This window comes from Sesamum indicum, linkage group LG7 (assembly GCF_000512975.1).
Source record: "Sesamum indicum cultivar Zhongzhi No. 13 linkage group LG7, S_indicum_v1.0, whole genome shotgun sequence".
NCBI lineage: Eukaryota > Viridiplantae > Streptophyta > Magnoliopsida > Lamiales > Pedaliaceae > Sesamum > Sesamum indicum.
The window spans coordinates 3,283,611-3,355,699 of record NC_026151.1 but is presented as its reverse complement, the minus strand read 5'-3'; the positions used below and the strand labels follow the sequence as shown (position 1 = coordinate 3,355,699).

Below are 72,089 nucleotides of genomic sequence, written 5' to 3'. Positions count from 1 at the left end.
CCTGGAAACCTACTCATCAACGCAAACTGTGATCTTAAAATATGTGATTTCGGGCTTGCTCGTACCAACAGCAGCAAAGGTCAATTCATGACTGAATATGTAGTCACTCGGTGGTACCGAGCCCCAGAGCTCCTCCTCTGCTGTGACAACTATGGCACATCCATTGATGTGTGGTCTGTCGGTTGCATCTTCGCGGAACTACTTGGTAGGAAGCCAATTTTTCCTGGTACAGAGTGTTTTAACCAGCTTAAATTAATTGTGAACATCCTTGGTAGTCGAAGGGAAGATGATCTTGAATTTATAGACAACCCGAAGGCAAGAAAGTACATTCAGTCTCTTCCATACTCCCCTGGAACCGCCTTTTCCCGACTATACCCGCATGCCCATCCTCTAGCGATTGATCTGTTGAAAAAGATGCTCGTCTTTGACCCGTCAAAGAGGATTGGTGTAACTGAAGCACTTCAGCACCCTTACATGTCTTCTCTTTACGATCCAAGATGCGACCCTCCAGCCCAGGTCCCGATCAATCTCGACGATGATGAAGATTTAGGGGAAGAGATGATAAGAGAAATGATGTGGAAGGAAATACTGCACTACCATCCAGAAGCTGCAGCAGCAAATATCGAGGTTAGTGCGTAGTCTTGAGTAGATCTTATTTCTCGTATGGTTTTGAAGACAAGAATTGTTTCTGTGACATCAGAGAGTAAGCATCAATCTTTAGTTTACTGCTCCTTTTCTTTATTCCTATGATGAGAAACACTGAATTAGCAGTTTGGGATCCTAGTCTGCTTAGTATTATCTGCCTATGGAAACTGTTCTGGGCTTGAACTTTTCATAACGAGTGCCTTCTGATTTGTACATAGGTGTCTTGTACGCTAGGAACCTTGTCATTGTACATTAGTTACTAATACTATATATGATAAAACCGTTTATGGTATTTGATATTGTCCAAGTTTATTAATATTTCTCTCTTTCTGCCTATCTTGAGCTATTGTGTCTGTGGCACTGGACAAATTTACAATACTGTAGACGTCCATCTTTTCTTATTTAAGCCGCCAATTCATTGAGTTCGTTAAGGTAGTCAGAGTTGATGGAGTTATTTAAAAGGTGGATTGGGTCATGGGGCGCTCTACCCTTGCTGGGCCTTCATTCTTTAATCCAAATTCTTGATGAGTTGGATGGAATTGTCCATCACCATTCATCCATCAAGCGAACGAGCCCTTTCATGATCACATAAATATCACAAATTATTTGTATTTCAAGACGGCTATAATGACGGACCCACTTCTTTGTTTTACTGATTGTAGCGGCTTCCTGTCTTGTGCCTTGTGGTGGAGACTCTTTTTTATAAGTATGAGCAGGGTTTAAATAGTTGGAACTCATTTTTATTAGGTCTGAACAACATGAATTTTGATGTGGATCAATCCCATAACAGGTTGCATTTTTAACATGTTCTGGTCCACTTAATCAATTCAAAATAAAATAATAAGACCTTGTATTGATCCATCAAGATGGATAAAGCCAAAATCTGGTGAGCTTGCAGGTTTATTGTCCTCAAAATATATACAACACAATCATTGACTTTAATTTGGAAGGCAATTATTAGTCTATTTATTTAGTTCATATATATTTTTGGAGTAATACATTTTCAATCAATACATAAATATGATTAAAAACAGTAACAAACTACATCAATTCAATTAATATATTATGACTTAGAACATTAACAAATTATAATAGCTCACATAAAGTAAGATAAATATATATATAAAATAAAATAAATACCAACACATTCGACAAAATTTAAACCATAATTTTAAATTTATTCATAACACTTCAATCTTAATTTGAACGGTTAAGCTAAGATATTATTTGTTAATTCCAAAGTTTTACAACTACTAATTATTTGCAAAATGCTTTGCGGCTTGGCACAGTATTCGAAGATGGCAGCTTCAACCCAACGACTGTCCTTACTTCTATATTGACGGCTTTTACAGGCTGCTCTTCCTTTTTCCATTTTGACTACTACTCCAACTCACTTCTTTATTATAATACCCAATGTTTTAATTTTAAGATTTTTTGGTAAAGAAAAAAGAAAAGCAAAATATATATAAAAAAAATCAACTATATATATATATATATGTATTTATTGGCAAAAAAGTTCTCAATTTCAAGAGATTCGTTGACTTCCATCCATAATAAATAAAAATATATACTACGCTTGGTTTTACATTAAAGGTCACTGAGAAATCTATCAATAATAATAATCCCAAAATATATTCTTACAAATATATTTTTTGGGTTTTTCTTTTGCAAATTGAAAAATATCTTAACACTTTCTCTCTAAAAACTCAATATTGTGTATTTTGTTTTAGATAGATATAAGTATCAAACGTGATGCACGAGCGAAAAAAGCCTTTTATTTTATTCTTGCTTGTTTATTTATAAAAGGATAAACTATTGTTTGGGAAAAAATGCAAGCAACTCTCTTATGATGTCGCAAATGAGCAAATTATTCCCTTATGAAAAAATAAATAACGATTTACTTCTCTGTATTTTTTAAAATATAACAATTTATCCTCCTATGATTGTTAAAATGAAGCAATTTACCTCCCTGTATAAGGAGGTAAATTACTTCATTTTAAAAAGTACAGGGGGTAAATTGCTATAATTTTTTTATATGAGGTAATGTGTTCATTTTTAATATCACAGGGGGATAAATTGCTATTCACCCAATTATGTTTTATATTCCCTGAGGTTGAGTTTAATTGCATAAACACTTCAAACTCTTTGCAAAATTTATAAGTACACCTCTTGAAGTCTTAAATGTAATTGCAAGTACTCCCTCGATAGACGTACTTGTAATTTTACAAAAAACATGAGGTATTTGTGTAATTAAATCTATCCTCATAAACTGTTGATATAAATTATCTTTTATGAAACGAGACAAAAAATTGAGGTAATTAAAGATTAAGCGAACTAATGGCAAGACATATAGAAATCAAGTATATATTAGTATATAGGGATAATTACATTTGTACTCCATGATCTGTTATACAAATTACCTCTATGCTTTAGATAATTACACACATAATTATCCGAAACATCAACATAATTTACATAAATTTTCTTTCTCTTTTTTTGAAAAATTTATACATACACTTTCAAAAAACGTCAACATTATTACACAAATTATTTATAATTTTTTATTATTATCCCCCCTACTATAATTATATAAAAAAATTATAGGTAAAGAATACGATTTAAGGGCATTGCATTTGGAGACAAAAAGATTGGAATGGGCGTAGAGGCCATAAATGGAGGGACAAAGAGCCACAGATATCAGCACCTTATCATTGATAGACAAAAAAATAAAGGCAAATCTTCTTGAAGGATACGAATATTTTTGTCAGAGAGAGCAAATCTTGAGAACTATAGGGGGGCCTGCCGCAATTTCTAATGGTTGGAGTAATTAATGGCTACATAAATCATAAGTTTTTTAACCTTAAATAATAAATAAATATGGAATTTATTTTAATCTTGCAAATCGAGTTAAGAAATTCATATATTTAGTTGGGATAATATAGCCAACTTTGATTAAAATAAAATTATATTCATTTTCTCCCCTTCAAATTTCTCAAACGTAGCTATATATACACATACACATACACATAGACCACGTATATACAAAATACATTCTGACTCAAAGATAATATATTAACTAGACGTGGCACGAAATTTGCAGTATATTTTATGTCAAAATGTTAAGATATCAATATTAAATCATTCTTATTTTTCAACAGTTTCAACTTTCAGATGATGCGGTTGTTTAACATAGTATCAAAGTTGCATCAAATGATATATTTTTACTTGGAATCTCATTACTTTATAAAAGAAATGTTTCATATGCAGGGTTTTGCACGAGACGCGGGTTGTGGTTCAACGCAAACAATTCAAAATTAATTAATACATATATATATATATATTGTTCTTTTCAACTACATGATCTACTGTAAATTAATTAAAAAATTGAAAAACCAAAGATATCCAAAAATCCCCTCTTTTTTTTGCAAGTAGAATTTTGTGGAATTCAGTGTCAGAGTATGAGACTTTTTGATAAACCATCACATGCTCAAAACTTGTTCCTTCCATTTGCATGCAAAAAGAGGCAAAGTCTACACATCTTAGGCTAGGGTTTGTCCCTTTTTGCTTTTCTTTTTATTTATTTTTGCTGTTGATGGATGGAACGTTATGGGACCGAACAAATCCGCATGCACTCAACAGTGTTTTAAAATGAATTTTGCCAAGTCTTTTTTCAGAATAGATTGATACTTATCTTGATGAATATTGACTTGTTTTGAGATAGTACTGTTTGGTGGAACCTACAAGACTTGATGGGATGATGGAAATTTGATTATGATCATATAATATATAACTATATATATATATATATATGGTTATTGTTAAGAAAGATAGGAGACGGACCATCAGTATACCAAATATTCTCATCCAACATCATTGCAACAATTTCGAGTTATAACCCACAACTATTACCAGAAAGGTGATGACCGATACAGCCTCATCAAGACGAAGAGGGTGTTTGGGTTAGTTTGTGAGCTTGTCAAAAATCAAATCGTTGTTTCAAAACTTATAAACTGTTTGATTTTAGAGAATGAGTTTATAAGATCCAAAAACAAAACGTTAAAAATATATAATCCCAACCTATTCTTAATCATTTTTTTACAAACTTGTTCAATTTTAATCATGTTACTTACAAAATAATCATTATAGACACCTTATAAATTTCATAATTTTATTTTATCCAAAAAAGAAAATTCCAACAAAAATTTAATAGGTTAAAAATACCAGTTATATAATGTATTATCATAAAACCTTTGAAAACACCTCTTCTTGTAATCAAGAAATGATGACATTTACAAATGCAAGTAGGCCCACCAAAACCTTGGAATATATGCATAATAACAAAGAGTGAATTATGCATTCATCAAAACAAAAATATAAAGTGTGAATTATGTTAGAATTGAATAAGGAGAGTTAATTTTAAGGATACTAGTTGGTGGGGTCATTTGGTCTAGTTGTGATGCAATCACATCACCACTACTGTTTTATCACTTTTTCTCAACTACTCTTTAAACTTCAAATTTCTTAATCTATTTTTCTCTCTCCAATTAATGTTACCTACCAATCTTCAAATATACATCTGACATAATTACGAATACCTTCTCGTTGTTGTGAAATTACTAATATCATTAGAATTACATAATTTTTGAATGGAGGTCTGAAATTTGACTCTTGTTGTATTTTTTTAAAATAAAAAAGATATGCAAAAATCAAGCGAGTTAGATGAATTTCTTTTAAAAAAAATAATATATATATATAACAGAATTTGTCCTCTTACTTTATAAAAAAATGTCATAAGATCTTTAAAAAGTAGGTAAAATTATAATTTATAATTTACGAGGGTATTTTGATTAATTTACCATAAAAATTAAATGAAAACTAAAGAAATTCGGTTGGTTGTTGGACTGCCCTTAAAATTAGGGAGATATTGATAATTTCTTACATACCGACAAAATATTTGTAATTATGTCAAACTTTAAAAAAAGTCGATGCACTTCATATTGCACTCATGAGTATAAATTTGCACCATATATTTTTAAAAATCTTATATATTTAAATATGGGTGGCATGTGGGAAATAACATATTAGTCCACATATTTGAATTTGGGGTGTGGCTTTGGAATGAAGCAATTTAGCAGAATAGGGGACAAGATTGGAACTCTGGTAAGGTAAATTGGGCACTTACGGTACAATCACTCCATATCCACCAACTGCACTGCTTTATTGCCTTTGGTAGGTATAGGACTCTTGCGGTTTGAATTTTCAAAGTCATTTGTAAGGGGAGATTTATTGGTTCTGTTTCTATTTTTATTCTCAGTTTCTAGCATTTTCAATTGTTTGTAGGAAAATAATTTGAACATGTTTGAATTGTATAGATGCGAGAAATGAAAATTTATTTAAATAACCTTATAAATCGAAAATTTAAAACATAATTAAAGTGGACCTGCAAATTCTCATTGGATTAGGCTAAACAAATATAAGTTTTTGAAACGTCGAATTAGTGTAAAATTTGAAAATAAAACCAAACGTGCTGAACGCGATTAGTTTCATTTTCACTCATACTATGTAAGATGAAGGCATTTATGGTGATCAGGTAACTCAAATGGTAACCATGGTTGCTTTTAATCACTAACCTGAGTTGGGTTGGGGGACGCGAGAAGAGCTTTTATTTTTTATTCTTCGAAATTAGGTTTAAATATCTCTCTTATTTTTTTTTTTCTATACAGTAGTAAGTCGGACACTTGCAAATAAAAATTTCAACAACGTTTGAAATGTAATATATAAGCAGCAGCCTCCTTTAAACAATCACGAATGGGTCAAATTTTGGACATTTTTAAGTCAATCTACTTTGTTATTTTGGTCCTCCTATTTCCATGACTTACAAAATTGATCCATCATGTTATCAGTTTTGCACATTTTTTAGCACAAGTATTAAGTCTGCGTCCAAAGCTAATGGAATTGCACGTGTGCGTCGAAATTGGGGGAAAGAGGGTGAAATCTGGTGCCTAAATGAGAGCTAGCCATATATACCCTGTTTGGATGCGATATATACTGGGGTCAATTATTTAAATATTATTTTAAAAAAATTATTTATATAATTTTTTAAAAATAATATTTAAATAATTAACCCATATATACTATCTATCTTCCTACTTTTGGCTGAAAAAAAAAAAAAATTCCTCTAGAATATCACCTTCCCCCCGACACACACCCAACGTGCTGTTCATATGCTCTTGGGATGAAAACTTGATGATCGAAATCAAACGTGTGCAAAATTAATAACCTAAGGGATTAAATCTATAAATCAAACAACATGCGGAACTAAAATTTATAGCATTTTTTTGAGAGCAAAATAAAGTAAAATATATATATGTACAAGTTGATTTTAAGAGAGGTGAGATGATAGAGTGAGCTGTAACCACCACACTCTCCTTTTGAGGTAGTCCCGCCGTCCCTACAAACCGACCATTACCTTTTTTTCTGTAAATAATTAACTGATTAATTAAATCAGAAGAAAATTCATTCATAAATCAGTACTGTTGGTGGAGCTATTATTATAATTAAATATCAAGACTATGATAAGGTAGTAACTTGGTTTTCTGGGTTTTTTGGTGTGATAAGCAACTATCATTTTCAATATATATCATATAACCAAATCAGGCAGATCAAGGGTCCACATTTTGAGTATTAGAAACCAAGAAACAATAATCAAATGTTCACAAGTTACTATAATGTTGAGGTGGGAGAATCTTCCAACTCTTTTTATTTTGATTGTTCTGGTCTGGTTACGACTTACGATTCAAAACTTAGCATGTATGTACTTGTGGTAACCATTCCATCATTTTTAAATCTATGATTCACGTAAAATCGTACAATTATAAAAGTTTAAGCATTCAACGACGTAAGTACAACTTTTGCTAGCTATCCTAATATTGCTTATGACCTAACACGAATATGTGATGCATTTCTAGGAGGGATGTGATATGTGAAATAATTATTGGAGATAATATTTGCATATATATACATATATATATATATGTATAGAGAGAGAGAGAGAGAGGGAGAGAGAAAAGAGTATATTCTTTTTATAGGCAAAGAATCTCACGGCCTTTTTTCTTCAACTCTTAATTTATCAATAAATTGATGTAATAAATGTTTGTGTGTGGATGATATTTGGTTTGCGCATGAGGGGTACATATTTGTCTCTTTTTCCTTTTTCAATCAATTTCAATATCTAGAAATTAAATAGATTTTGTTTCTAACTTTGAGCTTTTGAAACCCCAACTTTATCCTACATTAATTATTAACACCTTTTAAACAAATTCTTTTTTCAATAGATAAATTTATCTCTGTAAAAAATTGAATTATTTTCTATATGATAAATAATTCTTTTTTATTTAAAATTATGATTAGATATACTAATATAAAAATTTATATTTGGCATAGGACGGAAAAATTAATCAAACGACTTAGTGTTCTATTTGAGATTGATTTGTAGAAAGCTAATTTGAGATTCATTTATTTAACACGCCAAATTTTACTTGATCTTAATTTTTCGTTTGATAAGATTTTAAAATTCGGTTAAAAATAGATTTGGGAATATTTAATTACTCGAGTTAGGGTCACGGCTGATTTAACTAAAAGTAATTCGAGCTCAATTTAATTATTAGTCAAAACACAAATTATTCAACTTGATAGTAATTCAAATAAATTTGAACAATAATACATTTAATTCGACTCGACTTGTCTACAACACTATTGTTTTAGCTACTAATGTGATTATTAATTTATTTTTGCATGCAGTAGTGTGTATTTCTTGTTTATTTTCTTTACGTATGAATTAATTTAAAATCTCTCAACCCAATTTAACCATCTTTTTTAATATATGAATTATTGAAAAAAATACAATTTATCTCTCTAAAAAAAATTATCAATTTATTCCCCTGTACTTTTTAAAATGCAACAATTCATTCTTTGTATTTTTTAAAATAAAGCAATTTACCCCTTCGACAGGAGGGTAAAAATCGCTTCATTTTAAAAAATATAGAGAATTAAATTGCTATTTTGTTTTTGTAGGGGAGTAATTTGCCCATTTACAATATCATAGGAAAGTAAATTATATTAAACCCATATTATTGTATAGAATCATGTAGTAAACCGATATACAGAATAATGATGCCAGAATGTTAATTAATGATAAAATCAAACAATTCAACTTTTACAAACTTCAAATATTATGCCCAGTTTGACATAACCGTTATTTGAAAAATTATAAATATTCTACTCAAATAAAAATTGAATATTGTAGCCCCTAGACAGGTGGACATCATTGCTATTTAATTAATTTACCCTTATTGAAAGAAAAAAAATATAAAAGAGAAAATAGAGAATGGGTAGAGCAAATAATCCATAGAGCTATTAGTCCATAAAAATATTTTAAAATTTTGAAAAAATATATAAAATTATAATTCATGATCCAAAAAGACGTTATGGTTAGTTCACGATAAAAATTGGATGAAAACCTAATAAAAGCTAACAAAATAGGCTCATCATTAGACAGACGTTAAAATAAAAAAGATATTTATAATATCCCATATAACGAAATACTATAATCACGTCAATCCTAAGAATAGATGTATGTAATTTAACTTATATATTTTAAGAATAACATTTGTTTTCAAGAATATAATGGAACATAGAAAAATCAGATATAATTAGAAAACATGAACTCCTTTTCACTAAAAGCTCTAATATTTAGTTTTAGCAAACCATATATTATATAGAAATTTTGAAATATATATATAGTGCATATCCCTAGGGCATTTTGAATTATGATCACTATATTTTAAGCCCACCCCACTTGCAAATAAATCATACAAAATCGTGGGTGTATAAATAATTTATGACATAGTACAAAAGCGTACATAGTATTTTGATGCCTTTGTCAGAAATCTTGTACATATTTATGGTTCAAGAAACATTGTGTTGTATTCCAACACATGCACTAATTAACTCCACATGCCTTAGATTCTTTAGCCTCCCTTGCAACCATATGAATGGCCCTAATCTTGTCTGAACTACGATCCCCTATTTAAATTGCACAAACAGCGTGCATTTAGGCACATATATTAATATATCTTGTGTTTGGTTTAATCATTCTCAGATCTGTATCGAGAAAATCTAAGGAATGATGTATGTCCAAAGTCAATGGTTTATGTATTATAAATTTGTAGTTTTGGTCCAAAAACTGTTTATTTGAGGTTGGAATTTGGATTGAAAAACTCGATTTGAGGTTGGAATTTGGGTATTGGGTATTGGGTATGTAAATGTTTGTAATTAAATGAAAAAAAGAAAAGAGAAGAAAGTATGAGAAAGGGTCCCCTACCCTGACAAAGTAGAGATTTGTCAGAGAAATGTAAACATGTGAAGCTGAACAGTGAACCCCATCTCCATTTCTGTCATTAAAACTGCTTTTCATGTGGTGGGACTCTCAACTTTTAATTTCAAGATTTCATCTTTGCTCTTTCTCTTGTGCTGTAATTGTCTACCAATGGACCACTCTTTCTACCTCCTCATCAACTCTCATTTTCAATACATTAATTTTTGTATAAACCCTACAACATGTCTCTCTCTCTCTCTCTCTCTCTCTCTCTCTCTCTCTCTCTCTCTCTCTCTCTCTCTCTCTACATATATATATATATATATATATATATATATATATATCCAAAGTTCATACAATCTTGTATTAGTGCATGGTAAGATTAAGCTTTTAATTTTTCTTTTTAAATTCTGAGTTCGAGTCTCGCGAGCGTGTATCTACCATAAATTAGAATAAGTTACAATAAGCTCTTTTGAAATTTGATATAATTATAAATGTTCTTTCGTTGTTTAGAAAGTTATCAATACCTTCTTGATTTTAATGTCCATCAAACAATTAGCCCATTTTATTTTTCTTCGTCAGCATTTCTTCCTTTTTTGGTGATGAAATTATTAAAGTGTACTTGTGGATCATGGATTATAATTTTACTCATTTTTTTATAATTTTCTAAATTATTTTTATGAATTAGAAGGAAAAGAAGAAAATTTCACCTTGTCAGCGTTTTTTACAATTTTTCATTTTTTTTTAAAAAAACAAAGGTAAAGTGGATATTCCAAGCCCCCATCCAAAAATTACATAATTTCACCAAATATCATGAAATATTGTAATTTTTTCAAACAATCAAGGAATTCTTATAATTATGCCAAACTTAAAAAAGAGCCCATCGTACTTTACTTAACTGTTGAAATTCATGAAATAATAATATATATAGACTAAAAAGTAAAAATAATAAAGAAATTAAAACAGTCATTTATTTAAAATATTATAGAATTTGCCATACAAAACTTGTATGATATTTAAATTAATGTTTATCAATAAAGACAAAAAAAAAAAAAAGATAGCATGTATAGCTTAATTAAGTTTTTACCCATCTAAAAGTTTTATTCTTTGCTCTTTTAATTTGTCGTGGCTTTTCGTACATCTTGGCATGCATTTTGAATCAGACCACGTTTTAACATGTGACTTTTCCACACTGAAAAATAATAAGCAAATTAAATATATAAAAAAGTTATAGATTTTTCAAAGGGTTTTTTTATATATGTATAATTTTAAGTTTTAAAGGAAAATTAATTAATAAAATAAGGAAATCAAAGTTGACGAGATATGACATGTTTGGGACATGCCATGATCTTGCCACCCGATATTTCACTATTCTGAGTTGGATTTCCTAATTGCAAGCAAATTGAAATTCCAAGTAAGTGTTTATGGTAAACAATCATTTTGTTTAAAAATTTAAATTGTTTGAAATAAAAAATATTAAATTATTAGAGATGGGAATAATTTAGTATGAATTAATTATCATGCTCTCTTTACGTACAAATTTTATGACGTGATTTTGATACTATATTAAACCACCATCATATTTAAAAATTTAAATTATTAAAAAAATTATTTAATATTAAGATATGTAATTATTCCCCAAAATTCCATTTGGAGATACATATATTCAAGAAATATTATTTAGTTTTCAATTTGTGCAAAAATAAATATCTTTAAATGTTTTTTCTTACTTTTTTTATTTAAAAAAAAACATATTACATCAGTTATAACTGTTACGATTTCTAGGAGACATGGTTTAAATATTATAATATCGACAATAATCATTATATTATTATCTTACATTTATCTAAGATATATAATACCTCAAAATCGAGATTTCTATATGATGCTCATGTGGTAAAGAATTCAAAAAATGAAAATGAAAATTAATTATAGGGTAAGCAAAATCTGGAATTAATTAATTAGTCTCTATTTATCCTTGGTTGATTAGTCGCATTTTAGTTTAACAAGTTAAGCTAGTTTTTCATTAGTTTAGTTGAATTTATGGCCTCTTGTTTCGTTTGATTCTGATATATGTTCGACGATTTTTAATTAAATTGCTTAAAAAATATATTTAATTATATTAATATTTTTAACAAATATATAGATAATAAAGTTAAAATTCCAAAACACGCTTTAGCTTACCTATGATTTCAATCAGAAGAAAAAATTAAGTAGAATATTCTCAGCTAGAGATGTGCTATCGTTAATTAGTTGGTTTAGAATTAATTAATATAATGACATATTAATCAATTGCAACTTTGACTAATTTGGCAGTCTTGACTTTTGATACCAAAGCCACATTAATCATACTAATTAAATTATTTATAATTATTAAAGTATCGAAATAAAATTAACTAATAACAAAATTCGGATTTTTATCTAATTGTATTATGGCAACAAGAATTGTTGTTGCTAAAATCCTATTTTTGATATTATTATATTCCCTAATGAGACTATGATTAAATAAAATAATAAAATACATTTTGGCCCCTGAATTAACGAATATAACACTTATGCTCTATAATTAAATTTTTGGACAATCTTGCTCTTGTATTATATGTAGTTCAAATAATTTCTTTTTCTAATAATTTTGTATTTTAAATTTAATTAAAAATTTCTCAATTATAAAAAGTATCTTTTACTTATAATGAAGTAATAAAAAAATTAGTAAATTAAATATTTTGAATGTTATTATATTTTACAGACTCAAAATGATACAAAAAATACACAAAACAATTTCATAAAAAAAAATTATTAATTTTTAATAAAATTAAGTTATTAACTATTTATTCGTTTAAATAAAAAAAAATTAAACATATATTAATTAAAGCCCGGAATAAACGGAGAGAAGGTATGGAGGCGCCTAATAAAGGCAAAAACACTCTCCCAACACACACACACACCAATTCTCTAAAGATGATAAAATCTCAAAATTCATTGAATCTGATAAGCAAACTAAAAATCTCTTCTACCTTTTGCTATTATTAGTCCAGACCTCATAATATCCCTTAATACTGATTCTTCGTCAGTTTTTGACTGTCTTCTCATGCAGCTCCCCATACCATCTTCTTATATAGCCCCCAACCCCATTAACATATATTTTCGCTACAGTAATTAAAAGAAAAAAATTATATAACATATACAAATTAATTACGACTATGCGGGTTATAAGCCGTTGTTGTTGTAACTGAAGTTAAAAACATTAGTCATGGCTAAAAATCATAGCAAATGTTAATAACTCGTGATAAAAATTTAAGGTTTCGCATTAATTTTGTTTGACTGGTTAATAATATTGATTTATAACAGTTTTTGAGTCGTGATCGTTTATAATAGGGTTTAAATGCATTTTGCACCTCTGAACTATACATTTGGTCGTATTTACACCCTTAAAGTATGAGGGCTAACAAAAACACCGCTAATAAAATAGTTTAACATTGATATGATAAAAATGCCATTCTCACGTACCTCCTATACTGTTTTTTTTACTCTTTAAAAAATGTTTCATTTAAAAATAGGATTAAACAATTTTAGTCCTCTATTTTATGAGATTTTCAAAATGATCTCAAAATTGAAAAAAGTCGACACATTTAAACACATAAATCTCATAAACTAGAGGAGTAAATGTATCTACTTTTTCTCAATTTTGAGACCATTTTAAAAATCTCATAAAACAGAGGAGTAATTAAATATGTCTATTTTTTTAATTTAAGATCGTTTTGCAAATTTCATATAGCAGACAACTAATTAAATGTGTCCCACTTTTCTAATTTTAGGACCATTTTAAAAATTTTATAAAATAAAGAACTAAAATTACTTAATCTTCTATCTTACGAGACTAAAAATACAATTTTACCTAACTTTTTATTTTCAAACACCTTCAATTTTTACCATTTACTTAACTCACAATTGTTTCTACTGACTTATTCGTTTATTACAAAAACAAAAGTTTAGACAAACACTTATGATAAGGTAAAGATGTATGTCCGTTTTGAGGTGCGGTGAAACAGTGGGAGTGCTTTTTGACCTCTCTTTTTCTTAGTTGGTGAAAGAGTCCAAGGAATAGTTCCATGACTTCCTCATAGCCAACACCACCACCCCCTCTTCTTCTTCTTCTAATAATTCCACCCCCACCCCCACCCATCCACCACTAGATTCCTCGCCAACAATCATTTGACACGTACCACTTCCCAATGGTAAAAATTAGACGAGAATTTTCTGTCACATTTTGATATCATACCAATATATAATTAAATTAATTAATACTCGTCCTTTTAAAAATTAAAAGAACATTAATTAAAGTAAACCTAAAAATAATATTACATATAACACACGCCTAAGTGCAATACTAATACAGGATATTGATGTAACATATAAATGATGTGGTTTGCGATTCGATTGATGTCCCATTACATGAGATATTATTCACTTTAACTCCACATACGTTTAGTGATTTCATCTTGAAAATGCATCTTGTTAGGAAGAAGAGGCCACAATGTCTGTAATCAATATGTGATACTTGCCTACGTTTTCAACTCCAGACAAGAGGCTTGGAATGGATATGACCTCATTCCCACATACGACATTAAATAATACGGTTTACTATTATATTTTCGTGTTAAATAAATATTATCCGTTTTAACACTCTATAAATTTTATGATTTTGTCTTGAAAAAATTATCTAAATTACTCGTTCACACCTAATTCGGAGGCTTGACAAAAAACAAAAAAAAAACCTTTTACTGTTGCAATAAAATATTGAGTTTTAGAGTAATTAATAGTGGGGAAAGGGAGAGTTTGTTGAAATCAAGGTAAAAGTATAGTAATTGTCAGAAGAGAGGATGAAGTTGGTGACATCGAATTCAGTAAAAATGGGATGGGAGCGTCACCGTATTTTGCTCCACACACACAAACACATACACAGACACACAGCTGGAGTTGGAGGTTTGCGGAATTATTTCTCCACCCCACATGCCTCATCACTCTCTCGACCACCACCACCACCCTACCCAACCCCACCTCCACCAGATTCCTAAGCCCTTCACCTTTTCCTCTATTTTGTTTTAATTATTATTATATTAAAATATGATAATGATAATTATTTCTCTCCATCTTTTTTTCCTTTTTTGAAGTTTTTTGGATTTTGTATGATTTTGTCGCCCACCCTTTTCTGCTATAAATCAGGCCCTTCCCCTTCCTCAAAAACCTCTTCCTCTTCTCTTTTCTTCCCTCCCTAAAGCTTTGTCTTAATTGATTTCCTTCTCTTGTTTTCTCCTCCTTTTTCTTGTTTCGTTTCTTGGGCATATTCTGCTCGTTTTTGTCCAAAAATCTTTAGATTTCTGGGCAGATTCTGCCCGTTTTTGGGGCTGCTACTCTGCCGGAAAATAGGCAGAAACTTTGTTCAAAATCTTGTGAAAAATACATACATACATATATATATATATATTGATGCTGCAGAAAGTGTTGTTGATGTTTGAGATTGATGTCTCCTGTACTCAGTGAAATCCTCAGGTCCGGTTTTATGATCAATTCTTCCCTCAGGCGCAGGACCCATCTTGTTCAATCTTTCTCTGTTGTCTTTCTCTACTGGTTCTACGTTTTCTCATAAGTTAACTACCCTTCCATCCAAACAACCCCCTAATTACATACATATCTATATATATATATATATATCTATATATATTTTTGTGATCTTGAAAACTTTTACTATTTGATCAAAGAAATAAGCGTAATTCATACGATCCGGTGACCCTTTTGGTGGAAACGCGCGAAAATGGCTTCTTCCAGTGGGAACTCCTCCGGCTCGCCGCCGATTCAGAACTCCGGTTCTGAGGAGGATTTGAGGAACCTGATGGATCAGAGGAAGAGGAAGAGAATGCAGTCGAACAGGGAGTCGGCGCGGCGGTCCAGGCTGAGGAAGCAGAAGCATTTGGATGATCTGATGGCTCAGGTGGCTCAACTGAAGAAGGAGAACGGCCAGATTTTGAGCAGCATGAACGTCACCACACAGCACTATGTGAATGTGGAGGCTGAGAACTCGGTGTTGAGGGCTCAGATGATGGAGCTAACGCAAAGACTCCAGTCCTTGAACGAGATCTTGAATTACATCAACTCCTCCACCGCCGTGGGGGGCGGAAGCTGCATGTTCGAGGCGGAGGAGTTTCAGCATCAGGGATTTGGTGATAGTGTGTTGAACAACCCATGGAATAACATGATGGGGCTTACCCAACATCCCATCATGGCCTCAGCTGAGCTGTTTGATTACTGATCATCATCATCATCATCATTGGGATTCCGGGATCAAGATTTTCTTGGCAAATTTGATTGTAATTTTTATTATTTAGTTCAATTAGGATCTGGGGTTAAAAGGATTACTTAATATATAATTACAATTATATTATGGTTTCAATGATCAGAAGTAGAAAATTAATGAGGGGGAGATGGGGTTCTTGGTGTGTAAATGGGTCAGTATTTAGTGGTGATAATATCTCCCCCACTTGTATCCTCATGTCCTAAACTGCTTTAATTACTCCTAATTACTATTTTTATTTGAATTTTCTACACCGACTTTTGAGTTTGATGTGTTCATCTATTTAATTATAATAATTAATAATTATAACACATGATGGTTCATTTGACTAATCTTGTTCACTTGCTTCTACATATATATCTTATAATAGTCAAATACCAAATAAAGGGTTCCACTCATCTTATATCTATTAAATAAAATCGTCAATTTCTTTTTTTTTTCACTATAAAGAAAATACAACATTTAACTATGATTAATTGTCATAGTTAATTACAAAATAGAAGTTGTAGTAAATAGTCATTGACCACGACGAAGCAACGATTATTGATCGTGGTATCTGTGATGGTGGAAAATTTATGTTTTTGTATTAGTTTTACTTAATCGTGGTCAATAAAAGATATTTACCACGATTTTTTGTTCATAGTTATTAAAAATTGCAGTGAATAGTCATTTTATTTAATGTGTTTCTTATATCTATTAAACTACTATTAAGTTAACACAAAATGTGATTCATATGTCAATTTTGTTTAAATATGCTCAAATTTTAGTTCAAATCAGATATGGTCAAATTTAAATAATTTATAGGGTAAATTATAGCTAGCCAAGTCTATTATATTTTGATATAATTATGAAAAAATTACAAATACTGCTTCAAATAAAAATTAATTATGTAATTTCTAGATCATGCAGTGAAAATTAATATTTTATCTTTGTTAATTTTTTCAAAATAAATATATTTGAGAACACAAATTGTGAGTGGTAAAGTTAATAATACATAAAGCATATTGGTCCAACAAAATATTTTAAAAAAGTTATATAATTCATAATTCAAAAAGGCGTTGTGGGAAGTCACCACAAAAGCTAGATAGAGACATGCTTGTTGTTAAGCGTACGTTTAAATTATGGGGTATTTATAATTTTTCAAAAAATAATGATGTATTTGTAATTATATCAAATCTAAAGAGGTGTGGAAGAACTCAATTAATTTCCTTTGATCGATGTCAAAAGAAATATGAATTTTCACTATGGTAATTATTATGGTTAAAAATAAAAAATTATGACGGATAATAATTAATCAAGTTGTATAATGACTATTAGTCGTTATTTTTGCAAGCGATCCAGAATATTTGTTATAGCTAAAAATTATGGCAAATAATTTGGTGATCATAAATAACATCATATGAATTGTTGATTAACCGTCATTAATTTTCTCTCAATTTTATCTGATCGTAATAAATATCATTGATTTAATACAACTTTTGAACAGTGATGATATATATTATAGGGACTAATCAATTTTTTTTTTTTTTTTTTGTAGTGTGCCCATCTCTATCTTATATATATGAGGTGAAAAGACTCATAATAGTAATTAAATTAATATATATTTAAAAAGGAAATTAATTACATGAGAGATTAATAATTGAATGTTAAGGAATAAATTAATAATTGTAAATAATAAAATTTGTTCCCATATAAGCATGGGTGGTGATGAAAGCACAGGTACATGTCTGTCTCTGTCTATTAATATTAAGGTAATTAGTAAAAGCTTAACATAATTAATTAATATAATTTAATTTATTAATTGTGTCCTTTTCTTGTTTCTTGTTTAATTAGTGGAGACAAATTAAGTGGTTTGATCAAGTTGTGGTGGTAATGTTTGCTAGCTAGCTACATATGCTTTTATTTTCTAAATCATGTAATTAGATGATCAGTTGGTCAGCTGGAGACATAACCTACCAAATTTAACTCCTTTCCTACCTAAATTAATATACAATTATAAATTTGATACGCTTTGAGCATACGGAGCAACCACCAAATATAATAGCCACCATTATTGTGAAAGATATTAGACAGAGGATTATCAGTATTAATTTATCTCGTTCTGTTAGTTCATGTGCGTTATACAGATTATGGCGTATCCCTTGGCCTGTCGAGGGAGAAACCACCAGTTGAGCATTGTTGTACTGTACGATCTTGTTTTATTAATAAAACTTACATTTACCCACAAAAAAAAAAAATTTAATATAGAATTATTTTTATTTATGAAATAATTATAATAAATTTGCAATAAAACATGATCGTAAATGATTCGAGTCGAATCCAACACGTTATTATTCAAACTTGATTAAATTATTATCCAACTTTAAAAATTATGTTTGAACTTGATTTGATCAGTGACCTAATCGAGCTTTAATTTATTATTTTTTAATTAATCAAATTAAAGCGAGCTCGAACCGGTTCAAAAGCTTATCGACCAAACTTTTTTTCAAGCTTGTTGCTTTGTTAAATCTAACAAAATCGAATTCAAACTAACTTTTACTAATCGATTTCAATCGAATAGTCTAATTTATTTTTCAACCCTAAATAAAATCCTTAACTAGAAGCTAGTTTGGGAATTTCTTCTTTTTCTTTCTTTTTCTTTAATATGAATCGTACGTAGAAAATTAGACTGAGTTATGTCATTTCAGCACAATCTAGATTTCACTGTTATAGTGATTTAACCCTCGTGATTCGCAAATTGCAATTTTTTATTCCATTTTTTTATATTTTATATATTTTTTAATATATACACGTCATATATACAAAAATTACGTTTTAAATAAAAATTAATGAAATAATTTTCTACAATTTGCATATGTATTTCAAGAAATTGATAATACAAACTTAATTAAAGACAAGCTAACACATTAATTTACACACACACACACACGTATATATATAGAAATTATATATTGTGGTGTATTGTAATTGACCCACTTTAAGAGATTACTTAATTATTTTTGCCCTCAAGTTGGTGCAACGTGACTGAATCACTGACCTCACACACATTGGATTTTTTTTTTTTTAAATGAATAAATTATTCAAGAATTAGTTACCAGCTTTATGTTATATCATTCTTTACTTTTAAGGACAAAAAATTATGTTAACACCCCTGAGAATAAGTTTAATTACATAAATAGTCTATATTTTTATAAAATTATAAGTACATTCTTTAAAATGTAGTTATAACTAAAAATATACTCTTATTCAATAGCGAAATTTTAGACAAACATCCTTTGAGTACATTGCACTAATGCCCACTTCAAAAATATATCTGTAATTTTATAAAACTTAAGAGGTATTTGTGTAATTAGATGTAAATTTAGAGATGTAAGTAATTTGTACATTAGGTTTGAGTTAACACCAAAACAAAAAAGTTTGAGTTATAAACTTTTGTTTTATTTAATTTATTATTAGTTATTTCATAAAATTTAATCAAAAATTTAATTATTTAAATACCTCGATTTCATAAAGAATAAAAATAAAACTTGTCCAATTTGACTTGGGTTGGACCTGGACTGGACTGGTCCAGGAGTCGGACCTGAGTTTAAAAATGAACTTAATTGAAGTCCATTTAAAAACCCAAAATCAATCATGAACAACACTAAATTGATCTTGGACTAGAATTTCTGATTCAACGATCGGATCTGAGTTTAAAAATAAATCCAATTGAAATTCATTTAAAAGCCCAAAATCAATCATTGCAATACTAAATTGGTATTGAACTGGGATTTTTGCAACTGGTTCATATCGATAGTAGGTCGGCCTGGCCCACTATACATATCAAATTGGCATTAAATCACAAATCATACGGCAAAATGATTGAATTGGATTTTCTATTTAACTTTTTCATATTTTCTATTACAATTAAAATGCACACGTTAGTTATATATATATATATATATACATAATTTTTTAAATAAAGTAAATAGTATAATTTTTTGAAAAACATATAAGGGCATCCTATGATATTAAAATGTTAAAAAAAAAATTTCTATTAAAAATAAAGTATCAATTACACCTCGCTGATATGAATTCGAAGTTAGAGTTGGTGGTACACAAGCGTTGACTGCGACTATGAGGTTGAAAAGTGTTTTTTTTTTTTTTTTAAATTTTGCGATTCTCTCAAATTTAATATATATAATATTATATAATATATAATATACATAATTTAATAAATCTTAAAAATAATATATTAATATTTTTAATATAATATTTTTAATTATAATTAAATTAATTATTAAAAAAGGACAGCGATGATTTCACCACCGCCATTGCGGAGGAGGGTCCTCACCCTTGGGCGCAACGATCGCCCACTAGTTAGGGTGATCCCCGTTACCCATCGCAGAAGTGGACGGCGATGTCGCCTAGACCTAGTTTGGGGAATGACATCACCGTTGTCCCCTTTGCAGGGCGAGGGTGGGGTGAGAGAAGGGGGAGCCGATTGTGGGGTGGGGGTTGATTATTATTTTTTAAAAATAATAATTTTATTTATAATAATAAACATAGGACTCTTTTACTTTATATGATGTAATTAAGATGAGATAGATATTCAAAATTTCAATCATATTTTGTTATAATTAATGACGGGTCAATTACATTAATACTGAGCTTATGCTAAATGAAGAAAATAAAAAATGAACCTTGATTAATAGGATATGAAGCTCAATCCTTTTAAGTAAAGGAGACAATAATATAATTGTATCTAACATGTCATCTAACTCATTTTTTAAAGCCACATAGGATTAAAAACTCCCCCAAAAATATCCAATTAGCATGCCATGTTATTTTTCAGTCAAAAATCAAAATTCCGGCCACCGAAACACTAAATTTCATCAATTTTGAAACTTAATGAACTTATAAAAATTGGTATAATTATTGGACTAAAATTAGTATTGCGCATATTTAACGGACTAAAAAAATATTCTCTATATAAAATTTTAATTTTATATATTATAGGTATATTTTGTTTAAAATTTATATTATATATTATATAAATATAGAATTTCTCCTCATATATATGGTGGGACATTTTAGTTATTGCCTCTAAAAAAAACCCAAAATTAAACTTGAAGCAGGATGAATCATTATTCATAACATATGAATAATTTTTAATTTTAAATTTTTACAGAGACTTTTTGATATTTTCCCGTATAATGAATCAAACCCTATAGTTTTCATATATCCAAATAGCATTGGTGTTCTTACGTTAAAACACTTGAGCTACGTACTTCCCATACACACAACATGGACAGCTATTTTGATGTTGACATAAGTGTGTCAATACAATGTATGAATCAGTTGCATTTATTTGCACAACTGCATGAAAAATGCTTATGGTAGGATAGGTGGGGTGTTGGGGTGGGTTTTTTTTTACCTCAAATAAACAAGGTAATTAGCATTTTGTGTCCTGAAATTATAGTGATTTTGCACAATGGAACATTAAATTAAAAAAATACCTTGGCACCCTTGAATTGTATACTCATTGGCAACACGCACTTCTTGCCCATATCCAGCAAATTAACTCATGTATTACTCGATTTTTCAAACATTCTTGAATTAAATTATTAAAAAAATCGCAACATTCTACATGTTGAAAATTCTTTAAAAAGTGCAATTAATAAACAAAATAACTTTTGAGGTGAACATTTTTTAAGGAAAGCAGCAAAATTTATATAAAAGAAAGTATATTCAGGATGAAAAATTAAAATATTTACCCTATAAAAGGGACATTTGTAATATGTTTCTAGGAAAGACAAGTATGTACTTATGTGTAGTTTCATGTCACGATTGCAACGTAATATTCTCCAACTACCAATATAGTGTCTTGTATGTGAAAATAAAATGGGAAAAAATGATTTAACTTGGGCAATCAAAGTATACCTAATTGGATTTGAGGAGGTGAATTTACAGATAAGCTCATTAATTCATGACGTGTGCTGTCGACACAAGATTGGTGAAACGAAAACAATTAATTAAAGCCTCGGGCGACCAACCCTACCAACCAACACGCATCAATTAATGACACCTTATATAGTTGATCAATTCTCAAGCCCAAGTCTTCCTTAGGATTTCCAAGTTTGAAACATTGGGTTTTGCAGGAATCTGGGATTATTGATGGAGGAGTACGTGGTATATTTGATTGTGGTTAGTGTAATATCATGGACAACGTTGTGCTTGGTAACAAGAAAGGTTTTCCCAAAGCGGTCTTACGATTTCTGCACCCGCATTGTCTCGTCGGTGCACGCTTCTCTGGCTGTGGTGTTGGCTTCTCGTTCTGTTCAAGATTGGAGCTGCCCACTGTGCCCTTTGGCTTCAAGATCTTCTCCTAAGCAGGTATTTTCTGTTTCTCTTTTGGTCTCGTTGGCTCATGGTAAGGACGTTACATATTTGATAGTTGTGTATGTGGGTTTTTATTGTATTGTGCTTCCTTTTCTTTTGGTGTTTTGTGGGAAAATCGCAATTTTTGTCAAATATGGTCTTTTTTTAATTTGGACGAAAAATACACATGAGAACTAATATTGATTTTTTTTTAATTTATAAAATACAATATGAAAAAAAATCATAATATATGAGACTAAATTAAAAAAAATTCGATAAAAAAAAGCCAATTTCCCATGTTCTGCATTAAGATTTAAAAAGAACGTGTCGGGACTAGGGCAAAACTTAGTTGGAGGATGAGAATTTTGCAGAAAAGGTGAAACATAAGAGTAGGTGGTGGTCTTGAATTGACATAAAATTTGCAATAATAAAAGAATGGAGACATGAACAACATTGTTGAACATGAAACAGATGGAAGCACTAGCAGTAACAGTAGGGTACCTGATATATGACTTGGTGTGCTGCCTCTTTGACAAGCAAGTGTTCATGCTTGATAACACTATTCACCATCTTGTCAGCATTGTTGGCCTTGTAGCTGGACTTGCCTATCAAAGGGTAACCTTCATTTCCTCAATTTTACCATTTCTCTTCCTAGTATCCCCCACCCCCACCCACTCCAAGAAGCTGTATATATACATACATATATATATATGAATAAATCTTGAATATTAATGTAGTGTGGAACAGAAATGGTGGGAGCGTTGTGGATTACAGAAATTTCAAGCCCATTTCTGCACTTGAGGGAGATGCTGAAGGAGGTTGGATACAGAGACACTCATCTCAATTTGGCTGCTGATGTTAGTCCCTCTTCCCTATCATCATTTCTTCATACATTCATGATGTTTGAATGCATAGAGAGTGTGAATCATGAGCATACAAACGCCGATTGGATTTCCTGTTGCAAATTATATTTCATTTCCTATCCTATTCAATATATATATATATATATATATATAAATAATATTTTATATTTATTTAAAAAATAATAATACACATAACGCCTGAAAATCTGATCCCATACAAGTGGTTGAACTAAAAAGAGAAATAATGAATGTGAGTTTGGTGTTGCAGATAGCTTTCGCACTCATATTCTCAATGGCAAGGATGATTGGTGGACCATATCTCACCTACGTCACTCTATCTGCTCCTAACCCACTTCTCATTAAGGTCATTCATTTCTTCCCATATTTTTACTTTTTTAAATTACGCCCACTCCTTCTAATATTTTAAGTTTATTATACAAAATATCTTCTATTCTTTATAAAATTACAAATACACCCTACAAAGAATATTAACGTAATGTGCTCAAAGGGTGTTTTTAATAGAATTTCGTCATTGAATAAGAGGTGGACTTATAATAACAAATACAAAATTGTACTTGTAATTTTTTAAAGCGTAAGTTGTAATGGGTTCCTCCGAGGTTTATCATCATTACAAATATTTTTTCGTTATTTAAAAAATTACAAACACCCCCACGAAATTAACGATTGTCTAATAAATACCTTCATTAATGGACTGTTACGAGAGAATATTTATTAGATGATGGTCAATTTCAAAAGGGTATATATCTGTAATTTTGTAATTATGACAAATTTAAGGAGAGACCGTTGTAATTTATCTTAAACATAAATCTTAAAAATTGTGAACGTAATTTACCCTTTTAGTTATTTCATTTCACCAATAACAGTATTAATGAGAATTAGGATAAGTGCAGGCAATGGCGTTGGGGCTACAGCTAGTGAGTGCGTTCTGGTTTTACAAGATTGTGAGGATGGTAAGGTACAAACTTGGTAGAATTAGATCCTCATCCACATCCTCCATCACCATCGCAAAAGCCCATCAATCTACCTCATGAAATCTGCTGTCAAACTCAATTTCTTTCACATGCATATATGGTCCTCTCATCGGTATTGAGTTAGTGTGTGACTAGACGGGTAATTTCAGAACTATGAATTGAATTTTTTTATTTTAAATATTATTATATTTTTTATTTCTTTTAATATATATGTGTGCTCTGTGTATAAATTAATTAAAGTAATTTTTATAGAGTAGAATTGTTAAAATTAATTAAAATTATGCCAATATCAAGATTATCCCTATATATATTTGTGTATTTATATATATGTATGTATTTGCTCTAAATATACGTCCACTCGTACGTAAGAAGCTAATCCTGTAAGCATAAACATATGATGTAAGAAAAAACAAGATGGTCAAAACATAAATCATCTAAACAACAACATATATCCCAACATAATTGCTGTCAAAAAATGTATCATGTGTATTTAACCTGCGGTTATCGAAAGTTGTATAAGTTGGATAGTGGACCACATAAGTAAAATTGTCATGCGGAAATAAACCGTGCCCACGACTTATAACAAATGTGCAAGATAGAGAGCACACATCTGATAAGACGTCCACTGGATAGAGAATGGCCATGTTATAAGCCGTGGCCATGGCTTATCTCATGTCCGCTCTGACTTCAAAAAGACATGTCAAAACCTTCTTTAACATGTTCCCTTATAGCTAGATACTTAATGTCGATGTGTTTACTTCGACTTCCACTCTTGTTATTTTTAGCCATAAAGATAACAATTGAATTATCATAATATATCCTTAATGGCTTTGAGAGTGAATCCATTATTCTCAACTCGGATATAAACTCTTTAACTACACACCTTGTGATCTTGAATTATTTAAATTAGGTTATATTTCAAATACGATCTATTTGGAGACTGATTTATATCAAAGTTCATGGTGTTCAAACCAACAGAAGTAAATCCAAAACTACCTAAGCCCTGCTCATTCCTATAGAAAGAGGCTTCAACCACATACAAGTGATTGCACGCCACAATAAATCCACAAAAAAAACCAAGTCCAAAAATTTTCTTCCACGATGAAGTTCTACAACCACGAGTTCCACATCTTCATTAGCATCGGACCTCAAGGCTTGATATTATATTTGAAAATAGCTCGTAATCTTTTTTCATAAGTCTGGATAAGATTGTGCATCCGATTCAAGAACAAGCGTCAGCCTTTATATTGATAATCGGAGCAAAAAATCGGGAAATTATTTTTGTGTGTGAAGATTGTATCAATTTCTTATTTGATATTATAAAATTCATTTGTGCATGTATTTCTTGTTTTATAATTTTTTTTTGTAAACTCAAAATTTATCGAACACATACCATTAAAATTTATCAAAATTTTAGATGGAGTAGTATTTTTGCCAAATACTCGATTACGTTATTAATTTAATAATTAGTTTTAATTATTATTAAATTAAAGTACTTCTTTCATCTAGTATTAAAAATATGTGTATGTATGGTAATCAAAAAGTCGTATTAGTTTGATATTTAGTTACATTTTTATTAATTCAAAAAAATTTCTTTCACTGAGTAATGAAAAAATAATGACACATGAATTATGATTAAATAGATTTGTCTATTTTATTATTAGAATCAATTTTTTTTTTTTGCAAAAATATATTATATATATTTGTTGAATTAATAAATTATTTCTTAAGTAGATTATCCTTTTATAATAACAAGTGATATATTTTATAAATTGCTTATACTCTTCTATAAATATTTTTTTTAAATGCTATTATTTTACAATTAAGTTCAAAATGTTCAATAAAATATGAATAAGTAATATTTTTTGGAAAAAAAAAAAAGAATACTGAAGGGCAAAATTGTAATTAAAAATGTAGGTTCATTCCATCACTAGTAGACAAACTGAATTTTCATGAAATAAAGGAAAAATGTTTAGATTTCTCCGACTATCGCCTATCTGAAAAAGTTTAATTTAAATTGAGTTTGATCGAAATTGAATCAATTATATGACAAATATAATATACTTGGTTTATGATTGGTGCACAATTTAAAAAAATAATAATAATAATTTATTGGGGTATATCCACTAGTGAGCCCAAAGAAATAAAAAACCTAATCAACTATTACATAGAATTATGGGTTGTAAAAACCCTTATATTACAAACCAATATTATATAAATATTAATAAATATAATCAAAGAGATACAGTAAAAATAAAATGATAACAAGAGAAAGATATTTGGCTCTGGGGGCCAGATCCGATAGAGGTAGTTCACGGCCAGCAAAGCCGACAACCACTCACTAGTTGCTGAACCCAAATTACACCACTAAGTCCGGTCATGTGGTCGCAAAAAACATTTTAGAGTAAATCTTTGCCTTACAGTCAAAAAGAACATTGCAAATATTTTGCTGTCCAAAATTTCGGGCAGGAAAAGAGAAGTCGCAAATTGTGACACTATTTGTGACGGGTTCAAAACTTTTCTAACAATTTTTAACATTTCTTTTAGCCATCTCTATCTGTTGATGCTTCCGTGGCAAATGACAGACCTTTTGCGATTGGAGTTACATCCACAATTTTAGGACATAAATTGCAATGCGAATAAACCTTTTTCAACCGCGTGTCGTTGCAAAAACTTTTCCGACATTTAAATCTTTTAAATATATATTTTTAATTAAAAAGATATCACAATTTGCAACGGATATTTTACAACTTGCACTATTGTGACAGTCGCCATTGGTTGCTGTCCCATCACAAAATCGATCAGAAAATGAGACCTCAATGGATTTTTATAAATTTCGATCGCCAAAGTTAGTTTATTTATGGTGTATGTTTCTAGGTTTGGTTAAGTTTATTTAAAATGCATTATAATGAACACTTTGAAATATTTTGATAACATAAGTTTATGAAACTTATAAAATATTATTAATAGCAATTTTTGTAATTAAAGGAGTTTGTTAGTGTGTGTGTTTAATATATATATATATATATATTATTTTAAAAATAAGTTAAAAACTACTTCCTTTTACAAGCTCCTAATATCTTATTTTGGATTTTATAAGGTTTTTTTTTTAAAAAAAAACTACTAAATAGTTTTCTTCACTTTATAAACTCTCGAACATCGGGCAAAATGCTTTCTTAATCCCATAAAATAAACGCAGAATTTATTTTGGTACCACAATTATGGTAGGTGTTGCTTTTAGTCCCTAATTGAAAGTCACGTGTGCTGTGGTTTTGGGATTAAACGAACGTTACTTGGGACAAAAAGATGTTGTAAGTTCGCGACCAAAAAGGCCAAAAAAATCATATTTTTTGGGACGAAAAAGACGTGGTTTTGAATTTTATGGGACTAAAAATGTCACCTACGATAGTTGTGATATCAAAAAAAAATTCTATCCTTATTTTATGGGACTAAAATAATATTTTACCCCTCAAACATCTTATAAACTATTTTTAAACTTATAATTAAGCGCATTTAAATTAACACCATCTTAGTTGTAGTAAAATTAACTTTTTACTATAAAATCGTGAAATGCTTTGTAGTCACTGTTGATAATCAAATTAACAACAGGATAAGTAGATACAAACATGAAAATTTTTTACTCGAATCAGTTTTGCTCCATTTGGATTCGGACTGAAATCTCTAAAACACTAAGCATGAACTCGATCGACCCGGACATGGTGCTTTTTTCTGCACGAAAATGTCCAACCCTAACTGTATGTATAAGTAATACAACTTCATCTGATCGATGTAGTCTGAATAATCACCAAAACATATGTCTGCAAATTAATCTGAAAACGCCAGACGAACCCCAGTTCTTGTCCTCTTCACTCACAGGAGACGTGCATGGCTGTATATATATCATCAACCGTGAGCATGGGAGGGAGGTCTACGATCGATCTTTTCGTATCTAATGAATGGTTTTCTTGGTTCATATCATCTGATTCTTTGTTTTTTCTTTCCCCGGCAAAATTGTCGTCCAAACATAAACTAGGATGCTGAGTAATCAATTTCCACGAGGACTCAATTGTTCATATACTTTGTCAATGCTAAGGTATTTGATTTGAAGTTGTTGATGTAATAATAACCAGGTTTTATACATGAATGGTAGCGAATGATGTAATGAATCGTATCGAGAAAAAAAAAGAAAAGAGTGCTGGAAAGAACCTCAGGTTATTGATCATGCTTTTCCAAGAAAACTCAGAACTTATCTAGCAGAAAAAGAGAATTAGAAGAACGCATCATATGATTCCGTTTTTACGTGAACTCGATCGTAAAAGAGTGGACAGAATATTGAGCAACTGTGCCTGAATTGGCTGTTAGAGATCACAAGAACAAGAACAGTGATATCTCCAAGTGAAAACAGCCAATTCATATTGAACTACTGTTCATCCATTTTGAGGTCTTGCACTTTTGAACCATCCTTTTCAATTTAACTCTTCAGCCGAGTCCCCTACTCCTTCCCTTGTCAACAGCTGATCTGATTCAGTCGAAGAGTCTGCAAATTCCTCTTTGTACATTTCCTCTATCATCGGCTTCCATAGTCGCACTCTTGCGTTTATAAACCAATTCGAGACCTGGAAATTTCCATTCCACAAAGCCACATTTTGATGTTTGATTACAAGGATGCGGGTATAAGTCCAATGGAGATCATTTTGAAAGCATAAAAGAACATTACTTGGTTCTTTGATAAGCCTGTTTGTGATGCTAGCATGAGCTTTTCGGAGTCATTGGGATAACTGAAAGACACAAGAAACCATTAGTGAATGCCAATCATGAATTTGCTATGACATTGAAATTATCAGAAATTTCGACATCAAAATGCATACGGATGCAGAAAGTGTTCGAAGAGCCAAGCACGAAGAATTGTGACAGAAGTCTCTGGCAGCCCTCTGATAGGCCTCCACGCTTGCCGCGAATTGTGCATTAGTCCAAGCTGTTGAAGGGAAATTCTATTCTGCCTAGCCTCTTGATCAAACAGACTTAGTTGAGACAATCTTGAGCTGATTTTAGGCATTTCTTTTTCGATCTTTTGTTTCGTTGCACGAATTTGAGATACTATTGCATTTCTTAAGCTGCAAAAGTGTTTGGACATGGCCTGGAGTGCAAGGGCAGTGTAAGATTTCCCAGCTCCTAAACCTGCTATCACCTCGAATGATGAGACCAGTTCCTCCATGTGATGATAATACTCCTCATATCTTCTTTCCACCTGTTTGTCAAATGCAAGAATTGGACATTCAGGATAAAATGCTTATGAAAAGAGGAAAGAAATGATTTGAGTATCATTGAATTAACCTCCTCCAGCAAGGCGAGAAGCTTTATAAGGTTGGTATAATTTCCATGCTTTTCAGGCAGCAATTCACCATTGGAAAGCTCTGCTTTGAGCTCGGAGGAAAGCCCGTGAGACCCTTTTCTACTGCCACGGGATAGCTTCTCGACGTATCTCTGGTTGCTTATATCAGTGTCCTTCCCTCCAACACTCACCATTTCTTCAAGAATGGACTGAGCTGGTTTTAAGTACTTTGAGCTTCCAATTGCAGCAGCAAACGATTCAGTTCCATACGAAGTCGAGCAAGATTGATTCAGTGAAGCAAAAGCAGTTCCGGTGAACGAGTAGTCGTTGATCACACGGTCAATTCCCAGATTACAGGATTCTCTTGCTGCATCTCCTGAACTTAGGTAGCTGGGATTGAGCAGGCTTGAGTTTAAGGGCCTTTGCCTGCATGGGACAGAGCCTAAAGACAGTGAAAGCCTCTGAGCTGGTTGAGCTGCCTCAGTTGATCTTCCAAGAAGATCCATCAGACGCCTATCGTGGCCTATATCAGAATCGTCTGATAGATGAGGGGCATGATGAACAAGGTCCACAGATCTAGAAATTCTGTCTCCAAGAAACTGAATGCTTAAAGGCAGAGAATGGGGATAAGGGCTATTGGAGACGGAATCTGTTGCTCCATAAGCATCAAAATGCTGGTTCCCAAAATGGTTTTGATTAGCAATGGAGGTTGAGATGATGAATTGGTGCAGAATACTTGAATTTGAGTTTGAGGGTGAATCTTCTGAAACCATACTGACTACTTGATTAACACTTTGTTTTTTTTGCTCTCACTTGGCTTTAAGAGATTGAATCTTGATCAGAAAACTTTCCTGAATACAACAGTTTCTTGATCTTGGGGAAAAGAAAAGGGGTTATGGAAAAAATGGAAGAAATGATCTTCCAGTGACAGATAAATGGTAAATTTGAAGTTGTGCAGCAACAGTCTTGAATAACTGAGTTGAAGTCTAGAAGAAGATTTTATGATGAGATCAACAATCAAGAATCACTTTCACACTGAGTGAAGAAGAGCAAACCTCGTGATGTAAATTCAAGTACAAAACGATGACAGAAATCTTTCATTTTCGTCTCAGAAATGAAAAGCATTCTTCAGCACAGATAGATTGCAAGCAGAAATTTGGAAAGAAAAAGGGTACAGTGAGAGAGAGAGAGGTCAGGGTGGTAAAAGAGGATGAGTACACTGTGAAGTGACATTATTAATCCCCCCTTGAAACAAAGTTTTAAGCCCTGATATGATAAATACAAGAAGTTGCAGGCAGCATTAGGTGAGCAATAGAGCAGTTTATAAGTGTTGGGACAAACATACCTTTGATAATAGTTCATTCAACAAGGAAAGCAAAGATTCTCTCTTATGCTGTCTTGTGTTTCTTTTTTTCTGAAGTCTAGGGTACCCTACCCCTCTATGTCAGCAAGCAGAAAGCTATAAAAGCTATTGTAAACAGACCTCTGCAAACATCTTTAAGCAAGGGTAGCTATTAACCAAGTGAAATTGCTGAAAATGACAAAGGGGGGATTAATGGTCCCCCCTCTCTTCCCTGACTACAAAACAACAAGGTAAAAGCATCAAGCTTTCAGCTTTAGTGCCTGCTGTTACATTTCTTTGGGACACTCAAAAAGCACTTTCACCCTAAACTTCTCTCTCTTGCTATTTCACAGAGAGAGGGAAGAGAAGAGAGCCCATATGATAAATTTTGTTTCTGCTGCAATGGGGATTTCTGCCATCTGAAAAAAAAAAAAGCAAGGAAAAAGTGGACTGTCTTTTGCACACTCCCAGTTTTAACATTGTCTGATTGTGAATTTGTGTACATATGGGAATATCTAACCTTTTTCATCTTTGCCCTGTTATTGTCATCCACGGAGATGTTGAAAGGACACTGCTTTCACAAATCATCAATGGAAAATAAAACAGATATGTACATTAATAGGGTTCTCATGGTTATGAACTGCCTTTGTTTTTTGATGTGCTGATGGATTCTTGGTTTGATGGGCTGCTTAGTTTAGTTGGATGCTGAGCTGAGCTAATGGTTTCTATTTTTGTACTTTGACGCATCCAAGTTGGCATTCTTGATTTTGTAGTTATGTTGGCTATTTAAAGGGTTACTTTTATTTTAGTTTTTTAATTGATTTTGAAAAATCTTCTAAATCTCTTTTTTATTTTCCAATCTCGTTCCTTGGGCACAACTCTTGCATAGAAAATAAGTGGGCAGAAGTATAACCACTAAACATCCAAATGAATATATATTAAACATTGTGAACATCTTAAAAACATCTAAATTAACCTGAATTATTGTGGGTCGTGCATGTATTTTTGTGGTTGCTAATTGGTTAATGTGCATAAACATATTTCATCTTCATTTGGTGTAGAAATTGCACTTGTGTATAACAATGTCAATAGAATTTAGCCACCAAATGACGAGATTGAAAAAAAAACAATGAATGTTTTTAAAAATCAACAAAAAAAGAAAGAAAGAACCCACTTTTTTAAAAAAGGAGAAAACATCTCAAATCTTGATTTTAGTTAATTAAAATCTTATTTCCTTAAATTTGCTTGCAAAAAAAATGAAGATGAAATTGAGGCAGGACAGATTTGGGTCTTGCAAAGATGAAGTTGGGGCGAGTGTTGGATCCAACAAAACATGCTGCGAACCCGTCAGGTCGCTCTATTTATACTTGAGAATCATAACTTCTTACAGCCAATGCAAGGAAAAATTACACATTCACTTATTACAAAGAATTCCTCTCCAACATTCACTTTAGTTAGTATGCAGATTTGCTGTATAACCCTAACATACAAGAACAGGTATAAGGTTCCCTTTACAAACAAGTGTTTCAACAACTTTACATGCTATACAAAACAGACTATCAACACACACACACCCCTACCTTCTTAATCTGGACTTTTCCATCATTTCTACACAAAATTATTTGATTTGTGAACTTGCCAAGAAATATATCTCATCAACCACCCTTTTCATCATGCCACAAAATCAGACAAGAGATGACTATTGCCAAACCTGTTCTGATTATTCACCGGATCCACGTAATAATAATCCATTTTGTCAAGAACCATGGAAGAAGATGTTGCGTCGTTCCCTTTTGCCTCAACTCCATCTGCTGTCGACTTAGAATCTTTCTCGCTATGCTGCAACCCCAGTGCAAGCGATACTTGATTTCCAATGTTACCATCTATGACGTTCTCGTCACCAGTCTTGTTGGTTGATGCATTATTATCAGAAAAAATGCTATTCCCAGCCAGACTAACAATTTGTTCGTTTGGCATATGAGTTAGCCTAAAATTAACTTCATTACCTTGATAAGGTCCATTCTCATAGGCCAAGTGTCCACTGGACATGAAATCAGGCCTTGACTCATTGGACTGCATTGGTTGATTGCTGTTTGCGGCTGCAGTGAATAAGTTCCCCTGGAACTCTTCCTCTCTGTCATCAAAAGCACAAGTCTCTTGAGCTGTAGTTGCATGTTCTGGTGACGATCTTGGTTCAGTTTCTGCATCCCCAAACTCCTCCTTGTACATCTCCTCGATCATGGGCTTCCAGAGACGTACACGTGCGTTGATAAACCAGTTCGCCACCTGATTTAATCAGGAATATTATGATCATGGTACTTGACTCTATTTTAGACTATGGTATGCTCAGATTTGAATAAACTCAAGTAAATACACAATCGTAGGAGACAGCTCAATAGTTGTCTATGCCATATCATTTGCTATGATTCTCTCTTGAAGGTATTTACCTGACTCCTGGTCAATCCTGTCTGCCTTGCAAGAACAATCTTCTCAGAGTCTTTAGGATAACTGTTGATTGATCAAAAAATAGTAGTTAGGAGCGGTGTTCCATAACAATAGATAGCCCCTGGTAAGAAGAAATAGAAATAGTCAAGAACATACGGGTGAAGAAAATGCTCAAAAAGCCAAGCACGAAGTATTGAGACAGCAGTTTCAGGCAAGCCTCTCTGTGGCCTCCAAGGTTGTCTCATCACTCCAAACTGCTGAAGTGCCTTTTGTTGCCTCAGTTGCTGGTCCACATAGCGCAGACGTGATAGGACACCTTGTGAATTAACATCTTGCTCTCCTAAGCTCTTCTGAGTAGCTTGAATTTGCTTCTTGATTCCATCACGCAAACAGCGGAACTGACGGGAGATTGTTCGAAGGGCAAGGGCCGTGTATGGCACTGCAGCACCACGCCCAGCCACCATGTCGAATGATGATACGACTACTTGCATTTGATGGCAATATTGTTTGTATCTTCTATCCACCTTCAAAAGAAACAGACAACGAGAGGCCGTTAAACCATTATTGCTTAACATCAAAAACACAAGAAGCAAAGAAACTGATAATGAATATGCAACAAACATGCATATATAAGTCACACAGAGACTTAAACTGGGATTTAATAACAATTCCCCACTGAGTCAACAACAAAGATCTCTGTATACCCTTATTCATGTAGCATATCAGGTATAGAAGGTTCTTTAATGAAAATCATTAAACAGTTGAATGTGATTTGACATGAGAACCGACAGATAACAAGAATAAAATGTTTAAAGCCTTATCCCATCTTAGATCAATAAGACAAATAGGCAAAAGTTTGTAACTGATGAAAAATTAATCAAAACTTTCTGATACTGATAAGATCATGGCAACAAAGGCAAATTTGCTCCACAGAAAAGAACATGTAAAAGATAATGAGCCTCCTCTCATTAAAAACTCAGACGGAAGGACTCGATCAATTGTTAATGTAGAGATAATCATCTTACCTCATCTAACATGGACAATAGTTTTGTCAGCTTATTCTGCAGTTCATGGCGTTCAGAAGGGGAAAGATCACGAGGAGCATTGTTACTTGACTCCTGAAGCTCAGCAGAGAACCCGTCCCGTTTCAAATCTGTCCCTGTGGAGCTATCCTGACCATTCATGTTTCGGAATTTTTCCAACAGTTTGGGAGCTCTATGAACACTTACCAATTCAATGAGTAAATCTTGAGCTGCTTTAAGATACTTGGAGTTGCAAAATGTTCCTGTGAACTCCGGTGCTTGATGCGGAGACGGTATAAAGCTCGTTTCTTTGGAGCTAATCAAGTTCCCAAAATTGTTAATAGCTCCATATTTCACCGTCTCCTGAGTCTTTCCAGCCAAATCGAAAGATAGGTACTGCACACTCTTGAGGTTATTATTTTGAGAGAGCTGGAGCTCTGATTGCATATCGGAACTTAACAATGAACAGAGACTAGAGCTCGTGTACTGGCTCAAATCTGAATGCAACTGCACGAGTGGCGGTTCTTGAGATCCCAAGCTAAGAGATAAACCATGATATTGTGGAATTGGTTCAGAACTGTTGACATTCACTGATTCTTTAGAAAATATATGAGTATCTGCTATGACTGTATTGCCATCTGAATAACGAGGAGTAAAGTTCAACTGCCTATCAATTTGTTGCATTCCCGTTGGAACACTATTAGGAGGGATAAACACCATTTCGTCTCTGCTTCCAACAGATTCAGCTTCGACAAGTTCATGAGTAGACAGAGAGCTACCAGACAACAAATTCGCATAGGATAAAGTAGCCGAAGGCTGGCTGACATATACCTTATTGTTAGCAATTTCAGATGACGGATAAGAAGGAAGTTTCTGATTCAGCATATATGAAGTAGGAAGCATATCTCCTTCACTAGGATAAAAAGAAGCCATCGTTGCACGGCACTCCTTCAAAAATTGTTGGTGCCAGCTGAAAAAGGCCAAGTGGAAGATAAACCATCACAAAGAGATCTTCTTCGAGGACTGTATTGAAACTATTTGGTAGCTGGAGAGAAAGAAAAAGTGGAACTCAGAAAATGCAGGCTGATCTTGTCAATGTGAAAATGATGCACCAGAGGCAGGAAAAAAGAAAAACTGATATCCGAATCCCACTATGGATAAAAAGCAGATCCAACAACATCCCTTTTCCTATTCTTGCAACCTAAGACCCACATCTTTTTTCTGACAAAATTCTTGCATTAACAGCTCCAGTAAACAATACAAGATCATATAAATCACCAAAAGAGATAGTAAGAGGTTTTTAGCCGTAAAATATTTAATAATTCTTCTGATGAATAGGAGCCCAAAAAATGTGGGGAAGTCTGAGAAAAACAAGAATGAAGGAACACAGGATTCTCTCTTTACAGAAAGAAAGTCCTCTGAGCTCCATTCCATATATGGAAACCCCAAAAGACAAGAAGAAGAAGAAGAAGTCCAGAATTCATCATCTTTGTTCCGGTAAAACTAAGATGACCAGAATCCATTCATCATCAACATGCAATTCAGTTGAGGCAATCAAGTCTCAGTAGCCCACATCAGAAACAAACATGAAGAACAACTCTTTCTTACAAACTCATGATCATCAGAGTTACATCCAAGAAACATAAATTAAGAGTTACCTGGAAGAAAAAGAAAAGGAAATAATAGCAAGAACATTCCTTGTACTTGTGGGCTGCCCTCAACTGGGGAAGCAAGAAAAGGGGTCAAGAGAATGATTGGAAAGAGAGATGAAATGGGCTCAAAAGCCGAAGAGTCTCCCCAACAAATGGAGACAAAACTGATTCCAAAGATCCCAAACAAACAAAAACACCAGCACCAGCAGCAACCCTCCTTATCATTGAACAATGAAAAAAGGGATATAATAATTAAACATAAAGAAACAATGATGACTCTCCATCCAATCCATCCAAACCAACCCAGCTCTATTCTTGAATATTCATATTTTTAAAAAAAAAAAATGTATATATTCCTTTTCACTTATGCCACCATTCTCACGTGGAGACAAGTTACAAGCCCAAGAATAAGATTGCCTAGAAACTTCTACAATGAAAAAATTTGTCAAACAGCCAAAAGGGTTGGTCCATGGTTGTTTGTACATGTCTTTAGCTTAGGCTGTTTGTTAGCTTGGTGTTTTGAAAACATAACCACCAGTTGGTGGACCTAAACATTGCCCTTAAAACACCCATTCAAGACATAGCTCCAGTGGTTGTTTGTTATAACTATAGTTAGGCCATGGTCGGTTCAATTGTTTACTTCATTATGTTCAACTCCCCATTGTATATGTTTTTAAAGTTAGGTATATACACCTTGGATACCCTTTTTTTGTTGTTTATATTTAAACGGTCTCTAAAAATATAAAATTATACTTTTCTTTAAAATTATTTTGAAATTATATTTATATCCCCTCAGAAAATTCTGTGTTTACATTTGACCCCCCTTCTGTTAGGATTTGGACAAAAAATATTATCGCAAGCAAAAAAAAAAATTATCTCAATTTTCAATTCTATCCCCTATCTATTATTCTCATTGTATATTTTTGTACCTATAGAGGATAAATAATATATATATATATATATATATAGATAGAGAGAGAGAGAGAGAGAGAGAGAGGGAAGTTGATATCATTATATTTTATTCTTTATAAGTACAAAATCATTATATGGGAACATTAAATAAAGAGTAAACTTGAAATTTATGCAATTATTTTTGTTAATGTATCATTTTTCATACAAATCTTAATGAAAGGAGGTTAAGTGTAAATAAATTTTGAAGGAGTGTAAATATAACTTCAAAAATTTTTTTAGAAGAGTGTAATTTTATATTTTTAAAAAACGTGTAATTTCGTATTTTTAGAAATGGTCTAAATATAATTAACCCTCTTATCTGGGCGTCACCCTCTTGTATTCAGTCTCCTTATAACACTATAATTTTCAGTATTAGGTGAAAAAAGATTTTTAAGAAAGGGATCAATGAAGATTTTCTTGCTAAAAAGAAAACCCCTATTATATCTTTACTGAATATCACAACGAACGCGTTAGGACAAGAGTGATACGTAACACTGCTGAAATAACAATAAGATAAATGAAAGTGTAAATTAGATAATAAACAGAAAATTAAGATGAAATATTAGGTGAGTGGCGATAAGATAAATAAATGCAAATATTATATTTATATCGAATTTTGACATGTTACCGATATTTGGTTTCTTGGAGTTGAAATTTTGACATTATACCGATAATTTGGTAGCTCTCCAGGAAAATGACAGGGGTACCAAATTCTTCACCTACATGCTGTGGCGATGAAAATGAGGGCTGCTGCTGCAAATAAACTAGTTTTTAAGTATTGTTAGGTATTGTTTCTATCTGGCGAATCATTTTTTGTGATGACGGCTAACAAAGGTATCTTTAGGAGCAAACATTGTCAGTTACAAAGACATGCAATATTATCTGAACTCTCATTCATTCTTTTATTCCCTCTAATTGACAAAAGGTCAACATTTTATGGATACAGACAACATATATCCGTGTCTTACAGACGTGCTTCTTGTCACTTTTGTGGAAGCTTATGTCAATTGCTGTATCAAGTTATCAGTCCAGTCATGCTAACACGGATTTTTTCCTGGGTAATGGGTAAGCAAATCTGGCATCTAAGTCTACACCTGCTTCACGGACCAAGTAATTCATTTGGTATTTAGTACAGGAAAAGAAAAGGGCAGATCAGAGCTAGATAAAGAAACCATGCAAAAATATAAACAACTTGGAATGTGTAGCTGTCTTTTGTTCATTTTTTTTACAGTCTGTTGTTTCAATGACGAGATACTCAGAAGTTGGCGCTTACAGATTCAACCCAAACTAGGATATTAAGCATGTAAGGCAACATAATCAAGAAACTCATAAAACTCTTATGTGGTGTCATTTTACGCCAGTAATTTATATCATTATATGTTGAAAACTCCTCCGCAATCAAAACCAGCCATCCACCTCTAAGAGCACATGTTGAAAACTTTAGCATTAGGAGAATCTGGAGTTTAAATTGCTAAGCGAAGCAATTGGGTCCATTCTGCCAGAGCCAGCACAAAATTTAGCGAAGCCAATAACTGGCTCTGTTTGGGCAGTCACTGTGAATTGCACATATTCTGCAGTTGTGACGGGCAGGCAGACAAGTCAATTGAGAATTACCAGCCATTTCCTGTAAAAAAAAACAAGTGAAGAGTTAGATAATTGTGGCAAACACGGTAAGATTGTTTTAGAAGTTATAGAACTAATTCTTTTTACTTGTCCAGAAACTCACAGTCCCAGCAGAAACTGAATCAATGTTTATCATCTGAAGCATGTTTCCCAAATTTCTCCAGTGCAAGAGAATATATTGCTTTTCTCTTCATGGATGTTCCAGTTGCCACCAACTTGACCGCCTGCATTGAATAAAACAATGGTATATTGCAAGTTATCAAGTAACAAATTATTAGCAATCCCCATCCTCTTCAGGAAATAGATATAGAGTAAATTATAAGGCAAGCACGTCCAAACAATTCACTCGGAAACTTCAAAATTAGACAAAGTATTGTTCTCCAATATATCCCATCAATTTGGTGAAACTTAGAAGTCTCAAAGCAAAGTGTTTATTTTATTACGGGTCAAAAGAAGTCATAGAGCGCTTGCTGGCAGATAAAACTTTTCTTCAACAAAACATATCATTAGATAGTGGAAAGAGCCATGACCTCTATAGCCAACGCCTATTAAGACCCAAATTTGAGGGTTAGCTACAACATGATGTCAAAAATATGCACCTAACTGAGAAAGACAAGGAAAGAGTAAGCGGGCAAGAGAGAGAGAGAGAGTCTAACAGCAAAGAAATGCTCACTGAAGATTAGTGGTTAATTTAGGGGCCGATGACAGCTGGAGATAAAATATATTTAGTGCTACAATGGTGATAAAGATGACAATTTAGGTAGACACATTTCATGTACCAACTATATGAGAATAAACAATATGCGAACACATTACCAACTTTGGGTGGGTGGATAGATAATCAAGGCAACTTTGTATATAAAAAAACAGATTACTGCTAACGGAATATGAATAATCAGATAAACATTTCGACTTGTTCAACCTAGAACCGCATAGAATTAATCTCAACAGAACATCAGCATTAAGATCTTTATAATTTTGTCCTGCATATACAGTGAACTGTTTGCTGTGTTACATATAGGAATGATTATAATAGTGAGAAAAGGGTGGCTGGAGATAACAAAGCGTGAGATGTCTTTGGTTTTAAAATTTAATTCTTCAAAAACTCGGTGCAAGCTAAAGCAGGTTTCAGCTCCGAACATGTCCAAGATCCATAGTCAGGTTTTATGACTTTGAAGGTTCTCTAAAATTTTGAATACAAAGATCTAATGAAAGATGCACCTACTTCCCACAGAAGGACAAGCACTGATACTTTTTCTTGGTTAAATTACAACGAGCACCTCTAAAGTTTAACATAATTACGAATACCCCTTGTTATTTAGAAAATTACAAATAGCCCCCATTAGACGAGGTAGATGGATTGTTTTGAAAAACTGTAAAAAGATTATCCAGTTAGTGCAAAAAAACTTTAGAAAATTTTAAAAAATAAGTAAAATTAAAATGAATAGTCCACAAGAGTATTTTGATCAATTCACTACAAAAATAGGATGAAAACCTAATAGAGACTAACGGATTGAACTAGTTGTAGAAGGTCATTATAATCATGGGGTATTGGTAATTTTCCAAACAATGAGGTATTTGTAATTATGTCAAATTCCGGGTGAGCTCGTTGTAATTTACCCTTTTTCTCGTCCATATACTGGAATTAAAACAAGAATTTAGCAGGTTTATCGTTAACCAATTGGAAACCATAATGAAACAAGAGACAACAAAAGAGGTAACAGTCCCACGCCGACATAGATTACAAACCAGTTATAGTTCAATAACATCATATCGGGATTCCAGTCTTTCTGTGCATATGCGTAATGAAAATGAATATGTCCAATATTATGCAGAAAACCCATATATTAACAAAATTAAATCCCATTAAACAAACTTTACAAGGATAGAGCCCATTACCATGGAGAGGCTGTGCCCTTTTGAAATCAATTCTCCTAACTCATTTTCCAGTTGAGACTCAGAGAAAGCTTCACCCTCGCTAACTTTCACTCCTTCAATCAAAAGTGTAATTTCACCCCTTGGTTGATGGGTTGTGAAAGCTTCTTTGGCTTCCCCAATTGTACCCCGCCAAAACTGGGCAACAAAACTTATCTTGTTAATTAAAATTAAACCAAATTACCATATAACAAAACTGATTGGGATCCTTTATTATCTTCAGGAGTAAAATGCGAGCAATAGAAAATGCTAAATAGAACATTAATGTTTTATATACCCACAAAAGTAACAACACTAAGATATTCATGATTAAACTACACATGCATGGGCAAATCCATATGGGTGCAGTAAAAATTATTGCTATTGATATTCATATCAGCCGCGCCTCAACTTTGACAAACTACAATTATTGATTCTGCATCAGTTCTAATTATGATTCATACGGGTAAATGCTTAATTTGAATATGACTCAAGATCCAGCTCTCCCAGTGTTTCTTATCATTTTTCATGATCAAGAGGTAGTAAAAACCTTCTAATAATAGAATGCGAGAAATTAATGTTAACTACAGTATACATATTTCAGTTTATTTCAAGTTTGTCCAACAGCTTCCTGTCTATTCTCATCTCTTGTGTGGAAAACTAATACAAGTACAACAACGACAGCAAAAAATGCAAGAATACAACATAAGAAAACCAGATGTGAAGATTACTTCTTCATGCAGTTTGGTCATCTCCCGAGCAATGACACATCTCCTATGAAAACAGACAAGAACAGCCAAATTTCAGAATTCTGAAGCACAATTAAAACAACCTACCAGAAGAAAGATATCTTCATCTGATTGACACACGTCCTTAGTAAGAATAATATAGATCATTTGAATTGACAACTGAGGATGTGTCTCGATTGTGACCTCAAAATCATAAATGACAGATATGAGAAGGGGGTGGTATGATGGTATCTGGCCCTCGGAGAGATTCTGGGTATAAACAAGTTTGAATAAAATTGAGACCACGTTCTTGAAGGAAAAACCTAACTTATTAAGTCTGTCAGGTCCAGTTATTCCTTCACAAGCAAAAATAAGAATTATATGGCACATGTGTCATATCGAGTAGCCGTTAGAAGCTCTACAAAAGCCTGTAAGGTAGCAAAACATGGGTGGATTGCAAACTGATGGGACTATATTCAATGCATTGACTTACTTCATTGAAAAAGAAAAAGCAAATGAAAATAGAATTCACAGAAGAGGTGTCTCTATATTTCCATCGAACCAGAATCGGAGAATCCACAGCAGGTAGTTGATAATCTACTTTTATTCCAATAACTAACAACCATCATAATTTAGTTGCTAGAATACTAGTTTCAAAACCAGCTCACACAACCTAATGTGTATCAAAATAGTTGAAGAGTAATTTGCTGACATAAATTTACCTAGATTGTCCAAAGATTGAACAGGTCTCTTCTAGAAATTGACAGAGCTTGTGAGGAGGGACAAAGAAGACCTGAGTAGTTGGGTTATTCGCAGAAACCATCAACCTCTCTCTTCTAGTTGCAGCATGTTTAGGGAGAAAACCAACTGCAGCAGTTTTACCTCGTGTTATGATATTTGAGCAGTTGAAAAAAGCACCAGAGTTCTCGAAAAAGAATTACCAAATGTGAACTCATTGGTAGGCAAACCAGATGCAGAAAGAGCAGCTACCAAAGCAGATGGCCCCGGGACAGGAATGACAGGTATATTTTTCTCTACACACAATTTAGCCTACATCCAAGATTGCAAAATGAACTTAAAGGACCACAAATCTATTGATTTTACAGCTAAATAAAGCTTCGCTCTTTGATTCTGGAGCAGCAGACATATACACACCGCACCAAAAATTATACAAAGCACATAGGTGCCTATGGCATTAAAACATGTAACTCACCAGCTCCATACCAGGATCACTGATGCCTGGCATCCCAGCATCACTAATCAGTGCTACAATTTCTCCGCCTTGTAATCTCCTCAACACAACTTGCTCTCGTTGAGATTCATTGAATTTATGATAGCTTAACTGAAAATCTAAGCATAGAATGAGAAAGATCTTCACATACATTCACACATACACCAAGTGATTTTTGGTAACTCAGAAAAGAACCTTTAGAAATAGCATAAAAAATGGACTTACAAGTGGAGTTCTAATATTATAGTACTGAAGCAACTTTCCTGAATGCCGTGTATCTTCAGAAAGTATGATATCAGAAGATTTCAACACTCTCAGGGCTCTACAAGAATTGGTTGATCCATTGAGGAAACCAGGAAAACAAATTCACTAACCAATGTTAAAGCTAGAATAGCATTTATACTTCACAAAACCAATTGACCTTAAAGTTATATCTTCAAGATTCCCAATTGGTGTTCCCACAAGATATAATCCTGGTTTTAAAGGACCCTACAAAATTAAACATGAGAAAACGAAATCATATTTAGAAACAGATTCAGCACTGCTTAAAAAGGTGACAGAACTCTTGCCTATGAAGAACATATGCATTTTTCCGTGAGACAATAAACATTTAACTGTTTTCTTTAACCATACGCTGGTAACGTAGTGAATGTTGATCCATAATCTTCATATATACATTAAGTATGACACGAATATACATGTCTGAATTATAACCAGCTAAAATCCCGTGAAACAAAATTCGGCATTCAAATTCATAATCATAACTCTGAATCATTCCCAATCTCGCAAAAGCCGTGACCTAAAAAATCAACTACACCACTAAAAGCCTGTAATTTGTGCAAAAATCAAACAGACGGCTCATTGTACTAAAGAAAGAAAAAATCAAAAACAGGAACTATAAAGTTGATTACTTGTTTCGACGGGAAATCTTCCGTAATTTCGCTGTCAGAGGCGGCTGGAGAATTAACAGACGAGAAAGAGAGGAAGGGAATGGTGGTGCGAGGAGGTGAAGAGAGAGAAAATAAAGAAATACGAGTGGCGGCGACGTGGTTGAGAATGGTACTGCTCTTGAATGACAGCGACGGAACAACATCGTTTAGGGGCGGGCGTGCAGGTGGAGGTGGAGGTGGTTGTTTGCCACAACAAGCGGACTACCTATACAAATACAAATACAAATTATCGTATCTATCATAATAAATAACTATTCTTCTTACTTATCTTTTAATTACTTTTTTAGCTAATAATTGCTATTGATTAAATGAAATTAGTATAAAATCTACATTTCTCTATTCTCTCTTGTACCAGTCCTTTACATAATCTTTCTTCATCATCATATATATATATATATATATATTAATATATTTGATGTGTTTATAATATTGCAGATGAAATTATATATATAAATTAAAATAGGAAATCCAACCAAAACTCCATTCATCCCCCGAATTTAATTTTGTATTATATTTTGTTAAATATTGAGAGCTGTTTAAATTCCTCTCTCCAAATCTTTCTAAGTACGTACCTTTGTCTCTATCTTTGTTGTGTATTAGTATCCAAGGTAACATTCATAATCTCCGTACTCAAATAACATAATCCAACCCTGTTAAATGAGAACCAACCCCTCCCTCTCCATTGTCTCTCTTAGTGCTGGCTTACTCTAACTACTATCTAAGAGCACAGGCCACCCTGTGCGACCCTTTGAGTTTGATAGTAGCTAAATGCGGCACTGTATTTTTATCACGTTTAGTGACCCCAATCGACAGGGCGTAATTGTTGGTACGAAGCCTTACAGGTCTCAAAATCTTGGCATAAACTGTGAAAAACAGTTTAATGGATTCAGAGACGTGACAAAATAAGTTAGAGATAGGCAATTGCATGCTTTGGCTTCACACAAGCTAGAAAAAACCGCTGACATTTTAAATACATCGACATTAGGCCAGCAGCTACTAAATTGTCTGTTCGATGCCTTCTCGGCATCCAGTGCAGTCAAAATAAAATCATTTTTTCCTTTTCAAATATTTTTTTGGGTTCTTCCCTTAGCTTGTAAAGGGAAGAGAATACCATCCAGCCCTCAAGTGGGGTGGTGTTACAGATTTCTCCAGATTTTAGTTATTACACTTTATCGTCATGGAACCACCATCTTGTCTCCTTGGGAGATCTGCCATTCTTACAGTTCTTCACATAGCGATCATTGTCTGCTGGACGTTGCTGCAGGGACAAAGATTCAAGAGATCAAAGGATCAGATGGAGATTGCAAGTTCCTGATGGTGGCTAACTGCCTCGGAAATGGAATTTCAAAATCTCAAAACAAACCTTCACTGTGGAGCTTGACAACATGGAGAGAATGCTGATGCAAATTGAACTTACAGTCATGGCTGGGGACCAGGAATCGTACAAAATATCTGTATCGAAGACCACATTATTTTTAGAAAAGGAAAAACGAAAGTGAAAATCTAATACAATCATCCCCAAACAAGCAAAATGTAGGCCACAAAAGTTTATATTTCTGAAACCATAAAATAGATATAGTATACCACTTCTTGATTGGTGGGGTAATTGGGATTAGACGTGGGTCTGTAAACATATCCCAAAACGAACTTGAAAAAACATGTGAACTAGGATAACAAAAAAAGAGAACAAAAAGTCAATTTGTATTGTACAATGCTGCTTCAATCCAAATCTTATGGGCAAGATCTAGCAACCTGAACTTAAAAGACAGAAAATTCCAGATTCCAAATCTAATTTACTATTTGAGGTAGAGATTATGTATTTATCTAACCGGGATAGTTTGACATAATATCATTGTTGTCTAACAAGTTTAAAAACTAATAAATATAAATAGAAGTCAAGGTTCAATATTTGGTGCATGTCAAATCATGAAAGTTAACAGTTCCAATCTCACATTTCGCTTGTCAGCATTGCAACACTGCATCAAATATAAAACTAGTTACACTTAATACCAACAAACTGAGCTAGATAGAGATTAAGATCTTCTTAGCTACAAATTCTTTTACAACTCCACAGGATGGGCCTCAATGCAATCCATCACTTAGTTTCTAATTGCTCACAGGATTACAAGAACAGATACCCACAAGAAACAAGAACAATATATTTCCAGACCCTGCCGAAGCTGGGTTTCAATTCAACTTCCATAAAACTTATTACATATCTCCTCCTGCAGCAAGGATGCAGAAGCAAAGCTAATCTTATCCCTTGATATTAAGTGCAGCAGTATAAAATTTCCACTTAACTTTCAAAGTCGCTTCAAATTTCATCTCATTGTAGACTGTGACAATTTAATTATGGGACGCATGTTGGATTTGGTGCCATTTAAATTCACTACCAAACCCTTCTCAAAAGTTACCAACATTTCTAGATAATCAACATAAATTTGAGCAAGAGATAATCAAGATAGAGCTTGATAAACAAACGAAGCATTCTTATCCATCACCAAGTCACTTCAGTTCTTGTTGAGATTGCGAACTAAACCACTACAAATATGCATTGATGCAGAATATTGCATGAAAGGAGAAATAAACAAGAACAGTGTTGCTTTCCAAATACAACAATGAACACTAAACCTTATATAGGTCAACCCAATTAAGAACCTATCAGAAATTGTGGAACTTCAAACGATGGAGGTAACTTAAGGCAATCTTCCCTGCATTTACCAGCTGCTGATAGCAAATGACGTACCAATAACTACCCCTTCCACATTCTCAAACTTCATATGCTCTTTAACCCTAGATTAATAACTCAATCCCTAGAAAGAATGCATTAGAATATGATTCAACTCTGAGGAAGTCATGACATCATATAACAAAGACATCTGAACCAAACTGAGTTGCATGATAAGACCATCTTTCGACAATAATCACCAATTACTGGAAATAAATACAAAAAAAAAAAAAAGAATGGCTTGCAACACCACCACCAGCATATAAAGCAAAATGGAAAACAACTAAGTAACACAACTAATAGATAAATTTAGAACTTACTGTAAATTAGATTTTGCAAAAAGCCTCTAAATTTGATAAGGCAGGAAAATCAAACCTAAACAAATGTGGCCATTGCTATATATGTGTGGATGGAGTGGAGCTGGAGGAACAAATATAACCTGCCATGAAACAATTCAGTCTCAAGTTAAATACACAAAACCACAATTAATAACTGAAACTGCAACAAATATCAAGATTACCAACCGACAAAACCTAGAAATCTACCTAAAATCACACTCTTAGTAACAAGACAAAATTTCAAATTTTTCTCATATTTATTAACATAAACAAAAAGTGAAAGGGAAAATATCTGCAGAAGAGAGTAACCTGAGGCGCTTCCATAGGGTAATGCTCCGGGAAATCCACCTGAAGCTGGTAGGTTTCGCCCGCGTACAGCGTCCCAGGCGCGCCGTTGACTTCAATTACCCACCTGTCCGCACCAAATTCAATCAATTACTACCAAAAATCAGTACTTTCGAAATTATTCAACAAATTTAAGAAATTTGATAAGTCAGAGAAGAACAAAGAAAAAAGGAAAGGAATTTTTCTTTTTCCGAAAAAAAAAAAAAAAAAAAACAGGGAAGGAACCTCTGAAGATTATCAGTAACTTTATGCTTGAAACCCGCAGGAGGATTCACCTGCCACTCCACCAGCTCTTTCTGCAGCCGGTTGCATGCGATCTTGCTCAAAGCCTTTTCCCCAGTATTTCAATTCCAGAAATCAAAAACAAAAATCACTAAATTTCTCCAGCCAAAAGAAAAATTAAAGTAAAAACTCGTACTATAATAGATGAAGATAAAAATTCAATTAAAAAAGAAATACCTTGCGTGAAGAAGCGGAGGGGGAGGTCATGGCGTACGGAAAACGAAAATTTTAGAGAGAGAAAAATCTGTTTAGAGAGAGAAAGCGGAGGGCAAAGACAAAAGGATGCCGAGTGCTTCTTAATGCATTGCACTTGCAGTGCAGGGGTTATTTTTCAGGATTTGGTTCCTTATTATTTATATATTATTCTTTTATTATTATTTAAATAGAATCTCAATGAATAGATTGTGTCCGGTCAACACATCCACGGCCCATGATTGATCTCTGGTTGATTACAATTCATTGCTATCTGCCTCGCGTGTTCACTTGAGCAGAGAATCATTTCTCTGTACAATGTGTACATCCCCCCAGTGACTATTTTGCCCTTGTCGTGTTCCGTCTATTTTATGATAAAAAAATTTTAAAATAATAATATTAGTGACAATTACGAAATTATTATTAAATATATATTAAATAAAGATACTTTTATCTTGTTATTACATCATATTAAACAACAATAATTATACATAACAAAATACTGTAAATAATTAGTAACATATTTACAGTGTCAATATAATAATAATTCACTATAATTACAATTATTACATCATCGCTATATATGTAAAATTAATTATTTTAAATAATATTCTTTTAGGACTGATTCTTATTAATAATATTTTTTGTAAAATAATAATTACTATTAAAATCATGAAATTTATTATTGTGATAAAACAAAATTTTGAGCTCAATCAAATTATTTTGCATTTAAGAATCCAATTGATTTATCATTTATATTTTATCATTTTATATTGTTTTGGAAAATTTCATTAATGGGTTTGGTTAACTTCATTTCCATAATCATATGAAACAATCAGTTAATTTTTTATATCGCATCAATTATTAAAAATTAACTTGAATTTACTTACATTTTATGATAAATTAGAAAGAAAAAAAAAAGGATAATGACACGATAATATATAATTTAAATATAACATTATTAACTTAATTTTGAATCACAAAATTTAGGGTCGTCTATGATTAAAAGTTATTTAAAATCTTAATATGATTTTACCATTTTATTTAAGGGTTAATTATATTTAATCTCCCTATAAAAATATGAAATTACACTTTTCAAAAGAAATTTTAAAATTACGCTTACACCCTGTCATTTAATATTTTTATGTAATAATTTTATAGTTATGAAGGAAAAAATGTAATTATGTTAACCATATTTTATATATATATTATATTTATCTCTTTATAAGTATAAAAATATACATGAAAATGTTAAATGAGGTGTGAAATAAAAAAACACGTAATTTTTTTTATTATGATAGCATTTCTTGTCCGAACCTTAATGAAAGTGGGTTAGGTGTAATGTGAGAATATTTTTAGGGGTGTTAGTGTAATTTCAAAATTTTTCTAGAAGAAAATGTTTGAGTGTAATTAATCCTTTATTTTGACAAAATACTAAACATGAGGTTCTAGATATAAAATTGAAACAAAAAATAATACAGGGGCCAATTGTAATATAAGGAAACATGCCTGTAATTTGAATAAACCTAAAATGGTAAAAATTAAATCAATATTTTTGTAAAATACTATAGGAATTGGACCATGTTCGTTTGATACGACACATTCGTAACATTTTTGGACATATTCTCTTTATTAATTGTTATAGTAATAAATAAGAGGTGAACAGTGTCACATTATTTAATTATTACAATTTTTATTATGATACGCGGAGAAAATGAGGTTAGAAGATTAAATTTGGTGTAAATAGTATAGTACCTAAATTTAAACATTTTTAATAATCCAATTGATCAGGGAGCTTATTTTTAAATTAATAGTTCACATAAAATCGTATAAAATTCAAAAATATCTATAAAAAATATTATTCATTTATATTCTAAATATTACTTTTGCTACATCATACTCTGGTACGACCTTCATACTTCTTTAGAAAGTTAAAATCGAAACTTTTTTGTTGTGCGGTTCTTATCATTTCTTACTTTACAAGTCATATTTACTATATTTCAGACTGATCTAAGTATATTTAGATCTTTTTCTGGAGAATCCTTTTACACCATATCGATATGTTCTCAAGTATTATTTTTGTAGAATAACTAATTGGATAAATTATAGCTATTTCTCTTAAAGTTTGGTATAATTAGGAGTGGTAGACAAGTCAACATGCCGGCTCGATTTTGAACTCGAAAAATTCCCTCTGTTCTGGCTTTCCATCTTTTTTTATTTTTTATATATATTTATTTTTAAAAATTTTATATATTTAATTTTATATACAATACTTTTATACTCAAAATTGACCATATATTATAAGTATTAATAAGTATCATACATTTTATTTTGGAGAATAATAAATTATGGTACTTTAATTTATACATTTAATCTTTATACAAAAACTAATTTAATCAACAATTTAGTGAATTATAATTTTTTTTATAAAATAATTATTTAATACTATATAAACTTTATGCTATATTTTAATATATATTTATATTGTTCTATACCTTTTTTAATTCACTTATGGTTTTTTATTTATTTTTTTGTTTTATATTTATATCATGATAAATATTATGCATTTTGCAGTCTTTTTTATTACTTATAAACTTATTTCAAATTTAGTGATTTTTATTAATTAATCTAAAAAACATATAATAATAATAATAATAACAAAAACAACAATGGTGATTGAACAATTTTAATTATTTTAATTATTATTTTATTATATATAATGAGATCAAAAAATTTTAATCAACAATTACGATGTCTTAAAATTCGGGCACCCGATTTATACTATATATATAAAAGACTATGTCCATTAGATCATATCAGAAGATAAGATTAGAACTCTAGCTCGAACTGTAAGAGCTCGTCGAGTTCGAGCTCGAGCCATACCATTCGAAATCGAGCTCGAGCTCGAGCTTACTAAAAAAGGTTGAATTCGACTCATTTTACACCCCTAGGTATAATCGCAGATGACCATTATTATTAGCAAAATTGAAAATACCTTCATCAAATAAAAAATAATTATATAGTCTCTATACGCCAACATAGACATTATTATTTTACCCTTGCTATTTTTTAAATATTTAAAAAATATATAAAAGAAATTTAGGGTGGATAAGATAATTAAACCATAAAGCATATCAATCCATAAAAATATTTAAAAATATCTAAAAACAAAAATTTATAATTCATAAGTTGAATCCGAATGAGACAGTTGGCGTTGTAAAAGTGGAGAGTACTTTTCCTCATCCGTTCCATATGGATTCTCATGGGAACAAACTATGCCAGCTCAAGCTAGAACCCACTTAGAAGGTCAGGAAAGAGCGACTCAACATGCAAAATGCCGGTCTCTTCTTCGTAACAAACCACCCTAAAACTTTTACATTCATATCGAATCAAAACCATCAATTGAGTTGTCCTCCTACCTGTGCCCTAACGATCATACCCACTTTTCTTTGAAAATAGTATTTCAATAAATTTACAATAAAAATTGAATAAAATCTTAGAGAAGACTACTGATTTCATTTTAGACGAACACTAAATTAAGAATATATTTATAATTTTTAAAATAATAATAAATATTTATAATTATATCTATTTATTTTTAGAAGTAAAATTAAAAAATATTTATAAATTTTAAATAATTAAAAATATTTATAATTATATCAAATCTAGCTATAATTTCCCCCGACTAATTTGTTAGATGAATGAGGATTGTTGGATAAATGGGCTTGTGGGACAGGGAGAGGGTAGTAGACGATTGAGTATAGGAAGGCCCAATTATGACAGCACATCTATGATTAGATTTCCAGCCCACAAAGAAAAAGGCCCAAAATAACTTTTGGTCTATTTATTAACATTTTGCAATTACTCGGAGAAAATTGATTATTACAAGAATAATTTATTTATAGGAATACATGAAAATTCAAGATAACACATAAAACGTACTTAAGTTGTGTTTTTTGGTGTAGTGATTAATTCTAGTACTTGAAAAACTTGCTGGAACTATTCACCATGACATTTTTTTGTGTGGGAAGGGGAACGGGAACACGAGAGCAGTATAAGTGAAATAACTAAAATATCCTTGAAAAGAAAAAAGTACAAGAATGTAGAAGAGTGTATGAAATAATAGAACTTGAAGCACAATTGAGCTACAGGGACTGGATTTTTATAAATTGAAGATGCATGAATGATGTTAGGACAGCAAAATATATAAGTTTGATTCTCAGTTGAAACACTAATTTATATGAGCAACAAAATTACAAATCTACCCTTTTCAATCTGATTTCTTCACCTATATATCCCAATTGGACAATATTTCAATCTTGTAAAAAAAAGGTAATCGATATCATATACTACTACCCCTCCTCCTCACAACACTAAAAATAAAAATGAAATAAGAAAGAATAAGAATACTAATAATTGTGCAATATTTCTAACTGAAAATTCATCTAATTAATTTGCCTATATTTACATATTTGAATATGTGGCGTATATACATAATCAACCAATAAATCTATCATATTTTTCCTCAGAACGAAGCTCCCCTGGGATTAAGCAAAGGTGCAAATATACGTTGCCCTGTGGCCAAAATATGTCTCGGGTCGAATTCCATTTTTCTTCTGGAAAAGAGGCTCCATTTTTCTCCAAAATGACGCATCCATTCTTGCTGCGTGGAGTAATGAGGGAGATACTGCTTCACGTTGATTCCGGCCTCATCGCAGAACTGCAAGATCCCACGGTTTTGGTTGCTCAAATACTCCAGACCCTGCGTCTCATCGCCATTGTCCAATGCGGACCTAAGAAGCGCTACCAAGTAAAACACGTCTTCATTTGGCGTCACTACTGAACTCTTGTCGTCCCACCTACACGTACGTGACCATACTCAATTCGTGTTGAATTTATCATCAAGAGAATCAACTACAGACCACATAGGAACTCGTCGTAGGATTCAGGCAAAACATGCACCTTTAGTGCATTGGTAAAATAGTCCAAGAATCAAATGCAGGTGTTTGCATACAGGCATTTGATCTTACATGTCCCAAATGTTGAACTGGAAAGTCGATTGATTGGTTGATTGATATATTGATTTTTAGCACTAAACAAAACGACTAAAATTATCTTGGTTATGAGTAATGTAGCACTAACTCCGCGTCAGCACAACGACCAAATAATATCTTAATTCTAGTTAAAGATCCATGATTAGTGCATATATGATCTATCATATGTGGTCCACTATATATATTGAAACGACGTAACCGACTCAAGATTTTGTCCGTATCACATGTATAATGACAACCCGGAAATAACATACTATACTTGTATGCTGTATGATGCAAACGTCGAACAGGAAGCTAACAAATGATTAGTGTCAAAATTATTACAGAGTACTATAATCAAAAGTTAACAAGGCTTACTTGTTCTTATTCATGGGGTAGATGAGAATAGGACCACTTGTGTTGTTGCCCAGAATGCCCTTGAACACACCTTTATCGAAGTCTGCGATTCTTGATTTAGGTACAAACAGGTTTAGCCATGGGTGCGGCACGTCCCACAGATTCTTGGCCCTCAGCTTCAGCTCGGCCTTGTGAACCCGGTCCAGGAAGTCCACGTACGGAAGATCAGTTGTGAACACCGATGCTGGTATAAAATTAAGTTTCTTCAACAGAGCCTCCACCTCCTATAAAAGACAAGAAATTGTAAGATGAGTGGAATGGATGTTCTTACATCAGTTCAGATCTTTTATTGCAAATTAGTATTACATCTCGTATCTAATTAGACGTGTCGTAAAAATGGAACCTACTACAAGCTAGGTTTTAGTATTATTGTATTAACTAAAGTACAATTAAGTTTATGTTCCCTCTTAAGATGCATCGACTCAAAGATTGTATGTAATATTCGCCGTTGTCTTTTCATGTTTGTTCCGCCTTTTAATGTGCGTTTGCTGTCGGAAGCAATTACATACTAATGCAAGTAAAAAATCCATAAAAGAGATTACAGGATCTAGTACTTAAATCCAACTTCAATATACAATACAGCAACGGCGTAATCATAACTAAACATCCAACTTTTCAAATGCTTCATATACTTTCAGGAAAATAAACTAAGACACTAATGTTGGAAGAATCTTCTGTTCTTTCCCTTGTTGTATTAATAAAAGATAATGTAATCTTTGTAAGATCTCCCCTTTTGTTGTCAGGATGTAAAAATGTTTGTTTATATACTAATAAAAAGAAGATATTGCTTTACATTTTCCCCTTCTTTTCAGGAAATTTTCCTTTTTTCTGTTGCTTCATGTGATTATTTATCGTATTATATACGAGTATTTAAGCATCAAATACGTCGTTAGCCGCCTGATTAGACCTATTGTGGTGTGTGTATACATTGCCATGCAGCCTAACTATACCCCACTGTAATAATGATTATAATTATTTAATTAACTATGATATTAATTGTAATTGTTCCTAGTCACAAGTACAACATTAGACATAGTACAATGAACTAGATTTGTAAGAGTTTATAATATATATATGTGTGTACCTGGTCTATGGTATCAGCATTGGATTCTTGATAATTCTTGGTAATTTCCAGGCAGTACAAGACGCCTCCATCAGCATTGAGAGACGAAATCTTGACAGGATTACGCGGTGAGAAGAAGGAAGAACGCCAGTTGTTGATGAGGCCTTCATCAACTATTACAAAACCTTCGACATAGTCAAATTTTTGAGGTTGTCCATGCAAGGAGATGAGGTATTCCTGGTCTTGCGTGAAAGCCGTGAAATTTGAATACAACACTCTGATCCACCTCACCTGCATCAGTAAACAATTTTAATTAATAAGGGGTTGCAGAGAAACCCGAGTTTTAATATATTAGTCTTGTACAAATCTATTTCGATAAATGATTTTAAAAATTTCACATGTGGGCATGACAAGCTTAATTGAATGTACTTTTTCTTAAGGAAAATTCTAGACCAGACCCGGCTGAACTAAATTTGAGATCAATTATATAGCAGGTGCAATACAATTGGCATGTAATTAGTGTACAGTTCAAAAAAAGATACAATTGCTTTATAATTGGTTCGGTTTAGCTAAAACTGATCAAACAAAAAAATTTTCCTTTTCTAGTCATTTTAACAAACCGCGATTACTTTTGGTCCTCAAAAGGATGAGAAACAAGCGACCAACACAACAATCCTGGTTAAAATTGTTGATGACTAATTAAATAACATTGTTGATATGTGTAGGAAGTGTGAAAAAGATTGAGGGAATGTGAACAGCAGTGCCAGCTCTAGGCCAGTGAGTTTTAAAAAGAAAGTTTGAATTAATTGAGGGTAGTAATTAAAGAGGCAGTTCAAATGGACCCAACTCCGAACCATAGGTCATGAAATTTGTTTTATAACTTTTTCTTGAGGTCATGTCATTAGCTGGTACTAGGAAAACGTTGTGCAAAAGACACCCTCAGCCCCACATCGAAAACAAGAGAAAGTCGAAGAAGAAGAAGGAGAAACAGACAATTTCAATGATGTCGACACACACACACACACACAGTAAAGAGAGAAATATTAATATTACCCTTCTGGGAGCTCTTTCAAGTGCAATTCTTGCCCTCGTGATGATCCCAAACTGTCCCAGCCCCCCAAGAACAGCATCGTACAGTTCCGAGTTTTGTTCCTTGGAACATGTCAACAGCTCACCCTTTCCTGTGCACATAATATATATGTCAGACGGGACTAATACACTTTTTTTTTAAATCATCTTATAAGATAATTTTTTCTACATACAACTCGTTCCATACATAATTTAAGGGGGTGTTTGGGAACACTTAACATCTTATGAATATTTGATAGGTCATAGGATGTAACATCGTGTGGTAAAAATTTACAGAGCATGAGTTTACGAAATTTAAGATTTTGATATCTTAAAAGCTCTTTTTTCTTTTTTGGGTGAAAATTCATTTTAACTGACTTATTTAATTTTAATACATTAATTAATCACAAAATTACCCTTATGACTAAATTTTCATCAACTCTATAGTCTTATTCTTTTCAAATATTTCAAGAGTTTATTTTAAAAATAAAATTAAATACACTATAAATCTAACCAAACATCAATCCTCGGTCCATTTTTCTTTGTTGTAAATTCTGGATGCATAAAACAAATTTCACAAAACTAGGATTAAATGCTAGAAAAATATGCATACATATAATCAAGACAAGTAATTAATATTTATCAAGTAGTATAATATTTATATTAAATAGTTAAAAGCATGGAGGCTATGATTGGTAGGTTGAAGCATTTAAATTGTGAAAGGATGTTATAACTTATATGTCTCTCTAATAAGAAGCACAAATTAACATGATGGCATTAAACCAAAACCAATCCACGTCAACTTATACTCTCACACAACCCTTATTACATTTTCTATTTCATTAAATATATACACATCAAAACACCAAATGTTATTTAAATAAATAACTCAAGTAATTTTTATATACATAATATTTATTATGTTTATTGAATGAAACAAGAAGTCGCAATATAATTTCAAATATAAAATTCACATTATTGATATATTTAAAAGAATATTTAATATATTTTTTTGTTTTAGGAGAAAATAAATTATATTTAAGAAGCACATGCAAGGCAAGGGAGAAATATTTTAAGAGGGTAAATTGCAATCTATTTTTGTGTTATACGAGAAGTAGGCCAATTGTTTCATTTTTTAAAAACACATGAAAATAAATTACTATTAATTTTTTATAGAGGGTAATTTGTTCAACTGTAATATTACATGAGTGTAAATTGCTATTCACCCTATTTCAAGACGATGCAAATTATTATTATTATTATTAATTTTAAAATTGGAAATGAAAATTGAAAAGGGAAAAAGCTGAGAAACCTGTAACAACGTCGAGCTCATACACATTGCTGATTTGAGGGCCATGATTGAAAGCTTGTCCACTGATTCCCGCATTGGCGAGAGTACCTCCAACTGAGAGGTACAAGTAATCAGTCCATGATTTGGGTGCGAGTCCATACTCCAAGGTGGACCTGAGAACATCTATCCATAGCTCCCCTCCCCACACGTCCACGTACATGGATTTCTCCGAAACCCGGGGCGGAGCCGGCTTCCCGCGAGAGCCGCTCATTTGAATGACCGTTTCCGGTCATAGCCTGGCCGTTTATGGAGTGGCCGTGGCCCCTGGCAGAGATGCCGAACCCATGAGCCGATTCGTACGCTGATTTTACAAGGCGGGCGACGTCCTGAGACGAAGCCGGGTGGAGAACGGCCATTGGATGGGCGGTTTGCATACCGCCAAAGTCACGGGAAGCGGAGCCCACGTCGGCTGGATCCAGACTCAGCTGGCCTTCCAATTCGAGACGGAGCAGCTCGGTTGGCTCTAGAGTTAATCCGACGGTCACGATCAGCCGACATATTGCAAAGGTAAGTAGAAACTTGGTAGCCATTCTATGTACGATGGATACAACTACTGAAGATTGATTGCTTCTCTCTTATATATATATATATATATAGAGAGAGAGAGAGAGAGAGGAGAGAGAATGGATAAAGGTAGAAGAAAAGGTGAAGGATAAACAAAAATGCGCACAGCGGCGGAGGGGAATGGGGTGCAGGGTGTAGCGCTTATGGGGAAGGGAACAAAATCTTGTGGGGAGTCGTGGCGCTAACGTAAGCCGGCGCTTTAAATTAAAGATTTTGCACACAACATGCACAGATTCGTTCGATTCTACTCTCCTCTCTGCTTTTCTTCTTTTACTACTATTCACGTTATGGGACAAATCAAAATCCCTCTCCGTCTCTCTGTGTGTGTTTTGGTGTGTGCTTTTTGGTCAGGTTATGGGATGTTTGTATGTGTGTCAGTGCGTGATTTTGTGTGTGTATGTTCAACAAGTATTTATAAGCGCTCAAAAGGTGTTGCAGTAGTGTGAACTCTTCTGTGTTGTTTCACTCTATTTTTATTTAATTAAACAATCATATTTATTATGTAATTGATCATTTTTTAATTATACGTCAAACATAATATATATATTATAATTATTATATAATTGATTCAGGTCTTGTCAAATCATATAATGGATGGATTTTTTATTTTCTTTTTTTTCCTAATTTAATAATTATTTTATTTTATTTTGGATTTGGGTAAATTTGAAGGTAAAAAGGGGAGAAAGTGTCGAGGATATGAGATACAGGTTGTGAATTTATAGGACAAGAGAGGGGGTTCACGTGCGAGGGATGAGGGAGGACACGTGTGAGGTGGGACCATGGGTCCACAGGGGGATACGGAGATCTGTGTGGGGACGCGAGCATGGGAAATTTCACGTGGGCGCAGGGACGAGACGACGACGTATGAGAGGGGGAAAGAGGAAGGGTGGTTTTCCTTTCCATGCATTGCTTCTCCCCTCTTTCTATTGCTTTCTTTTTTCTTTTTTTAAGTAAATGTGACAATTATTCTGAATATCGATTATAATTATTAATATTTAAAAATAATTAATAATTATATATTAATTATCAATATCATATAATTATATCTACTCAACACATATTATCAAAATAGAATAACATCTCACATATTGGTAGGGTCCGAACCCATGACTTTAGAGTAATCGGACCTCAACTTCACCAATTAAGTTGGGATTCAGCCCCTTTTTGTGCTACTTTCATTTCCCTCATTTATTTCAATTTCTATTAAATTATTGATTGGGAGCATCAAGGACATATTATTAATCCAACGATCGATATCGCTCTAACTATATTTTTGGAATTCACATAAATCTAACCTTAAATTATTATCTTTTGTGCATTCGATTGTAACAACGTCAAAATTTGCAAATATGTAGGTTTTCTAGGTAAGGTTGTAATCAAATTGTCAATCATATATTGCTAGTAACCAATCTAAGCTACTATGCCCCTAAACTATGCTCTACTGATCCAATTCACGTAACATATATAACGTGTGTGAATTATGAGGGACGACTTATTTGATTGTGATTGAAAATATACTCTTTTTTAAAATATTTATATATTTTTATAATGATACACCAATTCTCAATACTTAAATTTAAATTCTTTTTATTTCATTTGTTTCTTCGTAGACAAATATACGATTCAAAGTATTTTTTATATTCAAATTTGATTTGCTGAATTTTTTTTTTTTTTTTTTCGTACCAAACAAGAAAAAAGGGGTAAATATTTTAGGGTGTAAAGATAATTAAGATAAGTGTTTCATCTTATCTTATACGTAAAGATAATAAGCTCCAACACTTAATTCTCATTTTGTGGCTCCACCATTGATACTTAATCAAATCAATTACAGAGCAAGTTTGATACACTTATTAGTGATTATTTTTCTTAAAAATGTATCAATTATACAACAACTATATTATATTTATCATAAAATTAATTTAAGTTTGGTCAAATAAGGTCGGAAAAATTTATTTTTTTGCCCCACTTCTTGTCACTAAAATTTAATTTTCCAAGACATTAAAAGCCTCTACATAAATAGAATTTGATGATTATCATCTTAAAGACATAGAATTGTTTACTTATAGAAAAAGAAAAAGGGAAACGTGTGAAATAAATGTTTGGAAGATCCTTACAAAATTGCTCACATCAATTGGTAAATTGAGGTGGGCAGCAATTTAGGGTTCATAGCAAGTTGATATATATAGCCGACTTCTACAACTTTGCTGTTGGAGCCTCCAAATTTGAACCCCCAATTACTATTATTTTTTTTTTGTTTTTTAGAAAACAATTATATAATTAATCCACTTCTTTAATTTTTAGCGTAATTACACGTAAATATCTTGTGTTTTAAAAAATTACATCTAATACCCCTAAGGTTCACATTCATCTAACAAACAAGTCCTTCAATTGATCAAAATTTAGCGAATTTGTTGATATTAACGAAAAAACTGAACAAATATTGATACTTACCCTCGATTGACTTATTACTAACTTACTACAGATCAAATAATTTTTTTCTGACTAAACTACCCTGATAACAGTGAAGATAAACCCCATCATGCATTAACGTATGAAAATATACAAGGTTAATTTGATCATAAAAAGATTTAGTTGACTTGCAATAACTCATGAATAAATCAATCGGGAGTATATATGAATTTTTATTTGATTCTTTTTATTAATATCAGCAAATTTAGTGAATTTTAACTAATTAAGTAAATATTTGTTATAAGAAAGCAGAACTCAAGGTACGTACCTCAAAAAAAGAGTGTTATATATTATATTAAAATATAATTAACGAAACAATTTACGTGATATATATATACCAAAATTATGTTGTACGTAAAATCAAGTGATCATATATAGTATAGAGTTCTGGGGTATCTGGCTCGATTTATATATACATATATATAAATAGGTATATATATTATTAAACATATTAATTATAGTAAATTAATAATTGAATTTTATTGAATGGCATATGTTGTTGATGTTGGGAGTCGATATTCAAATGTGGTCTATATATGTTTGAAGTATTGAATGGAAGAGGTGGTAATAAAGATTGTGGAGTCTCACATGGGGCAGCCATATATGTTGCCAAACAGTAACATGTGAGATGTGTTTGTAAAGTGGGCATCTGATGATTCTTCATTTCTCCCAATCACCACTTCAATTATGTCACAAACATACATTGATTTTTTTTTTTTAATTAGAAAAATAACATAAAAATCAACTTTTCTCTCATTAAAAATTACATTCTAAGATGGGATACATATATTTTTTTGTTAAGAAAAGTATGGATAGCACATAAAAGGATTACGCCTGCGCTATGTAGGTCGAGTATGCCTGTGCCTGTGTAGGTCGACTAAGACCCTTATAGCTAACCTAAAACCATTTGAAGAAATATAATTTTTCGTTACGATAAATTACTATAATAAAAAAAATTGTGACAAATATAGATCAATCACGGCTTCGCGACGGTCATTAGCTGTTATTTATGTAATTGTAGTCAAAACATTAGCCATAGTCAAAATTATGGCAAATGTTTTGGCTATTGCTAAAAATCATGACGAATATTGATTAATTGTAGTAAAAATTTAAGTTTTTGCTTTGTTTTTGTTTAATTTTGGTAAATAGTATTTATTTATTATGATTTTTAAGCAGCGGTCAAACTTTTTTTTTTTTTTTTTTGTAGTGAACTAAGATCTTATTATGTGGGAATCGATACACTTTGTCAAAACATACGTTTAGCCCACAAAAACCTCAACAAGTTTATATAATATGAATAATATAATTTTGAAGTTTTTATAATTATATATTTTATGCTCAGTCGTCAGTACGTACGTTTAGCCCACCAAAAATTAAAATTTGGCGTGTTAATATGGTCAAGTTTTTTTGTCTAATACAACCCATATGGTCCCATAAAGTTTTAAAAGTTAGATAATTATGTGGCTATTGGAAATCAATGTTGGGACTATTATTAAAAAGAAAAAAGAAAAAAAAAGTCAATATTATAAATCTAATTACATGATAACTTTTACTTTTTAAACATAATTATATAGTTAATTAATAATGAATTAGTTAATCATATCTACCCAAAATAAATAAATAATTATAGAGCATCCCATGTGGTTTTTCAGTTAATAAAGGAGTCCCACCATAAGAATCCTCATCCAAATATTAATAAATTAAATTAATTTAATTAACTTTAATTTTTTAATTAAATATTTTCAATTGATACCAACTCTACAGGATAAGGATATGTCAACAGGTCAAAGGGAAGTGCATGTTCCCAGCCAATCAAAGATGGCCATTTAAATAATTTCTTTTTAATATAAATAAAAAAAACATTATGATAAGAGACATATAATTATATTGTTTATATATATATAAGTGATTAATAATTAATCCTAATTCTATATTAATTAGAGTGGACAGTACATGACACCTAATTGCCCATGTTTCCAAAAATCATGGGGCGACAAACATCAAAGTTTGTCCCCTCCATTCATTGGTGCTTTTCTTCCACCCTGCATTTATTTAGAATCTTTTATCCGAATTAAGTTTCATCGAACCCAATAAATCTAAGTACTTATTATGTGGAAAAAAAATATAATTTCAATCCTGTAATTTATGAAAGGTGATATTTTTTATTCTGTACGAATTAAATTTCGCGATTTAAGTATGTAACTTTAAAATTTTAGCAATCTTCATTCTTTTTCGGACAAATTGAATGAAAAATTAAATCAGTTCATACAGATCAAGAATATCCCCCCCCCCTCTAAGTTACATATTTAAAACTGTAATTTAATCAGGCCATGTGCAAGTTGCATTCAATTTTTCGATCAAAATTAGCCAAAAAAGGACTACAATTGCCAAAATTATAAAGTAACACGACTAAATTGCAAAAATCAATTCGTACATAACCAAATATGTCACCCCCTAAGTTACATAATTAAAATAGCAATTTGACTAAAACCAATCCCTTTGTATGTGATTGATCACTCTTTCAAAATTATATACGAATAACACGACAAACATATTATATTTATCGTGTAATTGATTTTAGATCTGATCTGAATTAAAATTCGTCGCAGCATGTGACATATTTATTATGTGATACACAAATTATAGAATTATGTTTAATGTAAAATTAATTTGAAATTAAAATTTGGGACATGTATGTGGAAGGTGTGGGTCTTGATTTGAAACCTAATCAAAGAGACAAGAATTGGAGTTGGAAGGTGCAGATTGAGAACATGGTGTACCCCACCTTAGATCTATTTTGTTTCCTTTCACTTCCTGTTCAAACTTACTAATATGAGAATGCTGCCAAAACCAACTATTGCTCTTTTTATTTTATTTTGTTTTTTGGATTTTGCAAAATGAATTTGATTTTCAAGAAAAATAATTTACAAAATATGTATATGTTAATGATAAAAATTTAATGGTTAAAATGTATTTTTCCGTCTGTGTTTTATTGAAAAAGCTAAAAACCCCTCTATATTTTTAAAATAGGTTAAAAATCCCCCTATATTTTTATAAACTCAGCATAAAAGACCTCTTTTATTGGTATTAATGGAAAATGTACTACACACGCTCCTTGTGCATTTTGAAATATTTTTTAACCTTATTTTTTACTGAAACACCCTCATTATATTTATATATTTCACATGTATATTTTTTTATTTGTTTCGTGAGATTTTTTTTTGCATTTTCAACTATTAAAAGATAAAATATTTTTTGAATATATTTACTTAAAAATATGAAAAAGATTATATAAATTTTTGAAATTTTATAATTTAAATTAAAATATTAAAGTAAATTGTATTTAAATTTAAATATTTTTTATAATTGTTAAAAACTGAAATTTAAAAATTGTAATTGTTAAATCTATTTTTTATATATTTAAATTAATTTGAGTATAATAATTATGATAATGATATAAGATTATTTTTAATTAATTAAAATATACATTTAATTATTTAAAAATTATTCTTAATTAACTAAAATATATTTAATTAGTATAATTAAAATTAACTAAAAATTTAAAAACAAACTGGGGTGGCGGCCGCATTGAAGGGCGACGACAACGCTTTCGCCCAATTTCCAGACCATGGGCGATGGCAGCTTTCTTATTTGACGTCGCCCATATTTGGGGGAAGAGTAGAGGCGGGTGGAGGGGGAGGCAGCAGTGGGATTGTGCAGTAGGGCGACTGGAGAGGCGGCGGAGTGGAGGTGGGGATTAATTTTGTTTTCTTTTAAAATAATATTATATATATATTTAATCAATAAAATATCCCCTTTTTATCTTTTTTTATAAATTTAAAATTCAACGATTAAGATTAATTGATTAGATGACAAGTATGGTATAATCATACAAATTCAACTGTGATAAAAAATAAAAAATAATATATATTAAATAACGGTATAACGGTCATTTTGTAAAAAAAATAACACAATTAGTTACATTTTACGGAAGGGCGATTAAGCTACATTTAACAAAACAAAGAGGTTTTTTTTGCCTATTTTAAAATAGAGGGGGCGGGGGGAGGGGTTTAACAGATTTTTTAAAATATAGGGGGTTTTATACACTTAACCAAAATTCAAATGATAACACAAAGTATTATTACTAATTATATTTAATAAGCGACATTAAATTTATTTTCTTGCCTTAATAACTTTTACAATTTTATGATGACTCTAGAAGAAATTTAATCTTTAATAATAATTAATTATCATAATTAGAAATAAATAGCCGTAGTTTTAAATAATCATGGTTGCAACCACGTCACGATTGTTAGTCGTGATTTTGTGAGTATGACTCACATATTTATCATGACTAAAAGCCATGGTAATAATAATTTTTATAGTGAATAATTTGAGTTTATTTTTTATTTACCATAATTAATAATAATTACTTAAAACCACGGGTTTAATCTAGGTCAATAAAATTATAACCAATAACAAATTTTATTATAGTGTAATAACCACAGTGCAAATGACACTTAATTTAACTAATTTATGGAAAAGTTGTAGATAAGACTATCATAATAAACAATTTGATGACAAGTATACAGTATAATTTTTTTGAAGTGAAAGTGATGTACTATTATTTTATTTTTAAATAAGTCGATTGAAATCATCAATATTAAATATTAATGTCTGACAACTATCAAGAATACAATCATATACTATTTATCAATATCAGATAACTGTATCTAATCAATACCTACTATTAAAATAAAACTACACTTACTATTAAAGTAGAATTGCACCTACATTAAAATATAATAACGTCAAATTTAATTAAGTAATAGTAAATATAATATTATTATTTTTTACCATAAAAAGTATTCTCATATCACATAGTAAATATAGTTATTATTTAGCTATTATTTCACGCAGTTTCCGTGAGCATATAAAAAGAATTTAGATGTGAGATGATGAGAAAAAAGGAATTTATAGAAAAAAACAAGTTATATATAATTATACAGTATAATAAATGTTGAGAAGTAATGTGCTAGAGAAATATTCTCGAGTATGGACGGTTGAGAGAAAAAAACTACTTATTAAAAGTATTGAAATTGCTAATCTGATCAGATTTTTTTAAAGGGAAGAAATAACATAAAGGGTATATTTAGGTATTCAAAAATTGGTACCATAATTTTCTTTTAATTATAATATAGATGTAATTGTGACCATATAAAATTATGTATATTATGACAAAAAGAATTATTGTCAGTAAATACCTACCATTTATACGATTTTGATACTATCATTAGACAATATTTTGTTTATAATCTCTTTTTATAATTTTCATTAATTATAAAGATTTTATTCCCAAAGGGTCCAACCAATATATATATATGTGTGTGTGTGTGTGACAAATCATTTATTCGCCATGAAGATTTTAAAATATTCTTTATCCTAGATAACATATATTCGATCCCTCTATTAAAAATGAATTATTACCCAATTATTCCTTATGTAATCTAATGAAAAGTGGCTCCAAATCCCTTTAATTAACATTTTATTTTTGGCACATAATTTTAGTTAAATGTGAAATCACACCAATTCAAGAATCTACCCCCCCCCCCCTCTTTTTTTTTTAAATGGAAGCAATGAATTAGTATTTATTAACTAAATCAATTATAATTATCAATATCAATTATTTATATTTAACAACAACTGACAATTATAAAATTATATATTAATTATTAATATCAGATAACTACATTTAATCAACACCTATTTTTAAAATAGAATAACATCTTATATATTAATAAAATTCAAACCCATAAATTTAAAAGTTATTTCAGCATTCACACATACCACACCTACTATTCTAGGGTATGTTACCTAATCTTGCACAAGCAAATTGACGATTTTTATTTTATTTTTGGATCAATAATTTAAAATAATTGATAGTCATAAAAGACGTACGTCTTTATACAAGACCATATATAGTATTAAAATTTTCTTGATTATTAATTGAGTCAAGAAATGAATATTTGTGTATCAAAAACTTTGAATTCCTATATTAAAAGATACATTAATTAATTGATGAGCGTGCAAATTAATCAGAAAAATATTTTAATTGCTTTTTTAATAATAACAGTAACTTACACCTTGGAATATTAAAATTCTTACAATGGTTGAACTACAAAAGAAAATATATATATATATATATATATATATATATTATTAGCTACAAAATATGAGATGACAATATCACTAAAATATATATTAATTGACAATTCTATCTTTTTTCTATTTAATTTATATTTGTCATAGTATTTTTTCTTCCTTTCAACCATAGCAATTAACTCTAAAAAAAGATTATATATTTTTCTAGTGATAATAAATAAAAATATTAAAATTATTACTTTATTTTGTGATTCAATAGCAATGAAAAAATACAATTAGCGTTAAGTTAATTAGTAAGTCAAATTAGCTCGATATTAATATTCACATCAAACTTTTCGTAGCTATCGAGCTGTTTTTTTACAATATTTAATTCTTATAAAAAATAATTAATAAAACAAGGGGGAGACACAATCAAACGTAATTATCAAAGATGATAATATTTTTCTTGTTAGGTAATAAGAAATGTGGACAATTGACACTTACAATAGTTCTCGTATCTTAGGATAAAATTAAAATAATACAACACAACTAATTAAAATAAATTGCAGTTGCTCTCTTTTCATCACCTAACCTCTTTTTCCAGAGAATGCATACATACACTCATCACATTATTATTATTATTAATAAAAAATAATAATAATTTATTAGCGACGGAAAATTTATGTGTATCTAAAACAAGTGGACAGCATCTTTGCTGTTTTTATTATTGCATAACCACAATCATTGCATCAGCTGCAATTGTTTTGGAAGGGACTGCAATTATTTGGGAAAAATAATCAAATTGTAATGCAATTTATAATATTATAATGAGATGAATCATGTATTTTGAATTCACAAGATCCGTCATAGGGCCCAACGTAGATATGAACGAATAATGAGCCATTGTTCATCACATAATTTTATTTTTGTCTTTCAATTTATATATAGGTAGCTAGGGTTTCATTTATTTTTTTTTTAGGCTACTAGGCTTTATATATGTTGGTGTGATGAGGGTATAGTAATTCGGAATACCATCGCACATAATGTCATTAATTACGTCGTTTCGTTTCGTCGATAAGACATATTTTTATTTAAATAATAACGTTGAGATTTCATAATTACAAAGTTGCGTGTTTTAGTTCGACGAGTGTAGGTATGGAGTATAGTTGCATAGTGGTTTCTCTCTCTCTCTCTCTTAACATGTTTGTTGATTTGGAAATATCGATGTATTGAATGAGTTTTTAAATTTGAATGTATTAAATGATATAAATGTATAAGAACCACGTCTTTTCGTGCCAATTTTGATACCTCTTTTTTTATTTTTATTATATTTTATTTTTTGAGACAGTGACGAATTTAGAGACAAAATTTTAAGATAAGATAATAATATTGGAAATCTGTAGTAGGTGATTTTGATACTGATTTTTCTCATTGATTCAGATGGAAATTTATATATGTAGAAAAGATAAATTTTATAATTCGTAATACTTATGTTTTAGTTTCTAAAGAAAGTTGTATATATTAGACTCTATCTCTATTCTTGAGTTCACTAGAAAAAAAAAATATTATTAACTATAATTATATTGGTTATGGACTGAAATCGTGGTAATAATTATTATTAACAATGAATAAATAAAAATCGATGCAAAAACTTAATTTATTTACTATGAAAATTATTTTTTTTATTTTTTATTTTTGCTATGGCTTTTAGCCATTATAAATGTATTACCCATACTCGTAAAAATCACAACAAACAATCGTTGCACGGTTGTGGTCAATGGCTTTTCGCCATAATTATTAATTTTTAACTATGATTAAATATTATATATTTTTATAGTGGTTGGGGATATTAGCGACAGATTTATTTCCATTTCTGATTTTTTTGTATCAACCATTTTCCTTGTACTTGCAAGGAAATCTTGTTCTAATAGGATGATTGTAGTCTTACGATCAAGAGATTGTGAATACTGCTTGTAATAAAGTGTGTCTCGACTTACATTTTTAGTCATTTGTGTTTCTTATCTGCTTGCTTTTAATTTTAAAATATTAACATATTGAATTATTTTTTATTTAAACATATTAAATAATATAATGGATTGATTGTATAAAAAAATATGCTTCATTTTCATATGGGTTTAAGATATTTATTGACTTAAATGTATAATTTTTTGACATTATTAATTAATTTAAAATATATTGAAGATACGTATTATTTAAAACGTTATATATCAAGTGGTCCAAATTTTGTACACCATAATTACAAATTGCCCCCTTTAAGTGGTCCTTCCCACCAAAAAAAGATGTGGAGTAAGCAACTTAGATCTACTAGTGTTACATATAATTCGTTCTTCGACAAGCTTAATTAATTAATTAAATATTTATGTCATTTTTAAACTACCAGACGTATTTAAAAATACTACTAAAAAGTGAGCATCAGGCAGTCGGTGCGACTTATAAATTCCAAAATTATCTCTTTCTAGTAAAGTGTTTTCACATGACCATAAAAATTTGAACAGATAATACCAGAAAAATCAAAAGGGACAATTTTTGTTGAAGAATTTGGTCTCAAACATTTCACATCTTGAGCTGAACAAGCATGAGACAAGTTTATGAGGATGTCCCAAATAATGTGAAAACGTAATGAAATTATTGGAAGCAGACATTTATTAATGGTCCCAAACAAGGGGAGGGGGTAAGCTAAGCTCATACTTTAACTTGCTAAGCAGCTAGCTGTATCCTACACTTTAACAATTTCATCTCAAAAAAATAAAAATAAAAATAAAAATAAAAGTATCTTTTGCTTAAAATTAAATTTACTGGGAGGTTGTAATTCTTTCGGTCCCGGCCCAATTTTAAAAAAAAAAATAAAAAAATTACGATATGTAACACTATGTTTGGAGTTTGGAAACCCTTGTACTTTTGTGATAGGCGTAGTACTTTAGAAAAAATCGAGAAAATAATAAACATAGTTAAGAATATTCAAAAAAATGAGATATTTACTGATACTTCATTTTACATAGTAGGAACTAAAACCAAAATCTCGACAGTCGACATCCCAAAACTATTTAATTTCAGTCAGAAGTTAAAATTCACTTTTTCCTTTAAAAATTTTTCAAACCAGTTTTAGTTTTTCGTAAGCTAGTGCTTTACTTTTCAGATATTTTTCTGATTGCTTTCGCATTTTTGTCGCTAAATTTCAAATATCCAAACATAGCAACGTACTATATATATATATATATATATAATATATATACTTTTGAAAAATCGTCGTATGGACAAAAAATCGTGTTGATTATAATCAGAGGAATTAATTTCTTATTTCTTTAATGTCCTAAAAAAGCTTGGCAACACCATTTCATCATTTTGCCGTCCGTCTAATTAAAATATTAAAAATAAACTTATTTTTTTTTATATTTATTTACACACATAAGATCCAATATTAACATTAATTGGAGATTGGTTTGATGTGTTTGTAAAAGTGTAGGGCAGCGGACCTACAATTATATTTATATATGAATGAATGCAGTAGTAGTAATTATATTAGGAAGAAAAAAAAAAAAAGGAAGAGTTGTTGTTTGATTTTGGTTGGGGGCGTAGAGGATTTGATTCTTTCTTTCTTTCCAGCTCCAGTTATTAAGGTTGTTAGCTTGTAATAAACCGACATATCATCATCAACTACTTTAATTATTATGGAAGAACAGATACAGATGGATGGTTGTTTCCCTAAGACATTATTAATTGGTCCTTTTCATGTTGCTGGATTAAAGCTTAGCAAGATTAAAAGTCATCTATACATATATATATATATATATATATATATATATGCATCTATGATTATAATTGTGCATTTGTGATGGACTACATGTCCAAATAAATTATGTCTTTAAATATTCGATTCTAATGATCGACTCGAATGATGTCTTAGTCTAGTAGTTGACGTTAAGGCTGAGGTCTTATAAATAAGTTCGGGGTCATGGGTAATTTGAGTTTGTATGGGTACTTGTCTCGCTTTATGTGAATTATTGTACGATCATATTAATGGTGGTCGAATCGAGAGTTATTGTAATTTGTTGCTTACTTTTCAAATAAAAAAAAGGTATCGATCGAGTCATATTATTAATAAAACATTTCGTTCAGTTAATTGATTTTTTATTTCGCCTGTTGAAAAAACGATCAATAACTGTTGCAATTAATTGGTATTGGCCGCAGTTTTTCACTTTTATTTATTAGTAATTAGCCATTATAACAAAAGGTTATATTCTTCGTAGTAAATAATAAAAGTGATTGAATAAGTAAGATACTTTTATGTAATAGATGTGAGAATGACTAACCCCATCGCCTACATATTTTAAAAAAAAAACCCACAAAAAATTAATACTTTTTCTTCTGTAATGATCGTAATTCCAACATAGTATTTATTGCATTTATCCCTCCGTTGCATGCAAGCATGTGAAACCTTTTTTTTTTTTTTTTTTTTTCTATAAATCGGTGACAGTGAGTTTTGAATTTCAAGCATAATTTAACTGTAATTGGCCCTTAATTATATTTTTAAAAAAATGAGCGAATATAAAAAACCATCATAAATAGAACAAGTGATGAAATAGTATTTTTCGACGCATATGTCAGGGTCGTACTACTTTTCATTCTATCAATAACGGAATTCTCGTTAATGATCCCATAAATTATAAAAATCTTTACTTTTAATTCTTTTATTAATATTTTAATAAAAAAAAGTCATGTTAAGTAGGTGTCCGTCAACTGTAAACACAATCTTAGTACATGAATACATATGAAGAAATAATTAAGAAAATTGAAATGGGCTCCATCACAAACCATTACACAACAACTTGGAAACATACGACATTGGACTATATATATGAGAATGAAATGCACTCAAACGACCCTCGCCCCGTAATGAGAATGTAGACATATTACAAGACAGTTTTACTTTTGATTTAACCATTCATGGGCCTGCCAACGTCGTACATCAATATCATCGACAAATTCTTCTTTTATTTGATTTGAAGGTGGGTTTTTGATGCACTATAGATTTTTTTGATCAATTCATTGTAAAAAAACGAATCCATAAATTCAAATGATACACCGAAAGTCAATCTCTCGATCAAAAGAAAACACGATAGGTCGACATTCTCTTCAAAAGATATTTATATAACTTTTAGGAGAACCACCAAAAGACTCCAGAATTTAGAGTGTGGACGTTTAAAAAAATACTAATTGCTTTCTCTTGATGAACAAAAGGTCTACTGTTGAATTAAAGGAGGTTAAATCAAATCAGATTTGAGGCATGTTGAAGTTGATCTGATCGTGGCTCGATACGTATCAAAGTCCATTAGTAATTTAAAAACTCACAAAGAATCGTAAAGTTTTTTATCCCTGTCCACGTCATTGTGTTTGATGCTTTTATTTCCCAACATTCACAAATTTTAAATTTTTATTAATTTATATTTCGTTGACGTTGATGGGATTCGAATATTATTTTTTCTTTCCCCGACTATTAGGATGGTCGAGTAGCAAAACGAAGATGAAGTAGTCGTACGATTATGAATCTAGACACATAAGGGGAAGTCACATATTATGTGTAATCCACAAAACGGGAAACTGATTTGATCTGCTCTCATGACTAATACATTAAAATTTTCGAATATGAAAATATCAAATATGTAAGGATGAACTATCAAATTAATGTTGATTGATGATAGACATCCTCATTCAAGAATCTGCATAAAAAGTCAATAGTTGGAGTACAGCCAACCTAGACCAATTATTAACTAAGTTATTGCATTTCTACGACAAAACATAATATCAATGAAAAAATTTTAATGCTACTTTTAAAAATTGATATATATTAATTAAATAACAATAACTTTACTATAATATAGTTATTCAAAATTTGACAAATAATTTATATAAATTTCATTAGAAAAATTATAAATTTTCTTACAATTAATTACTATAGCTAAAAGAAGCTTTGCAATGGCTATTAGCCGTTGTTTCTACAAGTGTAGTCAAAACATTAGACATGGCTAAAATCATGACAAATATTTTGGATATGACTAAAAATCATGGCGAATAATAATCAATCATGGTAAAAATTATAATTTTTAAGCCGTGGTCATTTATAGTGTAGCGAAAATTTAATTTTTTAGTAGTGATTGTCACTACTAATAATTTCTGATATGTCTATACATTGACAAAACAAACACTACAAGAAGAGATAATATTGACGATAAAACATTTAAATTATGATATTAAAATTTTCACCATGTACAAAGCGGTAAAATCTTTTATTTTTTTTTCAATTT

The 72,089-nt window shown here is 31.3% G+C and overlaps 8 protein-coding genes across 12 annotated transcripts in view; 3 read left to right on the top strand and 5 right to left on the bottom strand.

Annotated features, from left to right (window-relative positions):
- The window catches only part of LOC105166093 (mitogen-activated protein kinase homolog NTF3), a 3,167-nt gene extending 2,230 nt beyond the window's left edge, over positions 1–937 (top strand). For both annotated transcript variants that reach the window (XM_011085322.2, XM_011085320.2), the window contains exon 3: positions 1–937. This exon is cut by the window's left edge and continues 57 nt beyond it. In XM_011085322.2, the coding sequence (XP_011083624.1) occupies positions 1–639 (639 nt within the window). In that variant the 3' untranslated portion in view covers positions 640–937.
- Positions 15,211–16,623, top strand: LOC105166092 (bZIP transcription factor 44). Its single transcript, XM_011085319.2, has one exon. It carries the CDS (start codon positions 15,834–15,836, stop codon positions 16,326–16,328), a length of 495 nt encoding a protein of 164 aa, XP_011083621.1. The 5' UTR covers positions 15,211–15,833; the 3' UTR covers positions 16,329–16,623.
- On the top strand, positions 22,461–24,796 carry LOC105166089 (transmembrane protein 136). 2 transcript variants are annotated; one of them, XM_011085317.2, is made up of 5 exons: positions 22,461–22,745; positions 23,309–23,345; positions 23,478–23,587; positions 23,862–23,957; positions 24,505–24,796. In XM_011085317.2, exons 1-5 carry the CDS (start codon positions 22,527–22,529, stop codon positions 24,643–24,645), a joined length of 603 nt encoding a protein of 200 aa, XP_011083619.1. In that variant the 5' UTR covers positions 22,461–22,526; the 3' UTR covers positions 24,646–24,796. The 2 variants fall into 2 exon arrangements, with proteins under 2 accessions (XP_011083619.1, XP_011083618.1); XM_011085316.2 differs by having other exon boundaries at positions 22,462–22,745; positions 23,202–23,345; positions 23,468–23,587; positions 24,505–24,791.
- LOC105166088 (BEL1-like homeodomain protein 11) lies at positions 28,853–31,939 on the bottom strand. Its single transcript, XM_011085315.2, has 4 exons — positions 29,920–31,939; positions 29,454–29,833; positions 29,303–29,363; positions 28,853–29,201 (listed from the first exon to the last, which is right to left on the bottom strand). Exons 1-4 carry the CDS (start codon positions 30,688–30,690, stop codon positions 29,052–29,054), a joined length of 1,362 nt encoding a protein of 453 aa, XP_011083617.1. The 5' UTR covers positions 30,691–31,939; the 3' UTR covers positions 28,853–29,051.
- On the bottom strand, positions 32,654–36,846 carry LOC105166087 (BEL1-like homeodomain protein 7). Of its 3 annotated transcripts, none has more exons than XM_011085312.2 (5): positions 36,385–36,846; positions 34,730–35,771; positions 33,861–34,228; positions 33,707–33,767; positions 32,654–33,545 (listed from the first exon to the last, which is right to left on the bottom strand). In XM_011085312.2, exons 2-5 carry the CDS (start codon positions 35,657–35,659, stop codon positions 32,931–32,933), a joined length of 1,974 nt encoding a protein of 657 aa, XP_011083614.1. In that variant the 5' UTR covers positions 35,660–35,771; positions 36,385–36,846; the 3' UTR covers positions 32,654–32,930. The 3 variants fall into 3 exon arrangements, with proteins under 3 accessions (XP_011083614.1, XP_011083616.1, XP_011083613.1); XM_011085314.2 differs by having other exon boundaries at positions 34,730–35,696; XM_011085311.2 differs by lacking the exon at positions 36,385–36,846 and having other exon boundaries at positions 34,730–36,351.
- On the bottom strand, positions 38,489–44,802 carry LOC105166281 (ribosomal RNA small subunit methyltransferase I). The gene is made up of 12 exons (XM_020695255.1): positions 44,739–44,802; positions 44,577–44,638; positions 43,737–43,976; positions 43,247–43,314; positions 43,051–43,147; positions 42,808–42,936; positions 42,536–42,644; positions 42,317–42,461; positions 41,598–41,640; positions 40,852–41,025; positions 39,056–39,176; positions 38,489–38,953 (listed from the first exon to the last, which is right to left on the bottom strand). The coding sequence occupies exons 1-11, from the start codon at positions 44,800–44,802 to the stop codon at positions 39,075–39,077; spliced, it is 1,233 nt and encodes a 410-aa protein (XP_020550914.1). The 3' UTR covers positions 38,489–38,953; positions 39,056–39,074.
- On the bottom strand, positions 44,683–47,796 carry LOC105166086 (probable ubiquitin-conjugating enzyme E2 18). Its single transcript, XM_011085310.2, has 6 exons — positions 47,646–47,796; positions 47,412–47,515; positions 47,151–47,253; positions 46,879–46,942; positions 45,139–45,227; positions 44,683–45,033 (listed from the first exon to the last, which is right to left on the bottom strand). The coding sequence occupies exons 1-6, from the start codon at positions 47,673–47,675 to the stop codon at positions 44,938–44,940; spliced, it is 486 nt and encodes a 161-aa protein (XP_011083612.1). The 5' UTR covers positions 47,676–47,796; the 3' UTR covers positions 44,683–44,937.
- LOC105166085 (cytokinin dehydrogenase 5) lies at positions 51,866–57,558 on the bottom strand. Its single transcript, XM_011085309.2, is given in 6 exon segments — positions 51,866–52,519; positions 53,072–53,334; positions 54,195–54,464; positions 55,227–55,354; positions 56,554–56,816; positions 56,818–57,558. Coding segments are annotated over 6 exon segments (1,563 nt in total). The 5' UTR covers positions 57,123–57,558; the 3' UTR covers positions 51,866–52,185.

Bases quoted from the DNA above. Each gene is read 5' to 3' on its own strand.
- LOC105166092 (XM_011085319.2), top strand. From the start codon at position 15,834: ATGGCTTCTTCCAGTGGGAACTCCTCCGGCTCGCCGCCGATTCAGAAC.
- LOC105166089 (XM_011085316.2), top strand. From the start codon at position 22,527: ATGGAGGAGTACGTGGTATATTTGATTGTGGTTAGTGTAATATCATGG. The intron at 23,588-23,861 runs GTTAGTCCCTCT...TTGGTGTTGCAG, and splicing joins ATCTCAATTTGGCTGCTGAT to ATAGCTTTCGCACTCATATT. The intron at 23,958-24,504 runs GTCATTCATTTC...GGATAAGTGCAG, and splicing joins CTAACCCACTTCTCATTAAG to GCAATGGCGTTGGGGCTACA.
- LOC105166088 (XM_011085315.2), bottom strand. From the start codon at position 30,690: ATGGTTTCAGAAGATTCACCCTCAAACTCAAATTCAAGTATTCTGCAC. The intron at 29,364-29,453 runs GTATGCATTTTG...TGTGTCTTTCAG, and splicing joins TTCGAACACTTTCTGCATCC to TTATCCCAATGACTCCGAAA. The intron at 29,202-29,302 runs GTAATGTTCTTT...GGAAATTTCCAG, and splicing joins CAGGCTTATCAAAGAACCAA to GTCTCGAATTGGTTTATAAA.
- LOC105166087 (XM_011085312.2), bottom strand. From the start codon at position 35,659: ATGGCTTCTTTTTATCCTAGTGAAGGAGATATGCTTCCTACTTCATAT. The intron at 34,229-34,729 runs GTAAGATGATTA...TTTCTTTTGAAG, and splicing joins TATTGTCCATGTTAGATGAG to GTGGATAGAAGATACAAACA. The intron at 33,768-33,860 runs GTATGTTCTTGA...ATCAATCAACAG, and splicing joins TTTGAGCATTTTCTTCACCC to TTATCCTAAAGACTCTGAGA.
- LOC105166281 (XM_020695255.1), bottom strand. From the start codon at position 44,802: ATGCCGAGAAGGCATCGAACAGACAATTTAGTAGCTGCTGGCCTAATG. The intron at 43,148-43,246 runs GTCAATTGGTTT...CAATTCTTGTAG, and splicing joins CTTGAAGATATAACTTTAAG to AGCCCTGAGAGTGTTGAAAT. The intron at 42,645-42,807 runs GTGAGTTACATG...TCTTGGATGTAG, and splicing joins GTGATCCTGGTATGGAGCTG to GCTAAATTGTGTGTAGAGAA.
- LOC105166086 (XM_011085310.2), bottom strand. From the start codon at position 47,675: ATGACCTCCCCCTCCGCTTCTTCACGCAAG. The intron at 47,516-47,645 runs GTATTTCTTTTT...ACTGGGGAAAAG, and splicing joins CCTCCGCTTCTTCACGCAAG to GCTTTGAGCAAGATCGCATG. The intron at 47,254-47,411 runs GTTCCTTCCCTG...TGGTGCGGACAG, and splicing joins GTTACTGATAATCTTCAGAG to GTGGGTAATTGAAGTCAACG.